Source organism: Helianthus annuus, chromosome 15 (assembly GCF_002127325.2).
Source record: "Helianthus annuus cultivar XRQ/B chromosome 15, HanXRQr2.0-SUNRISE, whole genome shotgun sequence".
Classification (NCBI taxonomy): Eukaryota; Viridiplantae; Streptophyta; class Magnoliopsida; order Asterales; family Asteraceae; genus Helianthus; species Helianthus annuus.
In genome coordinates this window covers 52,606,197-52,678,285 of record NC_035447.2, presented here as the reverse complement: position 1 = coordinate 52,678,285, position 72,089 = coordinate 52,606,197, and the positions used below count along the sequence as shown (strand labels likewise).

The 72,089-nt window shown below is 36.3% G+C and overlaps 3 protein-coding genes and 1 long non-coding RNA gene across 4 annotated transcripts; 1 reads left to right on the top strand and 3 right to left on the bottom strand.

Annotated features, from left to right (window-relative positions):
* Positions 1-87: 87 nt before the first annotated feature.
* Positions 88-831, bottom strand: LOC110909661 (agamous-like MADS-box protein AGL80). The gene has a single exon (XM_022154498.2). The coding sequence runs from the start codon at positions 829-831 to the stop codon at positions 88-90; it is 744 nt and encodes a 247-aa protein (XP_022010190.1).
* A 12,167-nt stretch (positions 832-12,998) lies between these two features.
* On the bottom strand, positions 12,999-14,346 carry LOC110909662. Its single transcript, XR_002575521.2, has 4 exons — positions 14,128-14,346; positions 13,509-13,562; positions 13,346-13,435; positions 12,999-13,258 (listed from the first exon to the last, which is right to left on the bottom strand). It is a non-coding gene; the product is annotated as an uncharacterized LOC110909662 (long non-coding RNA).
* A 27,063-nt stretch (positions 14,347-41,409) lies between these two features.
* Positions 41,410-42,016, top strand: LOC110909663 (UDP-arabinose 4-epimerase 1-like). Its single transcript, XM_022154500.1, has 3 exons — positions 41,410-41,517; positions 41,594-41,707; positions 41,785-42,016. The coding sequence occupies exons 1-3, from the start codon at positions 41,485-41,487 to the stop codon at positions 41,902-41,904; spliced, it is 267 nt and encodes an 88-aa protein (XP_022010192.1). The 5' UTR covers positions 41,410-41,484; the 3' UTR covers positions 41,905-42,016.
* A 19,542-nt stretch (positions 42,017-61,558) lies between these two features.
* Positions 61,559-62,524, bottom strand: LOC110909664 (agamous-like MADS-box protein AGL80). The gene has a single exon (XM_022154501.2). It carries the CDS (start codon positions 62,491-62,493, stop codon positions 61,750-61,752), a length of 744 nt encoding a protein of 247 aa, XP_022010193.1. The 5' UTR covers positions 62,494-62,524; the 3' UTR covers positions 61,559-61,749.
* Between the last annotated feature and the right edge of the window lie 9,565 nt (positions 62,525-72,089).

Here is a 72,089-nt window from a genome sequence, read left to right as displayed (position 1 = left end):
AAAAGAATAAAAAAGCAATAACAATTCCAACCGTAGATGACCAGCAAACCAATTTCTATCTTTAGAACCCTCAGACAAAAAGAGATGTCAACCTGTTTTCTTCGGAATGTATGCATCAGACCACGAAAAAATGGGGTCATCAGGAAATGAGTTCATCATGTTGAACCCTGGAACGGGATCCAAACCATGCTCTACATGATCACTAGTCCAGTCAGGCGGGTACCAACCAGTGTTTTCCATCACTGGTACATAGCAATCGACATTTGTTCCTGCAGCCGCCATATGGCTAGCAGTGTCGCTACAACCCACAACTTCCTTCGGTTCTGGTAGTTGCAACTGTGATGCAGGGGCATCACTTTTGAGAACCTTAATCCTCTCCTCAATTTCTGGGAGTTTATGACCAGCGAATGACCCAAGATTATTCAAATCTTTTGAGTTCAAGCCCGCAAGTGAGACTTTACCACTCAAGCATTCTGACATCAAGTTTGCCTTCACAAAATCCCGGGTCGTCACGATCTGCTTCTTGATCTGACCGTCGACCTTGCTGATCCTTTCTTTAATGTAGCTATCCTGGTTGGACATAAACTTGTTCCTCTCCATGGGTAACTTCGTAACGAACGCGTTCAACACATTTTGGAAAGCAGTGTTGTCTTCGGGCCACACCTCGAGTCCAGGTTCGTATGAGCTATAAATGATGGCGCATGCCTCGATGCCGCATAGGGTGCACAGCTCCTTCAGCTTGTTCTTCAGGCATTCCTTTCTTTTCATGAAGGAGCTTTTCCTTGCCTTCTTGTTTTCTATGAAAGCAAGTTTCACTTTGCTCCTAGGCATGGTGTAAGGATTAATGGATTATGCCAAAATGTAATTGTAGCAGCTTGTGAGTGGGTTTCAGTTGGTTCTTATGTTGATTCTTATACTAAACAAGTTCGTTAAATCATTAATATAATATCTTTTGCTTTTAATGACCTTGTATCACAGAAATTAAATTTAAAGATATAATCAAAAGTAGATGATTGACCAAATTTTAAGATTATATCAGAAAAGGAAAAAACAAAACAAAAACCTCATATACACACAAAAAAGCATTTAAATTCCTGTTGATGGAAAAGAAAAAAGTTGAATAAAATTTCAACCTAATATTTTGCAATGTTAATGGAATGAATACACTTTCTTGCATTAATGAGTAAAGTTTACTTCCAAGATACTTAAATACGACATATGTTATAAACTAGTTTTGAACCTCCGCGTTGCGGAGTAAGCGGGCGTAAAACCGTGCTATCAACGTTACGGGGCGGGAGGTGTAAAACCGTGATAAGTAGCAATCAAACGACGATGACCAAAGCCAGGAAAAAACATAAAACAAAATCATGAATTTTAACACCGAGTGTGACTCACGTGACATAAAACATAGACGGAGTTGAACATATATCGACATGTATTAAAAATCTGAGAGGGTAAAAAGAACCCGAGGGACCAAATGTGACCACCAAACAACGTACTAAATAGCAAACAAACGACTACTAAACCCAGAAATAAGCGAAAACAAAAACTAATATAGAAAGTTAAAACTTATTTAACTTTTGTTGCAAAGCTATAACAAAACCAAAGTTTTTATAAAAATAAAAAATCTTAAGTTTAATATATATAAGAAATAAAAATCAAACAAAAATAGAAAACATAAAGACAAAACCCTATATAAACAAAAAATGTTATTATTCCCGATTTGTTATGAACATGGAGATATGTAGTTGGTGATGGTAAATAAACAGATGTGGCAACATAGTAAACTTTTAACAACAACCTACACTAAATGTTATATTATAGAATAACTGTAGGTCCCTCTCGGAGGATGACGAACCTAAACCTTGTTATACAAACTCACTAGCGAGTGCGGAATCCAAGCTAGCAAGCAAACGGAGATGAAACAAGTATAAACACAAACACACAAAGGTTCACCGATTAACACCACTTGTATTAATACGAATGAAGGTTCCGGTTACAAGCACAATGTTCACAAATGTGTTTTGCAAACTCTCAAAGTGTGTGTGTTTCGGACAGAATGCTCTCAAAGTCTCTCTATCCTTCTGTGTGCATCTATCTCTCTTGAACACACTGCATGGGTATTTATACCCATACACAGCAGGTCTGGTCGAGGGATCATTCAGAATGACCGAAAGATCATCTGTCGATCACAAAGCCCTCGAAGGATCCCTATTTACCTCGAAGGATGGTATATCCTTCGAGGTTCAACAGTATCCTTCGTTGGACATCTTTCGAGCTCATCGAAGGATAGACATAATCCTTCGATGGCCCATCTTTCGACTCAGACACTTTACAAACATATTCCTAACTGTTGGTCCAAGTCAAACCAGGAGGACGGTTGACTTGGTCAACTTACAGGACTGACAAGGACATCGTTTATATCGTGACCGAATACAGACAAAGTACAGACACAAGTGCACCAACAATAACCAAAAAAAAAAAAGAGTAAGTAGTTCCATACCCATTCACATGCTTCAAAACGTTAAACCTTACTTTTCATATGAACTTTTTTTTAGTATTAATATTATATAATATAATATAATATGAACTTTTTGGAGGTGTTACTCGATGACTATAATATAATATGGTTTGATTGATGTCTTTTACATGCCCTGTGGGTTCAAAATATTATATCCCTACTTTACTACAAATAATAGTGATGTTAACACTATAATGTAACCACTTTTACTAGCAAAGAGAAAAGAACGGTTCTAACAGCGTCACAAATAATTTAAATGCAATAGACCTTGTTTGTCATAACCTAGGCAACCTAGCTCGATTTGTTCATTGTTTATTGAACATAATGTCCGTTTACATTAAAAACGGATTTTCATTCGTCAAGACAAAATTAATGTTGTTTTTTCTCTTTTGAACATATATTCACATATTTAATTTTATATATCTTATGTGATGTTAGGTATTTCATATTCGATGTATTTGTTTATTTTATAGCCATTGATACTAAATACAAACCCATATATAGAAAGATTGTTTAATACATAATCATGTATACTACGAATTAACTGTTATGGACCATTATTCATTTTTATGTTAAAATTGAAGTCAAAACTAATTGTACAATATTAAATGATTTTTTACGTCTTTCATCTATCCTCCTTCATCTTAGTGATGATATGCATACGTAGATCAATGTGGACTTTGGTGTGCCCCTAATAGGCTATGTTTGGTAAGATCTTGACATCACGCATAAGGGGAAACTATGATTTTTGGTAATCAACCTAGACTATAGAATATTTCAACTGATAAATAGATTGAATCATTTTTAGATACACTTTTAAATTAAAAGTTTTAGATCTTTAGGATTTTGGTTTACTCCGTAAATCATGAATCGCCTTTCAAAAATTATGTAGATCAAAGTGTTAAAACTTATATAAATAAATAAATAAATGCGGTGCGTTTAAAAAATTATTTAGCAGACATAACTAGTATTTAACTAGTGTTTTTACATAATATTCGCTCCATATTGTGAGCGTATATATTGTGCGCGTATATATTATCATGTTTTGGTATGGCTTACCTTAATATTAAACTTATATACATAAATAAGTGCAATGCGTTAAACAAATATTTAGTATACATAACTAGTGTTTTTATGTAATATTCGCTCTATATTATTTCACATATTTCTTAGTTGATATTTTCATTTTCTGCCATCAAACGCAAATCCACAATACCAATTATTTTCGTAATATCCACAATACTTGTTCTTTTCGTATCTAGTCATTGAATTGAGCATAAAAACAAACACTTTCTATACAAATAAATAAATGAAGAAATAACGAAGTTATAAAAATATCTTTTTACAGGATACATATATACTTATCTCAAAATCACAATATAATTTAAAGCATGAAAATGCATACATCAAAACACGACATCATTTTATCCTCCATGTGCATTCAAAACTACAATTTGAAGGAATCATACATTGGTTAATTTTATAACGAATAAATTGCCACAATCATACCTTAGGTTCAGGTCAGTTTGCCAATTTCATTTAAAATGATTTTTTATGCCAAATAGCCCTTCACATTTGTCGGTTTTTTTGTCATTTTCATTCAAATCACTAACTTAGTTTACTTTTTCTGTTAAGTTGAACGATATTTTGATGAAACTAACAAATATAAAACCTCAGGGACAATTTGGCAATTTACTAAAATTCATAATATATAAAGCAGAATATACATGGAGTTTTTATAAAAAGATATTAATCGTTTTTCATATAATTTTTATAAATTTTCATCCAACCACTAACTCGATTATTTTTTTTCTATTAAGGTGAAGGATCTTATAAATTTTATAAAGTAAGACATAAATTAATTTCCAATTTTTATATACATCAATTTTATAAAATAAAATCTACTTCAACCTCTAAATTTTATAAAAGTAAAATGCTAGTAACCTTATAGAAAAATGTTAAATAAACAAATCTTATCATATGTACCAAGTTTGTAATTCATCTTCTACTCTTTTAAATTACTTCTAACAAAAAACAGAAGCCACTGCCTCCCCTATCAAACAACGTATCATTACCAAACCTTAAAATTACCAACCAAATAGTAAGTATAAGGTCATGAACCAAAAGTTTCTTTACTCAAACCAATCGGAATAAATATTAGTTAATTACCCTCATAATCTTAATTAGCTAAATATTTTATTTCTACCAACATATTTCTTAGGTGCTCAACACATTTAAAAATATGTAACGTTTTACAATTTTTTTCTATCTCTACACTTAATTTAGATGGGCTTTTTCTATTTAATAATGAAACATGGAAATAAGCATATATATACCATTACATCAAACCCAATTTATATAAACCACGCCTAACATATTTAGACTCAAAAATCAACTTAAATAAAATTGATACTAACCCTAACTATAAAATATTTTGTGATAAGATTAATCCAAACTATAAGATATAGTGTGATAAGACTAATCCAACAGTGATTCCGTTTAACGAGAATATGAGTTTAATTCATATTTGTTTTTAGCCATTTAATTTGCTTGATAATCTCGATGTCAATGTTTATTTTAGAACCTTCTTTTGTGGAATTTGAAGAACACTATAATGGGGCACTAGCTTGGTGATGTATTCACCTTCAATGTTAGATATATTTTAATTTTGTTTTATTTTGTTTTGTTTTATTTAAACCTGTATTATCACGCACAACTTCATTTAACTTTATTTTCGCATTAGTTAACCCAGACATTGTATTTTCTGTTAGTTTTGTGAGTTTTAATAAAATTTAGGACCTTTCACTTTGATTTCTCCTAACAAACCGAGTAAACTTGAACATCTTCTTAAGCATACCTCTTTAGTACTTGTTACTGTAACGTGTCTCATTGTTGCATGCTCTTATATACAAACATAATAAATATAAAATTTTATATAACTCAATGATATTGAGGAATTATTTTATTACCTTCATGGAGCATGGGGTTCAACAATACATGATCTTTCAATGTGGTCGGATCTTAAGTAAGTAGTATTACCAATAGTGACATTTAAAGATGGAAAACCAACATTTTAGGTAGCTTATTAACTAATCGCGTATTTTCCTTGTTCATGACATTGTCAACACTAACTATGCAACATTTGCTATGCATGAGGATGCATATCTTGAATCTTTTGTTATTATCCAATTCTCAAATATCTTGAATGATGACATTATACGACTTGTTTGGTTTTCATTTACCTTTTATAATAGTTCATTGATGTGTTTGTAAAAACAAATTATATTTGTATGAGTTTTGTTTACGTTGTCGTTGTTTAACAAGTCGTTTTGTACCGTTAAGTTGTACTTAATGATGAAAAAGTAGCATAAACCCAGGCAATCGTCAAGTCAACGGGTCAAGCAAGTTGCCAAAATCAAATTTCTGGAAAGTGTCTCCCCGCAACACGCGGGGATGTCCGAAATGTGTGCCCAGGTTTTGCGCGCCGCCGCTCCACGCGATGGAAGGAGAAGACTCCCCCACGACGCAGGAGGGAGAGCTGAATCAGGATTTTGCTTATGTTAGCCTAATTCATGTTTTGGCATTATTATTCAGTTTCCAACTGATTTGGACGAATTAGAGCGAAGCAAAAGTCAATTTCAGACATTTACTAGATCAGCTACTTGAAATCTTCATATCTGTAGTGTCTGTTAGCTTCTATAACTATATAATGAGAATGTGAAAACCCCAATAATTTTAAGTTTGCATTAGAACTCAAAACAGTTGAGCGACTCTTGTGTACCCTAACAGGGGCAGTAAATACAAACACCAAGGACAGACAACTACATCAACAAGAATTTACACCAATTCGTCCAACAAATAGAGTTCAAGCTAGATCTATTTTTCAACAATAAAAGCAACAAGGTTGAGTGACATCTGGTATGGCCCAATTGAATATTAACCTATTCTACTTTTTTTTTATTTTACAGATATGATTGTCTATGTAAAAGTGACTGAAACAAAAGTAATGAACAAGGGAAGTTGTTGAATGTTTAAAATTAAACATGGGAACAAAATCCAGAAGTCTAAATCATCCCACATTAAAAAAAAGTAAAGCAAGGTGGCAGTTAGGCAACCTACACACTTTCTTCTAGGAAAATGCTATCCTTAAAAGTGTCTCCTCTACATAGCTTCCTCGGAATACCATACCTCTAAGACGTTACTCTTGCCCCCATCAACTATTCCAAATACCTACTTTGACACGTTATGATTTAGTTATTGCTAAATATAGCCACAAAGTTTTCTTCAGATGGATTCAACTTTCAATTCTATAACGTCTATTGGAAGACTTCCAAAAAATTGGTACGTTATTTTAATAAGAAAGATAAATTGAATGCTTATTTATTGACACGGTTTTAATATACAGACAATTTGTTAAATTGAGATCACATGAGTTTCCTTTTAAGAATTGAACAAAAAAGAAAAGAAAAAAAATGGAACCCGGCTTGTTGCTCTTGCAACAATGCCGCCCCTCAATCCCATCATTGACCATATTCCTTGCAGCTCCGGTGAGTATCCCCCAAGCTCCATCGATCTCTGACCTTTCTCGCATTCCCTCTAGTGATAAGATCTAAAATTAGTGTATGGCGAAAAAGTTGGTTACAATAAATGATGTTTTTAAAGGAAAAATGTTTTGGTGCCAAGGCAAACACACTACTAAAAAAATTGAGTATCACTGGCACAATATCAACGAATGTCCGAATGTCCGCTTGTAATTTCCAACAGAACAATGGATCCAACAAATTAAAAAAATAATAAAAGTAAAAATCTCTCAATAATCTCTCATGGTTAGATAACTCGTCAGAAATTTCTTTGCTCACACCATAATTCTTGACAAAATATCACTGACACCCACATATACTACCTTCACCGAGTTACTTTGGAGGGATAAGTCCGTCGATGAAAAACCTTATATATAGCTGGTTCATTAGATTGTTAAACTTTCCTAAAAATGTATTTACTAAGTTGGATGATTTTAGAATCCCAAATAAAGTATATAATATATCAACTCTAAAAACACTATTTAAGCGTTAAACCCTAGACATGTATTCTCGGACTTGAGGGTTCTAACTGTCATTATTCCTTATTTAGGGACTATAATGTGTCATATGGAAGAATTAGGGTATATATTGACACTTTCTTAATATATAACCCACACTTAATCCACAAGACCTACAAAACCAATACAACCCTACCTACGCCCTGTCCCCACCCCACTTTTTGTAAGGCCTCCAGATCGATGACGAACATCAAACATCGCACTTGATTCAAGACATGAAGAACAAAATATGAACAAGATAGAAATATGTAGAAGATGAATCTCTTTATTGATGAATCAGTCATCACAGATTACACAAACCAAAGGAGTATACATCATCTACAAGCTGGTTTAGATCACAAAGATCTAAACCTAGCTTTCTCTCACTAACACATAGTCTCACTCTCTCTCTCTAGAATACACACAGGGATGGAGAATGGATAGGATCTTGTGAGAGGTGCACCATGCACTCAAGAGTTTTTATAATCTACACAATACACACATATATATAGGCTAGGGACTAAACTCGGACAAAACACATTGTCCGGGATACAAATCAATACAATAATCCGAAACACTAGAAAGTTGTCCGGAATGCCTTCAGCAATTGATAATCTTCATTATCATTGACTTTAACTTGGACTTCTGCTTTAGTTGACACAGAACTGATAAGCGACAGTTATCCGGCAGGAACTGCACTTACAGTCTCCCCCTTAACTGTTGCTATCAGTTCTATCTGACATTGATATCTTCAGTCATCGGATACTGCACTTACAGACTCCCCTTTAACTGATGATATCATGCCTGCTTTCAACTTTGGCTGAGACTTGATCTTTCCGACAGAGCACAATGATCTTCAACCCTTCTAATCAAAGACTTGCTGACGATCACTTAAATGGCCGCTTTGTGAAACCCGAAGAATCCAACATCAAACACTGTTGATCCTCCCCCTCAATCTACTCCTGAATCAAGTTAATGCGAACCGACCTACAACCACATGTAAGAATATCGCTCGATACATTAATCTTCAAACCTAACCAACAGCAGAAAGAAACATTGGATTTCCAATGCCCAGCCTTGAACACTTCAAATTTCGCAAAGACATGAAGCTCAGTTCGATAAGTTAATAACAAACTGAACTTTGTAAAAGTACATCCACCATCTTGATCAGAGTCTTCAACCGAGTGTCTGAAATCATTTCATCTCGAATCTTCAAGATCCAATCTCGTATCTTCACAAATCCACCAATTACCCGATGACTTTCGTCTCTGATCTCCCCCTCAATGTAAGAACCCCTATTTCGAGAATCCGATCAGTCACCCACTTGGAAGAGGTACCAAGAAGACTAATCTTCTCTACTCTAACCGGCATACGATAAAGGCATGACCTTCAACTACTTGCCAAACGAACAATTTGCTTTATCACGTCAACACTTGATTAAACCTCGAACAAACTTGACAAAACTCAATCATACACTAGCTCTAACTTGCTTCATGTTATAAACACTTCGCCACCGGTAAGATAAACACTAAGTTAATCTCAAAGATAGTAAACACGAACTTGTTTCGATGTAGCACCATGAGCTTTTGATTTACAAAGAAAATAGGAATTCCAAAAATTTTTACTCCCCGTTTTTCTTTGTAAACAATACAAAAATCCAAACAAGTCTTACTCTCTTCACCTCCTCACTTGATCCGGACAACATAAGTACCATAAAACTTTTCGATAATCCGAAACCAACTTCAAGTTTCCAAACTACACATAATTCTGACTCTTAGTTAGTTATCCGGTATCCCAGGTAACCCGGAATAACTAGAAAAACTCGGAACATGTACACCTCGAAACTTCCGAACAACACAAACTTCTAAATTTAGCTAAAAATCCGGTACCCCAGGTAACCCGGAATTCTTAGCAAATTTGGAACCCGTAAAACCCAGAAGCTCTTGAAACCTTAGATCAGATCATCAGAACAGTATGTAAAATACAAAGGAATTCGAAACAAGCAAAGAAATAAAGGAAGCTCTGAAGAAACCCGGGGGCTGCTATCCGAAAGACTAATCTTGGACTAAAGAAGTTTGAACAAATTGATTTTGAACAAACTCGGACTGGCAGTCAAGAATAAAACTCTGACCAGCAGACAAGTACAACAGTCAAGAAACAAAACTGTTCAATCTGTCAACCAAACTCGGACCTGTTGAAATTGATTATTAAAACTCGGACAATTGAAAGGTTTCTCGGACCTGTTGCATACTCGGATAAGTTGTAACAAAACCAAAACTCGGATTCTCAAAACTCGGAGATAGTTTTGAACAACACTCAGGAGGACAGTTTCAACAACAAACTCCGAACAAAGGACTTTTAACAAAACTCGAAACAACACACACTGTGCAAAAACTCGGAACAATTAACATAGGTTAAAAAATCGGAACAACACACACAGTGCAAAAACTCGGAACAATTAGCATAGTTTAAAAATCGGACTATTGAAAAAACTCAGACATTAAAAAATCGGAAGGTGTTTAACAAAACTCGGAACCTCAAACATTGAAAACTCAGACATTCTCGGAAGGTTTTTTTTTGAACTCAGACATTGAAAACTCAGAAGGTTTTTTTTTTTTTTTTTTTTTTTTTTTTTTTTTTTTTTTAACAAAACTCATGAAAAACTCAGACATTGAAAACTCAGACCCTGTTATACTTATGTGTTGAAACTTGGACTCAATTGCAAGAAGCTCGGACCAAAAAGAAATTCACACAAAACTCGGACCTAAGTGGTATACTAAGCTCGGACAGGATTTACTAAATAAGGAAAACTCGTACCAAGTTTAGAGGATGTAAAAACTCGGACAATGCTCAAAGACAAGCTTCAGTAACTAGTCTTCGGACTATCTCCCCAGTGTGACTTCACACTGGTTCACCAAAAACCCCGGAAACACAAACACAGAGTTTTAAACTCAGACAGTCCTTTTTTTTGGATCAAAACCCTAGATCTCCAAAAACCCAGCAGTTCTCTCCAACACAGCTCGAATTTCTTCATATCTGGACCATAATCTTCACGTCTTCAAGATGTTTGGCGGAAACAAACATCAAATCAAGAGCAATGGTGATTCAGAAGGCGGTTAGACCATTCTGAATCGGTAACAATGCTCTGATACCACTTGTAAGGCCTCCAGATCGATGACGAACATCAAACATCGCACTTGATTCAAGACATGAAGAACAAAATATGAACAAGATAGAAATATGTAGAAGATGAATCTCTTTATTGATGAATCAGTCATCACAGATTACACAAACCAAAGGAGTATACATCATCTACAAGCTGGTTTAGATCACAAAGATCTAAACCTAGCTTTCTCTCACTAACACATAGTCTCACTCTCTCTCTCTAGAATACACACAGTGATGGAGAATGGATAGGATCTTGTGAGAGGTGCACCAAGCACTCAAGAGTTTTTATAATCTACACAATACACACATATATATAGGCTAGGGACTAAACCCGGACAAAACACAATGTCCGGGATACAAATCAATACAATAATCCGAAACACTAGAAAGTCGTCCGGAATGCCTTCAGCAATTGATAATCTTCATTATCATTGACTTTAACTTGGACTTCTGCTTTGGTTGACACAAAACTGATAAGCGACAGTTACCCGGCAGGAACTTCACTTACACTTTTTCACAGGAAAAATACCAAAGAGATGGGATCAAAAACAACATTGAAAGTCTGTGGAGAAGATTTTGAAGATATGCTGCCAAAAATGACAGAAAAGTTGGGAGGTGAAGGTCTAATAAAAGAGTCATGCAATGGCTTCAATATGTTGATGAATAAAGAAAATGGTGTGATCACTTTTGAAAGCTTGAAGTGTAACAAGTCATTGCATAGGTTGCAAGATTTTACGAGACGATGAATTAGTGAGCATGTTAAAAGAAGACAATTTTGATGGTGATGGTGATGGCGCCTTCAATCCAATGGAGTTTTGTGTGTTGATGTTCAGATTAAGTCCAGAGTTGATGATGGAATCCGAGAATCTACTTGATCATGCTTTGCAACAAGAATTTGACTCCAACTTTAATTTTTTTGACACCGAATGATTTTTACTTGATCTTTTATTATGTTTGAATATTTTCATAACCAAGCTATAATTGGCGCATGGTTTTTATAATGGCTGGCATTTTAAATTTCGGTATCTAATTAGTAGGTTGGCTCAGATTAGTATGACCGGTAAAAAGTAGCATGAAAATGATCTTCAATAATACTAGATCTGTTGCAACCTGGTTAATCAATAGAAAGTGAAAATAATAGTACATTACTACTGATTAGTGGCAAATTGATTGAATGATCAATGGGTAAGTTACTATTAAGCAGCTAGCGTGACACTTTTTTACAACTAATGATGTTTCTAAAGAGGTTTTTCGTTATTACAATTGTTAATTGTCAAACAATTATAACCGTAAACTATTATACTAATTATAAAGAGCTGCAACCTTTCAATGGAAATCTTTGATATGTTTGAAACAAACGGAATTAGAACTTTGTTTTTTAATATAAAATACATGTTCTTTGCAAAACTTTATGTCTAATCCGATTATATATTTTGTACACTGTAAATAGTTTAAATTATTGATACTGATATAAACCTACATTTACTCCCATATTTAATGTTTACTTTTTATTGAAGTAGAAACTGATACTTGATTTATATTGATCTCTATGCTTTAACTTGTCATGCTACCAATATCTTTTTGTTAGCGCCGGAATTTTAAATTTCTGGTAGTTTTTTATATAATCTAAGTCCTGTTGGGTTAATCGGTTGTTCGCAACTACTACAAAAACAGGCATTTGCTACGGAAGCTAATTCGTAGCAAACACCCATTTAGCTACGGAGTTGCTACGGATTTGGCCCGTAGCTACAAGTCTCGTCGCAAATTCATTTGCTACCAAATTTAGCTATGGATATCATATTTGCGACGGTTTTAGCTATTATAGCTACGCCTTCTGCTACGAAAATGCTCGCTATGGATTTTGCTACAAATTTTTAGCTATGAATTTTTAGCTACCAAATTCCGCTACGAATTTTTAGCTACTATGGAGTTTTTGCTACGAATTTGGCTACCAAGTTTTGCTACACATTTAGCTATTGTTTTGTTACAAATCTACTACCTAATTTAGCTATCAATTTTTCTACAAACTATATAAGAGTTTTGGTAAGAAGTTAGCTAGAGATTTTTGAAGATGTTTGCTGGGAGTTATGTAAAGTTTTTGCTACATATTTAGCTAAGCTAAGGCTTTTTTTTTCTACAACTTTTCCATATATAAATTATTATCTAATTGTTTCTTATAGACAGTGTACTCAAATCTCTGTAGATAGATACATATTATACCAAAGATAAATATACGATCAAATATGAATATCCATATGTATTATTATAAAGATCCAAATTATCCAAAAGCAATACATTAAACCCATATCATGAGGAAAAAAATTCTGGTGGGTTTTGTGACGATAATTGAAATCTTGTTCGTTCCAATGTATAACTTGTATTTTCTTCATTTTTCTCCGTCATAGCACACTTCTCTACTGTATCTTTTTTTAATTTTGTTGCTTTTCTGTTCAATCTTGAAGCAGATAATAAAGAAACTAGTGTGTTTGTTTCTGCAAGTTGATAAAATGAATTACATATATGAAGCAATATGCCAAAGATATAAACGAAAATATTAACTTGGTTATATAATATATTACCTGAACATTGAAGGACAATAAGAGTTCAAACTCTAATCTTCAAACAGATATATAGTTTAATGGGGGCAAACCTCAAGTTTACAATTTGACCTGACATAATTCAATATATATTTACCAAAGTTTTACATTGACTAGTACTAATTACCAAATAGTAATTACTTACATGTAACATGAATTGTTCTCTGTAATGGACCTCTAGCAAAAATCCAAGTTCAACCTGCATATATGTGGTCAACTATTAAAAATAATTAATACACTAATAAATTTATGAAAACATTAATTATTACATAATGATCAACAAGTATAGATAAAATAAACTAAATGTTGTATGCCTCAAAAATCAACTTATTAGATACATCAACCTATCTGAAGCCAATTCCTTTCTATATATATATTTGCTAAACGGAAATATTTGTTGACCCGTTTGAGATGAACACTACCTAAATCAACAGTTTATAAGTAAAAGTTTTAAAAATTCCACCACTACAATAAACTAAAAAGAAGTACGGACATTTCAAGATTCAAACCAAATATTTAAACCTTCAATTCAGCAATCAAGTTTTATCTTATTCCAAATGAAAGCAACAAGTTTCTGAGTTTCTGGAAACAAATCACTTTATCAGCTTCAAGGTACTTACAAAAAACAAAGATATAAACACTCTGACTTACTGCAAATCAAATATGAATAACAATTTAGAACATAGGTTTAACAAATTATACTATCAGTTGGCGCACATAATAAAACAACGAGATCGAGTAGAGATTGGGGTTAAAATTTTCACCAGTGTCTCTGAATTGCAAAGCATTAAATGTGATACCGCTCAATTCCACCTCCATTATTAACTTCTTCGAGCTCTTTGCTAATTTTCCTTCTCTGTAAGGAATGGGACTTCTAATTGAACTCAAGGGGAATATGAATATATTATGGTGAAAAAGGGGAATGGGGAACATGGGTGAACCGACAAACAGGGATTTGGATTTTTGGGGGGAATTGAAAATCAATTTGGGGGATTTTGGAAATATTTCAGTTTTGGAGGGAAGTAAATATTTTAGAGGTGATTTTAATAATTGAATTTTTATCTTTTATTTTGAAAAGAATATATAAATTTAACTTTTAACAAATGAGCCTAAACCTAAAAATAGGAGGCGTTTGTTTCGCGAAATGATTTGGATTTGCAATTGGAATTTGTATAAGAATTAGAATTTGAAGAAATTGGATTTGGAATTTAAACATTCTAATTGGAATTGGAAATTGTTGGAATTAGAATCTCAATTCCATATTTGTTGTGTTTGGTTGTCAAATGAATTGGAATCCATCACCCAGGCACCCACAACCACTAATTCTGGTCGAAACGGTACAGGTTGAAACGGTTAGCGTCGAAACGGTTCGGGTCGAAGAGGTTTGATTCGAAACGGTACTGGTCGAAACGGTACGAGTCGAAACGGTACGAGTCGAAACGGTCAGGATCAAAACGGTATGCATCGAAAACGGTTCGATTCGAAATGGTATAGGTCGAAACGGTACGTGGCGAAACAGTTCGCGTCGAAACGGTTAGCGTCAAAACGGTTTGATTCGAAACTGTACGGGTCGAAACGGTAAGCGTCGAAACGGTTCGCGTCGAAATGGTACGGGTCGAAACGGTCCAGTTCGAAACGGTACTTGTCAAAACGGTACGGGTCGAAATGGTTCACGTCGAAACGGTTTGGGTCGAAATAATACGGGTCGGAACGGTACGGATCGAAACGGTTCGCGTCGCAATGGTACAGGTCGAAACGGTTCGTGTCAAAACGGTACGCGTCGAAATGGTTCGCGTCGAAACGGTTCGGTTTGAAACGGTACGGGTCGAAAGGCTACAGGTCAAAACGGTTCGCGTCGAAACGGTACACGTCCAAATGGTTTGCGTCGAAACGGTTCGATTTGAAATGGTACGGGTCGAAACGGTACGGGTTGAAACGGTGCGGGTCGAAACGGTTGAAGATTCCACTGAATTTACTTTAATTCCTTCACATATAGGAAGGATTTTGTATTCGTTTAGTTAAAGGAATTTGAAGGAATTCAAGCCTAATTCCAATTCCATTGTCAACCAAACACATGAGGATTGGATTTGGGATTCCAATTCCATCAAATTCTATTCTATGAACCAAACATCTTAAGAGATGGAATTCAAATTCCAATTCTCTTAAATTCCATTGAATTCTTTCGAACCAAACTCCCCCTAAGTTGGTTTAATAAATGAGATTGACTCCAAACTTCACTTACTAAGCTCCGAGCTCGAGTAAGCTTGGGAACCTATTATTTGTATAGTTTTTAATTAATTTGTTTAATATACATTACATATAAATTATGATAATTAATCACCCCGACCCCACGAGCCGGCTCGAGCTTGATATGTGAAGCTCAGGCTCGAGCTCATTTATTAAATGACCCACAATAAAAGTTCAATCTCGGGCTAGAGATCGTTTAAGCTCGGCTTGATTCGATTTTTTAACGAGCCAGCCTGTGACAACTCGCATTTTGCATGATCGCTTTATACTAGTTATGTTATGTTTTATGCTTAGATGTAAACATACGTGTACATGTTTGATTTCATCTGAACGGTTATGAGTTGTGTGTTGTGTGAATTCATTAAAATATTGCTATGATTGGAATGTTTGAAATAAGTGAATAGAGGTGATTAGGTGATCTTGTTGAACCGTGAAAAATTATACATAAGATGTGGGTCGCACACCCCGCTAGTCGCACACACACGCTTCTATGCATTAAGTGGGCTTTAGAGGCCTAGTTATTTCTAAGACCCAAACCGAGCCCAACCAGGTTTAAGGGGCTGTTCACGCACATATAATCCCCATATTATTCATATTACGCACTTGATATCTCAAACCCTAAAGCACCCCTTCAAGTCGTTGGCAACAGGAAGGATAACCAGTTTGGTCGCAACTCTTTTCTGCGTGATAATTTATCTCTTGTTCCAATTGTTGGGTTAGTGTTCTATCCCCGTTACTCTACATGTTTATATATACGTTGCATGATGATGTTATGAACCTGCTTTAGATGTGTAATTCATTGGCCCGAAGAATGTTGTTATTATTGATTGGGTTGTGTTAATTGTTATACCTCTTGCTTAGTATAATGGAACTAAAATTCGGTTAAGAGGAAGAACTATACTGATATGATTGTTATAACTTGTAAAACCTTGTGGACATGAGAGTCATATGCTATTAAGGATATTAACTAGTTAATTGAACTTTATCGATTGAATAAATATCCGCACATGTTGATCATAAACCGTCATATGTTGATTGAATTCCTGTTAGTTTCGTGTGATCATGTTTCTGTTCGTCTTGGTCCGTAGGAACAATCGTGGAAGGTGTTTATGTGTTGATGTGTACGTATGTGTGTAGATTAAAACATGACTCCAGGTTTTGACTATAAACAGAATTGGATCTGGACGATTGTAGTAATGGTATTTGATCAATAATGTACTGATATTCATGAATCTGATATGTGATGTGGACTAACGATGTAGGTTTAGATGATGATATTGTTATTGGATCTAAATTGGGTGATTGGTTGACATGGTAACTGCCATCGATAATTAATTGTGAATAGATGGATTTAGAACTGATGATTGAATGTTTAGATCCTAAGATTTCGGTGATTTCAAGTGGGCCACACGAGTTTAGATTGCACATCTGTGGGCCGGGCTTCAATCGATCACCCACACACACATAGACACTTATTAAATAACATGTCACATTGGGCCTCATGTGTAAACGAGTAAGTAGTTGGGCTGCACTAGTTGATTTAAAAAGCACCACTAAAAATACATGTGTCTTGGGCTTTGGTAGTGAACGGGTTAATTTTCCACGACGGGTCGCACACTTTGGTGGGGCCGTGTGCTGATTTGGACCGCCTACTGTTACGACAAGTGTAGGGATGGATGTGTAATAGGGATACTTGATTTTGTGTGAATTAGTGAACTGTGTTATGATATGATTGGTTGTTGTGACTTACATGATAATAAGTGAACTACATGTACGCTACTTGTGTAATGTGGGTAGGAAATTATGTGGTTTGGGTCTATGTGAACTGATTGGCTTTGATAATCATGCTAGGACTTGATTGATCAACGTGAATATGTAAATAGTCATACCGAGCAAACCAAAGGTGAGTTCATCTCTTGAGCATGCGTCCCGATGGTTGGGACAGTCAGTGGGTATCCCGGGGAGGGATAAGTCTTTTGGGTAAAAACGGGAATGTTGGATAATATACTTTTCCTATCACCTTTAAAGTCCCTCCATGTTGTTTGGTTACCGAGGAGGTAACATGGTATTAGTTAGTAGCGCTACTTAGGTTTGGCAACCTCACCCCGTACCTCGGAGGACGGGTGTTGAACTAATGACCTAGTCATGACCAATGCTTTGATAGGAGCATTGGAGAAAGGGCAATGTAAATCAGAAGCCGTCTTGTATTCGGGCTATTATCAACATTACTTTCGGATTTAAATTCAATGGATTAACTAAACACTTGGTAACCAACGTTTTCGTAAAACTATGAACTCACCAGCGTTGTCTTGTCTGATACACTTGTTGCATGCTCGCAGGTCATTAGATGTCTTGGATTGGAACTTGCTGTCTGGTGTAGCTAGAGTGGTCATGGGTCGATTGGAAGGATTCATGTGATAGAATTATGAATATTATACATTGGTTTTTGTAGGTCCCTCTCGGAGGATGACGAACCTAAACCTTGTTATACAAACCCACTAGCGAGTGCGGAAACCAAGCTAGCAAGCAAACCGGGATGAAGTAAGTAGAAAGACAAACACACAAAGGTTCACCGATTAACACCACTGTATTAATACGTATGAAGGTTCCGGTTACAAGAACAATGTTTACAAATCTAACTTGCAAACTCTCAAGTATGTGTGTGTGTGTTCGGACAGAATGCTCTCAAAGTCTCTATGTGTGCATCTCCCTTCTCACATACACTGCATGGGTATATATATACCCAGCCCAGGTTGTCATGTCCAAAGGATTCGATAGATGGTCGAAGGATCATCTATCGACTACAAAGCTTTCGAAGGATCAGTATTCACCTCGAAGGATGATCTATCGATCATCCATTCGAAGGTTCATCTTTCGAGTTCATCGAAGGATCAGTATTATCCTTCGATGTGCATCCTTCGAGTCAGACAAATGACAACCAATAACTAACTGTTTGACCAAGTCAATCCGGAGGATGGTTGACTCGGTCAACTTACAGACTAACTAGGACATCGTTTACAGATAGACCGAATACAGACAAAGTACAGACACAAGTGCACCAACAAACTCCCCCTTGGCTGTAGCTTTGTCTCGAACTTCGATGGGCTTTGGTCTTCGAGTTCTCAAAACTCTGATGTCCTTTCAAGTCTTCAATGTCGGAGGATCTTCAAAGTCTTCACGTCTTGAAAGCAGAGAGTGTATCTACAAACTACCCGTATCATGTAGGAAGTGTGTTGACAAACTCCCCCTTAACATAAGCTCCCCCTTGAGTTATGCTCGTGAATGACTTGATCTTTATGAAGTGAGATCCTTGTGGTGTTGATGATGGCCAGCGGCAACTCGATCATCTTCATCTTTTGAGCGCCTTCTCGTCGTGTCTTCATTCCAAAGCTTGTCATCGACCATGTTCTCCTAGCCTTTAGAATCTGCACATGCAACAAATCTAAACGCATAATGAGAACAACTGCCTGGAATTGTTAGCATAAACAAATGACACACGTATGACCATGTCACAATCAAACACCGTCCGACAGTTTGAAAATTTTATAAATTTCTCAATTTTAGATTTAACTTTCAAAACTTGCAAATTTCGACCGTTTATGAAGATTTAGTCAATTCGGTTTTCGTTCAGGTTTCAGGTAACGAAGACTCGAGCTCCAACATCGTACGATCGAAAATAAAGTAGAAAGAAAATCTTTTTGGCTTTTATAAAGTTTATATTAAAACTCACCTAAAATCTTTTTGGTATTTTTGAAATTAAAAGGCAACAATTTTAATATCCTTTGAGTGTTATCAAACGACATCACCGCTAATGTCGTGCTGATATGCACCAAACGACGAAACTGTTTAAAAGAAAACAATAAAAGTTAAGCAGTAAATAAATAAATATATACAGACATTCTTTTTGCGAGTTTCGAGGGTAAGAGAATCATATCAGTGTACGGTCATGCCAAAACACTCTTGTTGTTCAGTTAGTTAACATTAAGATAAGCATCCTATAACAATTATCGGTATGGTTGTCTACTTAAGCTCAACTTATCAGATGTAATCATGGCGAGGGGATACGTTAAGGTATGATTTATACTTACCGACCGGTGTTCATCCACATCACGACACATTCCCGTATCAAGGTATGCACGAGAGTTCATCTTACCGGTGAGTATATCGATTATCATCTGTTTGACCGTATAAAATGTGAGATACTCACTTATTTTGATTTGAAAACAAGCCCTATGTGATATAATCACTTATTGATGAGGAACTTGATTTTCATATGCATGAGGGCACAGGTGCAAGTCCGTGAACAGGTCAGTACTTCCGTACAGCAGAGAGACGAACTTGACACCCGGATAAATGTGATATTTTATCACTTATTTGTTTGGACATGTGATTGTTTATCACTTATTGAGGTCGAATGCAGTATGTAATATGTACACGTATGTATAGTATCATGGAAGATCTAGACTTGCGTCCCCGTTATTTTTCGGTAAAAGATACAACCATGATACCCAGATGATAAGCAGCATAAAGACCGAATATCTCAGAACCTCGGCAATCTATCAAACGAAATTTCGGTACTAAGACCATATGCCAATGAATGGTTCCCACCTGGTCTTCAGTCGATTTAAGATTTATATCACCCTGCACACTTTAAAATGATTGTGAGCCTACCGATACATCTTATATAGAGCTGCTTATCGTTTTTCATTTAAGGTTTAAAGAGGTTTGGATAGACCACTGATGTACTATCATTTTCTCTTATGCTTGCCAGGAAACTCATTTTTGTTTTTCTATTGTTTTTGTGTTTTTGAAATTTTTCGATGTTTTTGGATTTTCAGATTTCTGGATTTACTCCCCCTAAAATCAATAAACTAAGACAAATTTGAAACACAAAGGTATTTATAAAAATGATTTTCCGATGTTGGTTTTACTCTTGCTTGACCTTAATGCCGTTTACCAATAATAAAAAGTCAAATCTTGATTTGTCAAATGCTTTGGTAAATAAGTCGGCACGTTGGTCATCGGTGTGGACCTTAACAACATCGATTAGCCTTTTCTCAAAGCAATCACGTATGAAGTGATATTTGATTTCGATGTGTTTGGTCTTTGAATGCTGCACAGGATTTCTAGTGATCTGTAATGCAGCAGAATTATCAACGTAAATAGGAGTAGTTAGGAATTCAAAACCGTAGTCCCGCAATTGTTGTTGGATCCAAAGAACTTGGGAGCAACAACTTGAGGCAGCAATGTATTTAGCTTCGCATGTTGATGTAGCGACGCACGTCTGCTTCTTGCACTGCCATGTGACTAGGCGATTTCCTAAAAACTGACATCCAGCCGTTGTGGATTTGCCGTCGATTTTGCATCCGCCATGATCAGAATCACTGAATGCGATCAAGTCAAAGTTATTATCCCTAGGGTACCACAGACCGGTGTCCGGGTAAGCCTTCAAATAACGAAAAATCCTTTTTACAGCTGCAAGATGTGAGGCCTTCGGGTTGACTTGATATCTGGCAAGCAGGCACGTTGGATACATTATGTCTGGCCTTGATGCTGTGAGGTACATAAGAGATCCGATCATTGCGCGATAGTATGAGGGGCTAACATGTTCACCCTTCAAGTCAGGAGTAATTCCGTGATTTGTTGGCAATGGGGTACCAATGGGCGTTGCATCAGACATCTGGAACCGACTCAAGATGTCACCAACATATTTAGTCTGATGGATGAATATCCCAGACTCAGTTTGTTGCACTTGTAGGCCCAAGAAGAAGGTCATTTCCCCCATAGCACTCATCTCGAATTTATCCTGCATGATGCGCTCGAAATTCCTACACAAGACATCATTAGTAGAACCAAAAATAATATCATCAACATATACCTGCACCAGAAGAAGATCTCCATCTTGTTCTTTGATGAAGAGAGTACAATCGATAAGACCTCTTCGAAAACCGTTCTCCAGCAGATATGTAGATAAGGTTGCATACCAAGCTCGCGGTGCTTGATGAAGACCATAGAGAGCTTTGTTGAGCAACCAAACCCGATCGGGATGGACAGGATCTTCAAAACCTGGAGGCTGTTCGACGTACACCTCTTCTTTAACCACACCATGTAAAAATGCACTTTTGACGTCCATCTGGTAAACCTTGAATCCTTTGAATGAGGCATAAGCCAGAAAGATCCGAATAGCTTCCAGACGTGCAACAGGTGCATAGACTTCGTTGTAGTCAATTCCTTCTATCTGTCGAAAACCTTGAACGACTAAACCAGCTTTGTTCCGAATAACCACTCCACGGTCGTCTTTCTTGCATTTGAAGACCCATCGAGTGCCAATCTTCTTGTAGTTCTCAGGTTTTTCAACAAGCTTCCAAACACCAAGCTTTTGAAATTGCTGCAATTCTTCCTGCATGGCTTCAACCCAAGCACTGTCTTTCAACGCTTCTTTCCACGATTTTGGTTCTTCTTGTGACACGTAACACGCGAAGGACCAGTCATTTTGTTGACCAGATTCCCTTATAGCTGAATACAAACCAGCATTCCGGTTGTTTCTCAGCTGATTACGCGTCTGCACACCGCGATGGACATCTCCTATAATATTCTGCTGGGGGTGGGTATCATGAATCCTCATTTCAGGATTTTCTGGCACATGTGCATTAATACCCAAATTGGTAAGATTAAGATCAACAACCAACTCCACACCAGGAATGTGGGTAGAGGTGGATGCATTCCCTTCAGCAGTGTCTATATTCTGCATATGAGGTGTATCACCAGAGGCACCTTGAACAGGAGCAGCTGGAGCTGAAGATCCTTCAGCTGCATCATGATATTCATCATCTTCAGAAGAGTCATTATAATCAGCAGCATCTTCATAAACCTCATTTTGAACCATATTGTTGACAGACGAAGAAGCTTGAGGGTCAACAACAATAGGTCTAACCAAAGGCGAGACAGCAGCGTTGTCACTTTCTAACAACATCCTAGCCGCTGCTGATTCTTCGTCAAAGGTTGGCAGATTGAAGGAGTCAAATAGCCCATCATAATCGAACATCCACGGATCACCCGGAGCCCTAACAGGACTCGTGTACCTTTGAACCCTCACTTCACTCCATAGCTCAATCTTTTTGGTAGCTAGATTCCAAACACGAAAATTCGGAGTAGCATATCCAAGGAAGAAACCCTCGATAGCTTTAGCTCCAAACTTTCCATCCGGCTCAATCATAGTACAAGGAGCACCAAACGGTTCTAGATAAGAAAGATCCGGTTTCCTTTTCTGAAGGAGTTCGAAGCAAGTCTTGCCATGTCTCTTTACTGTAAGAACTCTGTTTAACGTGTAGCATGCAGCCGATACAGCCTCCCCCCAGAATTGAATAGGGAGTTCCGACTCTACTAACATTGTTCTTGCAGTTTCTATAATTGTTCGATTCTTCCTCTCCGCGACACCATTTTGTTGTGGAGTATAACGAGAACTGTACTCATGAAGAATGCCTTTAGAAGTACAAAACTCGTCCATAACTTGATTCTTGAATTCGGTTCCATTGTCGCTTCGGATCCTCTTCACTTTCAACGAATAGAGATTCTCCAACATTGTAAGAAGATCCTTGAGGATGCCAGGAGTTTGACTCTTGTGTGCCATGAAGGATACCCAAGAAAATCTAGAATAATCATCAGTAACAACTAGACAATAAGCATCTCCGAATGTTGTCTTGTGCTTCATAGGTCCAAAAAGATCCATATGAAGACGTTCGAGAGGCATGCTGACAGTGCTGATTTTCTTCAGAGGGTGAGACTTCTTTGTTTGCTTCCCCTTTTGGCACGAGACACAGATATCTTGTAAGTGAAAACTTCTCCCAGGGACACCATTCACAAGATTATTTTTCACCAAATGGTTCATCTTTCTCAAGTGAATGTGTCCCATTCTTCTGTGCCAAGATATAGACTCCTTTTCCGAGGCTTTCGAGACAAAGCAAGTGACTTGTGCAGATGTTGTAATTGCTTGGCTCATGTCGAGAATATAAAGATCATTAACTCTCGGAGCCGATAAGAGAATCCATTCTTGTGGAATTTTGAATCCAGGTTTCAGCACATAGCAGCCGGCATCATCAAAATGCACGGTGAATTTCTTATCGCAGATTTGCGACACACTGAGAAGATTGTGATCAATTTGCTTAACATAATTGATCTTATCAAAGCACACGATGCCATTGGAGATACTTCCCTCTCCAGTGATGAATCCACCTTTGTCTCCAGCAAAAGCAACATACCCTTCTCTAATGTTTCTCACGTCGTATAGGAGCCGTAAGTCGCCAGTCATGTGCCTGGATGCTCCACTATCAACAATCCAATGACTATTAATAGTTCCTCCTAGAACATCCTGCACATGTCATTTAGAAAACATCAGTTGAGGATGGGGACCCAAGCCTTAGTGGTCTTGGGTCGTCCCTGAGCATCACGAAACGTGAGCTCGATCTGTTGATGGTTTTCAAACACATTAACTCCCCCTGAACTATCACCCTTTTTAGATCTCCAAGTTTGTCTTTGTTTACCAGATTGTGTATTATGTACAGTTTCTGATTTTAATGGTTGTGACAAACTAGGTTTCCTTTTAACCGTTTTGACTTCAGCTTTTAAAGCCTTTTCAACAGCTTTGATGTTATGACGTCGTTGTTTCGTTTCTTGTTCCTTAACAGTTCTTTTATCATGTTTTGGAGAAACAGGACGACGTTGTGAGTGACCTTGTTCAGAAGGGGTTCTTTCAACAAAATTTGGTTTGGGCGAGTTTGTGCAGTCTTTAATGATGTGCCCAAACTTCCCACATTTGAAACAAGTTCTCCTTTCAACAAACTTAGGAGAACTTGATCGACTAGCAGATGTCGAACCTGTTGAACCTGAGGTACTTGCTCTTTCATCACACCCGTTTGTGTGTTGGGTGTAATTGTTATCACTGTTACGTTTCAAAATTTTGACTTGTTGTACAAAATCAGTGTTTGATTTGTTTTCAAAAGTCTCAATTTTATCCGTACCTTTTGATGCTACAAATTTAACATCTTTTTCTTTCTTCTTGTAACGAGCTCCTTTTGATTCAACCTTAGCCTTTGGCTTTGGAGCTCGTTGTTGTTGTTTACCCTTAAAGGCAATTGGTTGTTGCTTTGTCGGTGACCTTTGGTTTCCAAATTGTTTTCTAATTTCTGATTTTGGAACAGGGTCACATTGTGTTACCACAACTCCTGGAATGGTCTTTCCCAAAAATTTATTCGTAGTATCTTCAAACACTTTGTCAATCAAAGATTGATTGACATTTTTGATTGGAAAAACTTTGTTTGAATAAATTTTACTATCACCGACCAAAGTATACAACAGATTATCACCTTTAACAGCAGACATACTTTCCTTGTCATTCCTGACATCTTTAACAGCTTTGACAGGATCTATCACTTGCTTGATAAAAGGTTGCACGACAGGAGTAGGAGGGTCACAAAGAATATGATTCTCAATTGGAATTTCTACTCCTTTTGTTTCATCAAATGATTCATCCTTGTCATTCACATCTGATTCATCCTCTGAAGAATCATAGTCCTCAATGATTGGAGGACTTTGCTTCACAGATGATGACGTTTCTGGTTGCTTAGAGGATGAATTTTCCGGTTTGAACCCTAGTCCAGCAGCAAATTCCTCAACATCAAGAGGCACACTGGGTTCATACCGAGGCATTTCCTCCTCATCAGGCATCTTGGTATAATTGTTCATCAAAGGGGGCAGACATTTCTTGTACCCTATGCCTTTCTGATTTCCCTTCGGTTGCTGAACATCGATGATGTGATCAAGCACAAATTGGGAGTTAGAATAACTATCCAATTTTTGTTTGATCGCATCATGCTCGCATTGGGCAATGGCTAATTGCTTCTTAGTTTCTTCCACAATGTTAATATATTCATTTATACTTACTTGCTTGTGGTAAACTACTTTGTTAACCTCGGACACATTTTTCTTTAATGTTTCTATTACAGATTTAAATTCTTTTTCATTCCGAGTTAAAACCATGTTCGCCTCTTTGCATTTTGACAGTTCAATAACCAAATTCTGATTATGACTATGAAGCTTTTCTGATTCAAGCTTCATATCAGCACATGATTTACAAACACTAGGAGCAGGAGGTTCAGAATTTACCTGACTAGACGAGGCTGAACCGTTTGCCATAAAGGCAGTTTGAAAAGAAAAAGCTCCATCTTCAGAAAACAACTTCTCTATTTCCTTTGATGCAGTATCCGCCTTCCTAATCAGAATCGATTTCTGACATTTAAGCTCATCAGCTTCATTCAGGAGATCCTGAATATCTTCACCTCCTTCCTCCTTCACATCAGACTCTGAGTGATTATCCCCAGAAACAGAGCCTTCTTCATCAGAACTTCCAGAATAACCAGAACTGTCGTCACTTCCAGAAGACTCTTCTTTATGAACATTCTCGATGATCTTTGCATAACAAGCTGTTCCACTTCTCTGATCATCATCACCAAATTGCACAGACCAGTCACATCCCTCATCTGCTTGAACAGCCAGAGCCCGATTGGGATTTGAAGTTCCAGGCTGGCCCTGATTGTTATTCACTGCCACCATCCTCCTTTCACGGTTCTCTTGCTGGGCATTCACATTTGTAGTACTCGTCTGGTTTCTGAAAGGGTTGTGATTGCCATGTTTTGTTGGTAGAGTGCACTCACGTTTGAAGTGCCCTTTATTACCACAGTTGAAGCATGTAACGGCGTTGATATCAAACCCATACTTCGTATCTTTCTTTCCTTCCAACGAAGTTCTACCAGTACGAGCCATGAAGTCTTTGGCCCTTCTAACCGCACTAGCAAAAGCCCACTTAATATCCATCAACTCCATTTCTTCCTTGTCGATCTGTTGATAATCTTCATTGGTCATGTTGATGTTTCCAAGCTGACCTGCTACCAAACCACAGTAAGCACTGACCATGGTGTTGATAATTTCCATATGCTCCTTAGCAACTTCAATGCTAAGGTGTGAAAGATTTGAATTGTCGACTCGGATTGTGTTAGGATTTTGGGGTTGAGGTTGATGATTGCTTGTATAATGAGCTTGTTGTTGTTGTTGTTGAGGTTGGACTTGTGGCTGTGTTGGAACAGGAATGTAAGACCTCGGATCGAATTGAGGTTGTGGTGGAGCAGCTGTTGACTGAGGAAACGGAAAGGAACTTGTGTTGGACACAAATGCAGTTTGCAGTTTAGGTTGCTGTTGCTGAGCTGCAGCGGATCTTGCCAAAGCATCGAAGCCTGGAAGGTACATTTCTGTATTCTGAGGAGCTGGAGCACGCCTTGCTTTCCTGATTTCTTCATCATTTTTATGTTCCAGCTTCTGAATGAACTCGTAGATGTTAACCGTGTCTAGAGTTCCAGTGTGCTTCAACAACTCAATAAAAGAACTCCATTTTGGAGGTAAGGCGTCAGCAAACCTATTCACCATGTCTTGTTGAGTAGAAATAACCCCATAAGCACACATTTCACTGATCAGATGATAGAAACGTGTTGTCATATCATTTAGAGTTTCGTTTTCCAAAAACTGAAACGATTCAAACTCTTTCTTCAACAAATCATGACGAGACTTTCGAGCAGCTGCATTGCCTTCTCCTCTAGCTACTAAGGCATCCCACAACGCTTTCGTGGTCTTGCAGTAGGAGAACTGATGATAGATATCTTTGTTGAGTGCTTGTGTAAGTGTAGCAAAGGCCTTTTTCTCCAATTCATAAGCCTTCTTGTCATTTTCCAGCATGTTGGCATAACCTTCTGAAGTGGACGCAGCAGTTTCAAGATTAGTATTGAACGCATTGATGAAACACGTCCAAAGATCGGTGCTTTGCCCTTGAACATACGTGTGAAAACAGTTTTTCCATGATGGAAAATCGTTCATATGGTTCAACTTCGGTGGACGATTGTTGCTTCCCGTTTCGCTTTCACTAATCAAAAGGTTTTGAATGCTTTGACTTTGATTGGATACCAAAGCCCATTGACTTGGACTGATTGATGGCGGTGGAAACATACTTTTTGCCCAAGCATCAGCAGAAGTTAGTTCTTGACTAGATTGTGAGTTCAAACTCCAATCCCAAGGACTTGTACAACTCATTTTGATCAAATATTAATAGAAAAACCTACACAAACACAAACTGTTAAATGCAAACAGACACAAATAGAAAGATACTGACTTGTTCGAAAGATCAGGACTTGTTCGAAGGATCAACAGTGTTCGAAGGATCACTGTTGAGTTTCGAACAAAGACTTCGAAAGATTCACAATGAAAGATCCTTATCTTTCGAATAGTTATCACGAAAGATTCACTCTTGAAAGATCCTTATCCTTCGAATAATTATTTCGAAAGATTCACAATTTGAAAGATCCTTATCTTTCGAATAACTATCTTTCGAAAAGATTCCCTGGTTCGAAGGACAGATCTCTGACTTCGAAGGATGGGTCGAAAGATGATTATCTATCGAGCCTTCCTGATCGAAAGATGGTCTTTCGATGTCGAAAGACATCCTTCGAATCCTTCTGACACAACTGAAAAGGTGACAGGTTGGTGAAAAAGGTGACAGGTTGGTGTACCAACTTTCGGCAGAAGGGATGTTCTGCACACAACTTTTCACCAACTTTTGACTTTCAAACAAAGTATGCCCAAAAATGGCAAACCTTATCCAGAATGTCCGGTCACCGGAACACACCGGAAATATGGCCGGAAAATTCAAAGTCACTTAAAAACAAGTTTTCAAGTTACCCAACCCAACCTTGAGCACTCCCGAAGGTTTAGAACTCGTTTTTCAGTTTTAAGATGCAAGAAAAACCACCAAAACGGGTGCTAAACCTAGTGTCCAAACACACCAAGAACTTGAACAAAACCGGTTTTAAACAAGGTAAAGAGCCACGGCTCTGATACCACTTGTAGGTCCCTCTCGGAGGATGACGAACCTAAACCTTGTTATACAAACCCACTAGCGAGTGCGGAAACCAAGCTAGCAAGCAAACCGGGATGAAGTAAGTAGAAAGACAAACACACAAAGGTTCACCGATTAACACCACTGTATTAATACGTATGAAGGTTCCGGTTACAAGCACAATGTTTACAAATCTAACTTGCAAACTCTCAAGTATGTGTGTGTGTGTTCGGACAGAATGCTCTCAAAGTCTCTATGTGTGCATCTCCCTTCTCACATACACTGCATGGGTATATATATACCCAGCCCAGGTTGTCATGTCCGAAGGATTCGATAGATGGTCGAAGGATCATCTATCGACTACAAAGCTTTCGAAGGATCAGTATTCACCTCGAAGGATGATCTATCGATCATCCATTCGAAGGTTCATCTTTCGAGTTCATCGAAGGATCAGTATTATCCTTCGATGTGCATCCTTCGAGTCAGACAAATGACAACCAATAACTAACTGTTTGACCAAGTCAATCCGGAGGATGGTTGACTCGGTCAACTTACAGACTAACTAGGACATCGTTTACAGATAGACCGAATACAGACAAAGTACAGACACAAGTGCACCAACAGTTTTGAAACAGATTAAGTTCGGTTTACTAATTGCTTCCGCTGAACATGTTGGTTTTCATTTAAACTTGTTGGTGGTATTTTTCATTAATAATTAAGGATTTTATTTATAAACTAGTATGGGTTCAATGTAATTAGTGGCTCGTGGTTGGTACGTCACACGCCTAGCAGGGACTTTCCCTAGGTGGTATTTTGGGGGTGTGACACAGCCTCAAGTAGTTCACGAACTTTTAGTTACGAATAATCATAATAGTAACATGTATAATAAAAATAAGTGACAACCCAAACTAAAATAACTCTGGGCCGGTACCGGTATTACGTTTCAAACCGGTATACCAGATTTTACCGCCGGTTCAAACCTTATGCCGTTTCACTTATTTAACGGGGTGTTTCGTACCAGATTTACATCTAGAAACAGTAATACCGGTATAACCAGCCGGTATTTACCGTTTTCAAAACATTGGACTTAGGAACACCATATAGCCTAACAAATTTGTAAAGTAGAATCGAGCCACCTAACTAGCGTCATAAGTCTTTGAACCCGAGAATAAATGTGCCATTTTGGAAAACCTATTAATCACAACCATAACAGAAGCCTTCATGTATTGGTTCCATGGCAGCCGCACCACAAAATCAAGGTTGGCATCCTCCCACTAGCAGTTGGAACTGAAAGTAGCGTATACATGCCCGAATTGGTGCCATGTAGGATGCGAACGAGGTAAGTCGAGCCAAGCCCGAGCTCGACTAAGCTTGTGCTCATTTAATCTATGAAAGCTAGGCTCGATTCGAGCTTTGTTTGTAAAGCTCGAACTTGAGCTCGATTTAAGATTTGTTTCTAAAGCTTGAGCTCGGCTAAATTTATATTTTGTAATTAATTGTATTAATTCTAATTATTATTTTATATATAATTTGGTTATTTTTTCATTATTTTATAAATAACTTAAGTTATAATTATTAAATAACTAATATTTATATAGAAATCTAATATAACATAAACAAAATTGTCGAGAATTTTTACAAAGTATAAGAAATTATTAATAATATATTATTTTTTTTCTTTATTTTTTGGGCTGCTAGTGTGAGGTGTGACGTACCAGAATCTAGCCACTAATATAAAACACAACTTTAGCTACTCGATATTTTAATAATCTCATTAAATTTAAAATTGTATGAAAAGAAACTTACATGTCACTGAACTAATGAAACATAAATATATTAAATAAAAAGGAAATACAAACATAGTTTCCACAACATACAATCATTTGGACATGCATGTATTATTTGAACTTCCAATCCCATTGGGCACAACATTTTTTTGCTTGGTATAACGAAAGTGGTAACTCGTTACCTTCCGGAAGCATATCATTTAATAGCACTAATAGATCTGTGAAACTCTTATCACTCCATCCATGTGTTGACTTCAAGGTAGACAACCTTAAAACCGCACGAAGTTTTGAATATTTATTACAATGCACATATAATGGTTTTAACTCATCTGCAAGTAATTTCCTTAATTTTTCTTGCCCATGATCACCAATATTAGTCTCTAAATCATTATACATTTCACTTAAGTTGTCATTGCCTTCATTTAAAGTGTCATTTTCGTGATCAGTATCTTGTTCGTTGTTATATGTTTGGTCATTGTCTTCATTGAACGATGACGTGCCACGATTTGAAAGTGATTCCCCATGCTTTGACCGACAAGTATATCCTAGCACAAAACCATCTCTTAACAAATGAAACTTTATGTCTTTAATATCATGTTTCTGGAAATTTTGACACGATGCACAAGAACAAAAAATGAGCTGATCTTCGACATTCACCCAAAGCCGTTGAGCTTCGGCGGCCTTAAGAAAACTTTGAACACCCATAATATATTTTACACTAACAGGACTTTGTTTGTACATCCAATCGTCACGATGAATCTGAAATCAAAATTAACAAGTAAATCGAGTAGCCAATTTTTGTTTCAACCACTTTTAGTTTTATTTTTTATTAAAGTAGCTGTGAAATGATTTTAGTTCGAAAATTAAAATTTCAGTTGGGCTACTTTTTAAAACCTGTGTCCGTCGAAAATATAAAAACAAACACATATATACAAATAAACAACTAATAGAAAAGTGTTAAAAGTGAAAATAAAAGTATAAAATTTTAGGGTATATGATCGAGGTAAATAAGTATGTGGTTTTGGGGAGTCGGGTAGAGTATCACCTAATCCTGTACCCGTAATTTTTTTTAAAACTAATGCCATACTCGGTTTCATACCCATCCCGGATGTTTCGGGTTTCGGGTAAACCCACCGAGCTTGGGTATTTTTGTCATCCTTAACTTCAACATACTTTGTTCATGTATATAAAACAAAGTTTGATGTTAAAGCATAGTTTAATGAAAAAAAAGTTAGATTATAGCAATTAGAAGCAAGTAAAAACATATGACTATGATTCTACAATTAAATAGGACACTAATATCACTACAAAATTACTAACCTTGTAACTCTTGAAGGTTATCAATGGTGGGTTAAAAGAATGTAAAATTTTGATGGAGATGATTGTTAAAACTGAGGTCATTTAAACAAGTGAACCAAGAACGCACAACTCGAATTAATACTCTTGCTTACAGCCTTCGATCAAACAAAATAAACGTTATAGCACCAAAAGGAAACAAACTTTTTTTCTTATTCAAAACTCAACCTTGCATATTTATAAACCTAAGCTACTATCCTAATTAATTACAAACTTACTGCAACTAGGAAACACTAAAATAAAAAGTGACTTACACCAATTTGGAACATGGTCTTTTTATCTCTATCCATATCATACTTAAAAAACTCATGCTATTATTTGTCGCGGTTGACATATTTTAAGTCAGGGTTTTTAATTATATTTTAAGTCGAGGTTTATAAACACCGTCTAAAGGTATGTAAGCATATTTTTAGTCGGGGTTGGTATTAAAAGACGCGAATTTCATTAGTGTTAAAGGATATTTCGTTAGGATCCTGATGGGTTGAGATTGTGTGTGTATTTTTAGACGGGGTTATGCGCATTACCGCGTCTAAAAACAAGATTGAACCCCGTCTAATGCTTACTTGTGTACTAGTGATATAATGTATGGATAAAAAACTACATAAACAACGACCTCGTTTCGGTTCGCGAACCGGCTATAGCTCGATAAGCGAAGCTCGGGTTCGGGCTCATTCATTAAACAAGTTTGTTGAGTAGCTCAGCTTGTTTGCAGCCACAGTTCCATGGGTCTTAGTATGGCGTGTACGAGCCTCATTACGATCTAAGCGAGACCGATGAAAATGCTCACGCAAGTTGCAATGGGCAAGGAATTCGTCAGTTTTTTTGTGTAGTCATTTTATAGCAAATGCAAGAGAACGCCTAAAAACATATAATCATAACATGTGTTCATTTTATTGATTATTTTTAATACTTATTTTATTAAACTTTGCTATGGGAATGGCATATACATATACATACCTAAATTGGTGCCATATAGGGAGCAAACAAGTGGGCTCGACTAGGTTTGAGCTCGTTTAACTTAGAAAAGTTTGAGATTGGCTCATAGTTATGAAGTGGATGTATATTAAGAGTAATCTTTTTGAACTGTCGTCTGACGTACTTGATGAATCATATACTACAAGTTTGACTTTGAATCATCAATAGAGTTTTTGAAAGACAAAATTTGACTTTGTTAAACTATTTTAATTATTTAATATTTTTGCTCTTATTTTTCTATTGTATATATTATTAAGTATGTCAATTTTTTTGCTATGGATTTTCTTACGGGTTTTATTGTATTGTTTTCTGAATATTCGTTACCAAATATATTCGGTACCGGTACCCAACACCATTTACTCATCCCTGTGCTTAATTTAGTACATATTATTTGTATTATTTGTATGAGATGGCTATATTAAATGTATTTATGTTGACATCAGTCCGTGTAAAATTGACCTTTTTAAACTATTTTTAAGTAATTAATATTTTTCCTTTTGATTTTTCTATTATATATATTATTAATTATTTTTTTTAAAATTTCTTTTCTCCATTTTTGCTTATGGATTTTCTTACACGTCTTTTTATTTTTTATTTTTTGAATATTTATTTTGTTAGTTTTGCTATGGATTTTGTTACCACTATTATTAATTATTTTTTTTTTGCAACGTATTTTGCTATGGATGTTGCGATGGATATTAGTAAATTATTTTTTGAATACCTTCTTTTTCTTATTTTGCAATGAATTTTTCTATGGATTTGCTACAGATTTTGCTACGTTAGTTTTTAGGAATTTTTCTAGATTTTGTTACCAATTTCTCTACGGACTCTATTTACTTACCGATTTTGCTACAATTTTTTTTAAACCTCAGTTAGTTAGTTTTTAAATTTTTATTTTTATGATTTAGCTAAGGACTTTGCTACCAATTTTACTAAGGTTTTTTATTATATTTATTTTCACAATTTTGCTATCGATTTTGCTACAGATTTTATTTTATTTTTTTAGTTTATTTCTAAATACTTATTTTCATGGTTTTGCTATGGATTTTGCTACCGGTTTTGCTACATTATATGTTTTATATTAATTTCATCAATTTTGCTACGGATTTGCTATGAGTTTTGCTACGAAATTCATTTGCGACGGAAGTTTATAGTTAATCCGTAGCTAATTCGAAGCAAAATGTGTTCGTAACTAATCCGTAGCTAACTCGAAGCAAAATTTGCCACCATTTTTTCCATAGCAAAATTTTCATGGCAAATGCCTCTTTTTGTAGTAGTGCGCGCAGGTTAGTTCACAGATATGGTTTCACGATGGTTGCGGGTCAATAGTGCAAATGAATCAGGGGTAAAAGAGTCAAAGTTTGCACTATAAGGTTAAAGTATTAAAGTGGCATGTGTGTGATTAATTCTGAGCACATGTGATGGAGAGGGTGAAACCCGAGCTATAAAGTGTCTATTTTGTGTGTTTCGTTCGGTTTTAAATGATTATACGTGTCGAATAAGATAACTATGAGAAATTGTGGTTTGTGCAGGTTAATTACTTAATTCAGGGAAGTTAACACGTTTAGAGTTGATATGGAATGTCGATGTTGGCAAAGGTATCAAACGGAAGGGTTCGGATGCGTTTCGGGTCGATTAGACGGGTTGGACACATAAAAGAGTGCGAGAAAAACGAAGTTAAAGGGGCGTTCGGTAAATAATTTTCATTACTCAACATCATCATTCATCATTAGTCATCATCACATCATCATGGGGGATTACACAAGATTGGCGGCTGAGTGGAAACTTGTGGGAGAAATTTTATAAGCAGCCATAATCAAGTAGAGAGGGGTTCTTGGTATCCACGATTTAATGTTTCAACCATAAATACATGCTGACTTTTGTGGTGGAATGGAACAGAAAATCACATGGAGGCAATTACTATATTAATTATGATCATTATTGAGAAACACACGTGAAAAAGAGGAAAAGGTTTTAATGTTGTGGAGAGCATTAATTGAGAAGTATAAAAATCAATTCAATGGCATTTTTTTTATTTGGAGGCACTCAAACAAACAAAAGAAACAGCAGCTTTTATTTGAGGCTTACGGTATGGAATACGTAACTTACGTTTGTTGCATGGCTCCACAAAAAGAAACAGTAGATACGACATATGGCTTACGGCTTCAACATGCCACTTACGGCTGGCCAAGATTTGAAAGGGGGATTCACGTGGCTTGGCTCGCGGACTTGTGGGTCTTGAGGGTTTTATCTAAGCAACATCAATATTACTTTTGGGCTTCATCAATCCACGAAAGTCAACAGCAACATCACTATTTTTTTTGGGCTCTAGAATTCTTATTACTCACAATCTCTTCATTAATGTCATGATTACCATCGATTATTGTGAGCAGCCATAAACACTTTTTGGGCAGCAAATATCATCGAAAATTAGCAGCCATATATTATAGTTTTGGGCTCGGGAAGCAAGGCCCAACATCATCACATATCATCGATCGATCCTTGGGGGCAGCCGTATAACTCACTTTGGCTCTAGAAAACCAACATCATTGACGATCATTCATCATCGGCACACAGATTCAATCATGCATTCAACTCTCTCTCAAGCTGTGGAGGATTGTTCGCACATCATGAGCGGCTAGTCGTCCCGTGACCATCTCCGGGACCAGGGTTTGTGTTAGAACATTGGGTTTGCTTTTTGTTACAACTTTTTGGATTAGGATTCGATTAACTTCCGGTTAGTCGTTCTTATTGTTTTTGTTTTGATTAAACATTATTTGATTATCGTATTCATTCGTGTTCATCAATTATTTGGTTTGTTCATCAACAACCGGGATTAAATTCTAGGATGTCATTGTTTTAAACCTTTAATCATTGAACTTGATTATGTTTATGAAATCTGAAATTGGTAATTAATTGGACTAATATTCATTTGCATCAATCTTTCGGTTTCGATCGTGGATCATTGCAATCAAATATATTGTCCGTTAATTATTTATCAAAACAAGTTTACGGATCATGTCTATGTGATTTCCAAATAGTGGTAACTAAGTAACCTGATTTTCTGCATAACCTGAAAACCCGGAGATTGGTCATTTCTCTCATTACTGTTTACAAACACAATTTCACATTCGTTTTCATAATCATTCTAAAAACCGCAAAAAGCAATTAGTTTAGACGTAGATGGTAATTAAAACAACGAGCTTTCGTACTTTCCACTGATTCCCCGTGGATTCGACACCCTACTTGCCCTTTACTAGTAAAAGGTGAATATGACACTTTTTAATTATATTTTTGACCGACCTTACGACATCGATCAAAATGGCGCCGTTGCCGGGGAATCGGTGCGCTTAGTGTTTAGTAAGTTGTTTTTCTTAAAAAATTTTTTTTAAAAATTAGAAAAAAAAATCCAAAAATATTTCTTTTAGTTTTTAGTTTTTTTTTTGTGTTAGTTTTCTATGCGGGTATGTTAGTTTGTTTGTGCAGGAAGTGAAATCTTTGGATCATGGATAGAGCTCATCAGTCATGCCCTTGTTGTGGAAAAATTCACATAGATGAAGATTGCCTAGTGTTTTGGGCCGACCCAGTGTTTTGGAAAGAAAAATTGATGTCTGGATACAAGGCACCTTCATATCAGGGACACTATCAGTCAAATGTCAACCACAGGTATGAGCAAAATTTGGATTACTATGAGTACGAATCCAAGGTTGTGCCCTTCTCAAGATACCAAGAAGATTATAATGGTCGTTACCATGACTACTCTGAGTCAACATACAATGATTTTTATATGCGAAATCAATGGTGTAATCATGGTAATTACCAAGGGAGTTCAGATCAACCACACCAAAGTCAAAATGATTGTCAAGGTAAACACCAAAATTCTAAACTTGATGAAATCATGGATATTATGAGGGAGGTGGCACAAGAGAGTAGGTTGAGAACTGAGGCTATGGTCCAACGATCGAATCAAATAGATGAACAAATTACAGCAATGAAGGTGGTGAAGGATAATACCACATCCATGCCTGCATTTGTTGAAGAAACACAAGAAATGCCAGTTTTGGTTGTTGAAGATGAAGAAGAGGTTGAAAGTCTTCCTGAACTTGAAGTTATAGGTTTAAACCCACATGAAGACTTAGCACCCACTGAAGAACTAGAGACTGATGTAGTCCAAGTTTATCCCGAACCGCGGCATACTTTGATTACTTCAACTAACAAAGTGGGGGATGATGGCTCGAGTGGGAATAAGAGAAAGGTGAGTAGAGAAGATCTCGAACAAGGTATATTGAAGTGGCTAAGCAGTGATCCAACAGACGTATTCATGATAGGAAAGAAGGTGAAGACTCGACATGTCAATTATCGAACACACCATGGAAATTCGGCAGGCAAATGCGGATTTCACTGGTTCCGTACTGATTCAACAAATATTGTTAGCACAAGAGAACAGACAGGAATTTGGAATGTCAATTACCGAGCATATGTAGGAAACTCGGTAGGTAAATGTTCAACTTGACCACCATAAGGGAACATCAGGTACGGTCTGGCTGAAGACCTATAAACTTAGCGCTCTCGCGAGGCAGCCCGAGGATGTAGAGTAGTGTATATTTGTTTTGTTTTGCGTGATTATTGTTGCAGGTTACCAGGTTATTAATCTTTACGGATGCAATGGTCCAAGTGTGGGGATGTTTGGTGAAGTCCCAATACGTTCTAGTTGCAGTGGTGGACAATGCACGGATTAGAGTTCAGTCAAAACTATCCATACTCAATCTCCATTTGGATGGTGATGATCTGCGCACTAATTGTAGAGATTAACCCAAGTACTTTTTGGACACGGCCGCGAATGAAATGCTATACGGTCGTGGTGGAACAAGACGCATGAGGATTCTACACGTTAAACCAGGGGAGTCTGTTCCACTCTTATTATTGTTTTTTTTTATTCGTGTTTTTGGTGGTGTGAACATTTTGTCTCTAGGGAATGTGTTTTTGTATTTTGGGTTAGGAATGAGCCGCTCATGGGATGGTTTGTTGGTTGGTATTCCCGAGGTTTGTTTTAAAAGCACTATACATTGGGGACAATGTCGCCCAAGTGTGGGGATATGGGAACCCGGGAAGGGTAAGATTTGGGATAAGAGTTTGAAGAGGTTGAAAGTGACTGAAAACGATGAAAACTGAAAAAAAAAATGAAAATTTTTAAAATTTTAAAAAAATTTCATCGCCTTAAGTGAACTAAATGGATACGAAAACCGAACGTTTCAATCACTAATGGGTTCCTTGCCGTTAGTAAACTAACATAGTCCCTTGTCATGGTCATTCCTTTAAGTTTCATGAGAGTAGGTCCGACAGGTGTTTTTAGTTAAAAGAGTTGAGAAGAGATGTTTATTTAGGGGTAACATGCTTTAGATTGCATATGCTACGTCTCGGCAGCCTTTTACCCTTTTCTTGGTGAGAATTTTGAGCGTGTAGAATGATAGAATGATTTAAATATTGAATTCATTTGTTGAGAGCAGGCCACGTGTTATTCTGTGTTAGAACTTGTATGATTTGATACATGCTGAGATTGTGGTGTGATACGTGCACGTAAATGATAAAGGCATTAGGATATCCCGTACACCTGTTTGTTTGTTTGTTTTATGTTTACCTAATCATCACCCGTAGTAGCCCTGTTGAGCCTATTTACCTCTCGTTTGTCCACCTAATGTGAATTGTTTTGATACCGACCGTGAACAACAAATTATGAATAATTGAAAAAGAAAAAAAAAGAGAGAAAACAAAGAAAAGAAAAAAAATTAGAAAAAGAAAAAAAAGAAAGCGTTGTGAATAGTGTTTATGTTCTTGGGTAGAAACCGACCCAAAAGTATGCTATGTTTGCAAATAAAGTTGTCACGGTTTGGTTGTTTGTTTGTTCGCCACACAAAAATATATATATAAGCCAAAAATCTTCCTACCCTTAAGCTAAGCCAAAAACCGAAAGTCCTTATGATGTGTGTCGTGTTATATGATACAGTGGAGGTGTGATTGTCGTACAAGCATATGATTACAGGATTTCATGTTTGGTTTTGAGTGATATAAAGACTAGCACATTACACGCTAGTTTAGTTTTTAAACCGAGAGGAGAGTTTATTGTGAGGGGTGTGTAGCATGTGTTCTAATCCTAAGCATGTTAGTTTTGAATAGACAAGTCTTGAGTTTTAAAATTGCATCAATTGCTTGTCGGACTATTAATCTTGATTGTGTCAGTCTATGGGACGGGTATGACTTGGGACTTCAATTGTTGAATCGGTTTAGGGGTTTAGAGGTATTGTTACTATGGTGAGTAGTTCCGTAGCGGTTTGCTTGAGGACAATCAAATGTAAGTGTGGGGATGCACATGCAAAATACAAAGTTGTGAACGTTGCATTACAGTCAAAGATGACCGAGTAAATGGGAGTTAAAGAGCTAGTTTGTTGGTGATGCATGAGAACGTGGACTTAGTTTTATTAGCATGTGTTTGTTTATTTGTTCTTATAAATAGGATAGTATTTCTTCTTTTGCAATGTACCCTTTTCATTCAATAAAACAACAAGTTTAATTTCATTCCTTTCTTCATACAAACATATGTAAGTTTTTTGTGTGTTGTGTGAGTATTGAGTGGGGCCTGAACCAATATTTGGTATCAGAGCCTAGGGCTCATAGGAAGCGGATTTGAAGATCGGGGAAGCCTTCGTCACCGACGGGTGAGTCGGTCGGTGGAGGGTAGTCGTAAAAGAAGCAGCATGTGGCTGTTTTCGGATTGTTTTGCAGCGTTAAACGGAAACAGAAAGGTGTTTTGGTTCGACCGTTGTTTCCGGGAAGTTCCGGTATATGACAGCGGGGTGACTGACATCAGTTTTTGGGGCTGTTTCAGGACTAATTAACAGCAGAAGACGGAGGCGTTATGGTGTTTTCGGTAGGCCGTTGTAGTGGTAGACGTACCGGTTAAGACGATGGGGGTGACTGGTGATAAATACTTGTTTTCTGGGGCTGTTAATAGTGATCAAAAGAAGGTTCAAGGTTGTTCAGATGTTAGTTGCGGGTTTGCGCAATTTTTATACAACAGTGACAATAGTAGAATCTTTTGCGGAAGCCTTGATCGGATTGTTCATGATAAGAGGAGACCGGCGTAGAATGGATCCGTCAAAGCAGGTGGCCTTGGATTCATCTCGTTTGGCAAGGTGAGAAAACGGAAGAAGCGGGTGGCTTGTTTTCTTTGTCGGTGGAGAGCCTCTTGAACAAGGGTGATCGGAAAAAGGTTGTTGAAAAAAAGAAGGAACAAGGTGGTGACATTATGGCGTTGGAGTTCAATAGGGTGGCTTTGGATGTGACCGGGGAGAGGTCGTTGATCCGTGATAAGTTGTGATGCTAGTGAACGGTTCCAACGGGATGCCATGTGACATGTTACAAGCGTGGTCGATTTGATTCAGGTTGAACCGAGTTGACTTTGGGCGTGACCGGTGGGGGTCGGGGTGTTCGGTAAAAGTCGTGATGGTTTGAAACCGAGGTGGTTCGGTGCTGCAGTGAACGGGGCGAACAAACACCGATTAAGGGGGTGATTGTTGGGTTAATCGGTTGTTCGTGGGTTAGTTCATGGGTCATGCCGGTTCACAGATACGGGTTTGCGAAGGTTGCGGGTCAATAGTGCAAATGAATCAGGGGTAAAAGAGTCAAAGTTTGTACTATAAGGTTAAAGTATTAAAGTGTCATGTGTGTGATTAATTCTGAGCACATGCAAATTACAAAGTTGTGAACGTTGAAAGATGACTGAGTAAATGGGAGTTAAAGAGCTAGTTTGTTGTGATGCATGGGAATGTGGACTTAGTTTTATTAGCATGTGTTTGTTTATTTGTTCTTATAAATAGGATAGTATTTCTTCTTTTGCAATGTACCCTTTTCATTCAATAAAACAGCAAGTTTAATTTCATTCATTTCTTCATACAAACATGCGTAATTATATATATCTATGGAACCCATTAAATCTAATCAACTTTTAAATTAATCTCCACCATTAGATCTTGCTAAAACTAAATCCTGACCATTTAAACTCTATTTTTCAACTGCTATTATGGCAGTTCTGCGCAGTTTGTTTCTCATGGTCGGTTCACCCCACTATCCTGTTTCTCCTCCTAAATCCTTGCTACTACAACCGCACATATTTTATAGATCGGCCCCAAACCTTCCATTCTCATTCTCATATTTACATTTTTTCAACTATTCCCTCAAACCCTAAAGCTATTCAAAATACATCCAACTTTACAAGCCACTGGAGTAGTTCGAGTTCATCAACGATCCATGGAGCCGTTACCAACAACTGATTGGTAAACCCTTACCTATTTTCTCATCTTCTCTATTCAATCTCCAGTAGGTTTCCGTTCAATTTCACATCGACATTCTCTATCATCTAACTTTCATCACTCATTCGATGTATTCATTTTTTGTTAGCGAATCGCCAGTCACTGCTTGCAGCAATTGACCGTGTCACTTCACCAGTTTCCGCCGATGAATATGTGCCATCTGTAACGGAATGGATGTGGTGTACGGAGGGACCTCTTAGATGTTGGGGGTATTTTTGAGTTTTACTTCTTTTTTGGGCCATCCTTTCTTGCCGTGGTCGCCTTACTCGATGAGTACAATATCTCTTATTTTAATGGTTTTAGTCACTGATATAACAATTTTTTAGGTTTTATGGAATTCTTAGTTGAAAAGCGTAATACGAATGTTTATGTGTAGAAGTTGGTTGTTGAGTCATGTATACGACAGGATGATCCTGGATGGTGTGAAACCAGAAAAGGATGATGGAAACAACTTGAATGCAGAGGATGTTGCACCCCTTAAGTTGGCATGTAAGTAAATTGACCCTTTATGATTAGATCATATGTGTTTTAAATAATTTTTCTTAATTTGCAATGTTCTTTGAAGATCTCACAACACAAAACATGGGTTACTCATGTTTTTGTAACCAAAGGAGCGGGCTATGCTGGTTTTCACGCTACACTACGCCTTCTTAAGGACTCTAATCGTGTAACCACGGTGGTATGTCTATGTAATTTATTAATACTGTACTGATAATCAGCTTTGATACAAACTAAATTTGTATGATTGTGTTATAGGATAATCGATCTTGTGGAAACATATGTGCTGTTAAAGTTATTCAAGACATGTTTCCTAAACCTGGGAGACTTCAATTCATTTATGTTGTTCTAGGAGATGCAAAAGTTGTATCCTACTAAGCATAAAAAATAAATTTTCATGACATAAATTTTTTTGGGCATGCACTTGGACAATTGTGTTGGTTCTTTTGGAAGTTTTTAATGCTTGAATTATCATCAATAGATTTGTTAATTTAGGCTTCAACTTATTTTTTGTTTAGGTTTATGGGCGTCCAACAAGACACGGATTGATTCCATTAATTTTTTATAAGTCCTTTTTGGCCATTAAGGTAACTAATCAAACACTAATTTCTTAATGTTGATACACTTTGTGTGGACGCGACTCGGCTCGGTTCGACTTGGTTTCGACACGGTTAGGTCCGGCTCAAGCCCGACGTCACGACATTCCTCCGACGTGCACCCCAGAGTTCGACACGCGAAGCACGGAGAGCCGCGGCCTTTCTCGCCAACACATCACCATGACATCACCATAGTGATGTCATGATGACGTCACAAATTGTCAAAGTTTGCAAAGTTTTCAACCCTCCTTCTGTTTGGTCGACGAAATAGGTGTGTGGGCCGAGACTCCATTGGGCTTTGACTTTCTAATTGGGCCCAAAATTTACGACGAAACAAGAATAGATTTGAAATGTTTGTCGACGAAACTCAGCAGTTTTGTCGACTTTGTGTGGTTCGCTGAGAGTTAGTTGTGTTTCGTCATATATGTGTCTGTCTTAGTATATATAGCTCTCATAGTTTCTGTGTGAAACTTGGACGAGACACGAGAGCTGTTAGACTTTGAGAGAGAGTCTTTAAACATTGTTTGTATATGTTTGTATCGTTCTCATCCCTAATCAATAGATATTGAATCTTTTGGTTACGCGTGTTCTAATTTTTCACTGTGTTTGGTTTGCACCGTCACGGGGATTCCGCACCCGTTACCGTGTTTGTGATAAACAAGGATAGGTTTTCGTTATCGATCCACCGGAAAAACGGGACCTACAATTGGTATCAGAGCTTTGGCTCTAATCCTTGTTTAAAACCAAACAAGTTTCGGTTTTTATCAAGTTAGAACTTGATTGTTTATGATTTTCTGAAAAAGTGTTCTTAAAAGTTCATATATTCTCTGAAAAACTTTCTAAAAATCTGTTAGAACTTGCTTGTTTGCCAAAGTTTTGGTAAAAACCTTTGTTATATTCTTGTTCACAAGATAAAGATCGGGTTTTCATTAAAAGTTTGTGCATTTTCGGGTTTCGGAAAATTATTCGATGACCGGAATCTACAAATATTCATCTTGTTCTTCAGTAAACTTCAAGTTGTTCTTCATATTTCACCTTTTTGATCTTTGGTGAATTTACTGTTTATTTTGTTGGTGAATTAAAAATTCATATTGGGTTTGCAAAGTATGATGGGTATGGTGTATGTTTGAAAAAGGGTGTCATTGTGTCAGAAAGGATAAGGTTTAGTGTTGAAAATTCTCACCAACTCTTGTGATCTTATCCACTCAATCTATTTCGTCAACAAGAATCCAAACCTGTTTCGTCTCTTACAATCACAATCAGTTTCGTCATCCTACAAGATCCTTTATCAATTTCGTCACATTAAAGATTTTAAATTGTTTCGTCGCCAAGAATCAAGCATCTCAGTTTCGTCCAAGTCTTTAAGTTGTTTCGTCATCAACCTTGTTTCGTCGGATCTTTCAACTCTTTTGAGTTTCGTCGAACTCAATTGTTCAAAATAGTTTCGTCGTCTGTGAACAACTTCAGTGTTTCGTCGATCAGATCTACATCACCATAGAGTTACGTCGAGCACCTTTTATCCACAATCTGTTTCATCGATACATCACATCATTCAGTTTCTCCATACACAAAGTTCTTTTTGATTGGGCCAAATAATCCACTTTCAATGGATTAACAGCTGGGCCGACACCTTTTTAATTCATTATCATGTTATTGGACCGATCAAAAGAAGTGGACTGACATTAATCAGATATATTCACGTGATGTTCATGAATGGAACTGAGTCATTAATTGAAAAGTGTGCATGAATATGTTGACTAGTTAAAGAAGTTGCTTGCCATATTTTTTATATTGTCTAAATCATTGAATTGGTCCAATAGATTTTGAGAGTTCAATATTCTTGTCGGCAATTTTAATTGAAAACATCACCAAGTCACATGATTCAATTAAATTGAGAAGTGATAGATTCCATCATTCACGTGATTCATATATAATGGCCCAATAGGATTTTAGTTCTCAACTGTTGACATGTGATTCTTTAATTGTTTGAAACATATAGTGTGATAGTTTGTAGAAATTTAATGATTTGCATGTGATTCGTTTGAAAGAAAAGGTCATTTTGTATCTTTAAACATCAGAGTTTCGTCGTTCTTTAATTAATTGAGTTTCGTCGATATTACAATCTAGAGTTTCGTCGATCAATTCTGTTTCGTCGCACAATTGTTTAAGCTTTGGGTTTCGTCGAAACTTGTTAAATTTTTAACAGAGGCTTTGCAAAAGTGTTTTAACTGTCTGTTTTCAAGTGTGTAACCAGGGTTTCCATTTCATACATCAAATATGAGTTGTACAAGTCCGTGGGATTGGAGTACGGACTCATAACCAGTTCCAAAACCGAATTTGATGGCCGAATATTTAGCGAGTACCATACCTCGACAACAACAGTCAGTAAGTGCAAGTCAATGGGCATTGTTGTCGAATCAAAATTAGAGCATACAAAGTCTATTGCTTAGTGAGAGTGAGACGGGTAGCAACAATCGGCCGCCAAAGTTGAATCACATGAACGACTATCCATCATGGAAGGGTCGTTTCCACACATACGTTCAAGGGCAAAGCAGCGAACTTTGGACATGTTTCATCAATGCATGCAACCCTACCCTCGAAGTAGCAGCATCAACTTCAGCCGGTTTTACTAATATGCCTGAAAACGACAAAAAGGCATATGATCTAGAGAAGAAGGCATATGCTATTCTCACTCAAGCACTTCACAAAGACATCTACCATCAGTTCTCCTATTATAAGACCATGAAAGAGTTATGGGATGCATTGGTAGCGAGAGGAGAAGGAAATGCAGCTTCTAGAAAGACACGCCATGATCTATTAAAGAAAGAGTTTGAATCATTTCGATTCTTGGATAATGAAACTCTAAATGATATGACTTCTCGCTTTTATCATTTAATTAGTGAAATGTGTTCTTATAATGTTGTTGCAACTCATCAGGAAATGATTGCACGGTTTGCTGATGCTCTGCCTCCTAAGTGGAGTCCATTCATTGAACTTCTAAAGCATACGACGCTATGGATACAGCAAATGGCACTCTCTATGAATTCATTCAGAAAGTTGGAGCACAAGAACGAAGACGAAATCCGGAAAGCTAAAATGATTGCACCTCCTCAAAACACAGAAATGTATTTGCCTGGCTTTGGTCCTTCAGCTAGTTCTATTCAGCAACCGAAGCTTCAAACGGCGTTTGTATCCAACACAAGCTCATCTCCGTTTCCACAGTTCAATTAAGCCCAACCACAGTGGAATCAAAGTGCTTATATGTCGCAATCCGTACCCCAACCACAAGCCCAACAGCAACAAGCACATTATATCAACAATCCTTCACTCCAAAACACCAACACTGTCAGAGTTGATACATCCAATCTTTCAAAAGTCGGTGTAGAAGTTGCTAAGGAACATTTGGAACTTCTCAAAACAATGTTCAGTTCCTATTGTGGATTGGTGGCAGGTCACATTGGAAACATCAATATGACCAATGAAGATTATCAGCAGATAGACCGTGATGAAATGGAGTTAATGGATATCAAGTGGCGTTTGCAAGTGCTGTTAGACGGGCAAATGATTTCATGGCTCGAACGGGAGAACTTCATTGGAAGGCAAGAATGATACGAAGTACGGGTTTGATAACAATGCGATTACTTTTTTCAGTTGTGGCGAAAGGGGACACTTCAAACGTGAGTGCACTCGGTCAAGCAGACAAGGCAACGAGAATCCATTCAGAAATCAGACAAGTACTTCCAATGCCAATCAAGATAACCGTGGAAAAGGGATAGTAGCGGTGAACAACAACCAGAACCAGTCTAGACCTTCAAACACCAACAGAGCATTAGTTGGTCAAGCTGATGAAGGATGTGATTGGTCTGTACAATTCGGAGTTGGTAATCAAGGAGGTGGAACTTCATGCTATGCAAAAATCATCAACCACATCAAGCATGTTCACAAAGAAGAATTTGCTGAAAGCGATGATAGCTCGGGTTATAGCGGGAGTTCAGATGAAGAAGGCTCGAATGCTGGAGATTATAATTCTGAAGATGGATCTTTTTCTTGTCAAACTGCCTTTATGGCAAATGTCTCGGCCTCTACGAGTCAGGTAAGATCTGAAACTCATAGCATATGTAGTGATTGTGCTGATATGAAACTTAAATGTGCTGATTTGAAACGTGAATCTGAAACGGTTCATAGTCACAATCAGAGTTTGGTTGTTGAACTTTCAAAGTGCAAAGAGACAAATATGGTTTTAGTTCGAAATGAAAAGGAATTTAAATCTGTTATTGAAACCTTAAAGAAAAGTATTTCCGAAGTGAACAAAGTTGTGTATCACAAACAAGTTAGTATTAATGATTACATTAACATTGTTGAGGAAACCAAAAGGGAACTAGCCATTGACAAATGCGAGCATGATGCAATCAAGCAAAAATTGGAGAGTTATTCTAACTCCCGATTTGTGCTCGCTCACATCATCGACGTTCAACAGCTAAAAGGGAAAAGAAAAGGCGTTGGGTATAATGCGTGTCCACCCCCTTTGAGACACAACTATACTAGAATGCCCGATGAAGAGGATATGCCTCGGTATGAACCTAGTGTGCCTCTTGATTATGAGGAAGTTACTACTGGCCTAGGGTTTAAACCGGACAATTCATCGGAGGGCTCATCTGATAGCAAAGAAAAGTCATCATGTGCTTCAAATCAAAGTCCTCCAACCATTGAGGACTATGATTCTTCAGATGATGAATCAGATTTGAGTGATCAGGATGAATCACTTGATATGAAGAAGGGAATAGAAATTCCAATTGAGAATCATATTCTTTGTGATCCTCCTATTCCAGTTGTGTAACAAGTTGCCAAACAAGTGATTAATCTTGTAAAGGAAGTCAAAGAATCTGTGTCTACCGTTAAAAGTGATAACGTGTTGTATCCTTTGGTCGGAGATGTTAAAATTTATTCAGGCAACGATTTTCCAATTAAAAATGTCAATCCATCTTTGATTGATAAAGTTTTTGAAGATAACACAAGCACGTTTTTGGGAAAGATGATCCCAGGAGTTATTGTAACTCAATGTGATCCAATTCCAAAGGCTGAAATCAGAAAACAATTTGGAAAACAGAAATCACCGACAAAGCAACAACCAATTGCTTTTAAGGGTAAACAACAACAACGAGCTCCAAAGCCCAAGGCTAAGGTTGAATCAAAAGGAGCTCGTTACAAGAAGAAAGCAAAAGACGTTAAGTTTGTGGCCTCCAAAGGTACCGATAAAGTGGAGACTTTTGAAAATAAATCAAATATCGATTTTGTACAAAAAGTCAACATTTTGAAACGTAATACTGATAACAATTACACGCAACACACAAACGGGTGTGAAGCTAGTACCTCTGGGTCTACAACTTCTACGTCAGGTCGTCGATCAAATTCTCCTGAGTTTGTTGAAAGGAGAACTTGTTTCAAATGTGGGAAGTTTGGGCACATCATTAAAAACTGCACAAACTCGCCCAAACCAAATTTTGTTGAAAGAGCACCACCTGAAAAGGTTCACCCACAACATCGTCCTGTTTCACCAAAACATGACAAAAGAACTGTTAAAGAACAAGAAACAAAACAACGATGTCAAAACGTCAAAGCAGTTGAAAAGGCTTTAAAGTCTGAAGTCAAATCTGTTAATAGGGAACCAAGTTCATCACAATCCTCAAAACCAGAAATTTCAAAATCTTTTTGTAAGAATCAAACAGGTAAACAAAAACAAACTTGGAAACCTAAAACGGGTGAAAGTTCAGGGAGAGGTGCTGTGTTTGAAAACCATTAGGAAATTGAAATTACATTTCTTGATTCTCAGGGGCAACCCAAGTCTATGAACGCTTGGGTCCCCCTCTCCAACTAATCTCTGAGTGAGTGTGTAGGATGTTCCAGGAGGAACTTTCGATAGTCGTAAGATTGTTGATAGTGGAGCGTCCTTGCAAAAAATCGACGACAAAAGAAATTGTTGCCTTTGATGGAGAGAAGAAGAAAAAGAAGACAAGAATGTCTGATGAAAGAGATTGAAAAACTTCGACAAAATGCAAATCATTTCAAAAGTGTGATTGTTAAAGGAGTTGATCGGGTCCCCAGGATAGATTCAAATTAAAATCTACGCACCTGCAGCACGTCTGAAGTTCACAATCAACAGGATGAACGTGCAGTGTACATTTCCTTGCGGTGTGATTGATGAAAATGTGTTCGTTGAACAAACCAACCGGGTGTGCGGATGCCTTGGCATGGATTGAACAACCGCACACTACTTCTCAAGAGAAAGACAAAGACGAACAAACCAACCGGGTGTGCGGATGCCTTGGCATGGATTGAACAACCGCACACTACTTCTCAAGAGAAAGACAAAGACCTTCGCTGGTGCAATGTGGAAGACCAGCCGGAACCAAAGGTTTTTAATGGTGTTGCTGTGAAGAGATTTTTCAGTAGCTACAAAATCGACTTTGAAATCCACACCGGGTGGATATCCAGTTAAGGAGAGCACTCAGATTTCTGGCAATGCATGAAGCAGTTGCAGAATACGGTTTTAAATTTCTAATCTCTCCTATACTTTGTCGATATTTAAGCTGCTTTATGAATTATTATCTCGTACAGCACTTTTTGGCCTGACACGTTGAACTCAAATATCACCTCACACGTGATTGTTTCACTATGAAACTCGTCAATGTTGTCATGGTCCACACCGATTACCGACATGCCAACTGATTTTTCCAAAATTCGATAAAATCATTTCTGTTTAAAATTAATTTTGGTAAACAGCAATGAGGTAAAACATGAGTTAACCGACATCAGGAAATCGTTTTTGTAAATATCTTTGTGTCTTTTAAATTTTATCTTAGTTTGTTGATTTTAGGGGGAGTAAATCTAAAATTTGAAAAATCCAAAAACATCGAAAATTTTAAAAACACAAAAACTATAGAAAAACAAAAATGAGTTTCCTGGCGAGAAAAAGAGAAAATGATAGTACATCAGTGGTCTGTCCAAACCTCTTTAAATCTTAAATAAAAAACGATAAGCAGCTCTATATAAGATGTATCGGTAGGCTTACAATCATTTTAAAGTGTGCAGGGTGATATAAACCTTAAATCGATTGAAGACCAGGTGGGAACCACACATTGGCATATGGTCTTAGTACCGAAATTTCGTTTGAGAGATTGCCGAGGTTCTGAGATATTCGGTCTTTATGCTGCTTATCATCTGGGTATCATGGTTGTATCTTTTACCGAAAAATAACGGGGACGCAAGTCTAGATCTTCCATGATACCATACATACGTGTACATACTGCATTCGACCTCAATAAGTGATCAACAATCACATGTCCATCAAAATAAGTGATAAAATATCACAGTTATCCAGGAGTCAAGTTCGTCTCTCTGCTGTACGAAAGTACTGACCTGTTCACGGACTTGCTCCTATGCCCTCATGCATCGAAAATCAAGTTCCTCATCAATAAGTGATTCTATCACAAAGGGCTTATTTTCAAATCAAAATAAGTGAGAATCTCACATCATATACGACCAAACAGATGATAATCGGTATACTCACCGGTAAGATGAACTCTCGTGCATACCTTGATACGGGAATGTGTCGTGTGTGGATGAACACCGGTCGGTAAGTATAAATCATACCTTAACGTATCCCCTCGCCATGATTACATCTGATAAGTTGAGCTTAAGTGGACAACAATACCGATAATTGTTATAGGATGCTTATCTAAAATGTTAACTAATTGAACAAAAAGAGCGTTTTGGCATGACCGTACACTGATATGATTCTCTTACCCTCGAAACTCGCAAAAAGAATGTCTGTAAATATTTATTTACTACTTTTAGTTTTTGCATCTTCTATATATATTTATTTATTGTTTTCCGTCTTTACATTTGAAAAATGAAAAATTCCAAAAAGACTTTAGGTGTGTTTTAATATAAACTTTATAAAAGCCAAAAAGATTTTGCTTCTAGTTTATTTTGATTGACCGATGTTGGAACTCGAGTCTATCCTAACCAAAATTCTGATCGTAAGCCGGAAAACAATTGCATCTTCATAAATTGTCGAATTTAACAAGTTTTGAAAGTTAAAGGATTAAATCTGAACAATTTTAAAACTTTCAAACTGTTGTCGGTCGGTGTTTGATTGAGATATGATCTCATATGTGTCGTTTGTTTAATTTGACTATATTCCAAGCGGTTGTTCTCATTATGCGTTTAGATTTCTTGCGTGTGCAGATGCTAAAGGCGAGGAGAACATGTTCGATGACAAGCTCTAGAATGAAGACACGACGTGAAGGCACTCAAAAGATAAACATGATCGATTTGCCGCTGACCCTTCATCAACACCCCAAGGATCTGAAGAATTGTCAAATCAAAAGATTCACTAGCATAACTCAATGGAGAGTTCATTCTAAGGGGGAGTTTGTTAACACACTTCCTAAATTAAATGGGGAGTTTGTTGATACACTTTCTTCTTACGACGCGTGAAGACTTTGAAGATCCTCCAACATGAAAGACACAGAAGACGAACCATCACGAGTAGCGTCCAAGGGGGAGTTTGTTGATACACTTTGTGTGGACGCGACTCGGCTCCGTTCGACTCGGCTCGGTTCGACTTGGTTTCGACACGGTCAGGTCCGGCTCAAGCCCGACATCACCACATTCCTCCGACGTGCGCCCCAGAGTTCGACACGCAAAGCATGGAGAGCCGCGGCCTTTCCCGCCAACACATCACCATGAAATAGGTGTATGGGCCGAGACTCCATTGGGCTTTGACTTTCTAACTGGGCCCAAAACTTACGACGAAACAAGAATAGATTTGAAATGTTTGTCGACGAAACTCACCAGTTTCGTCGACTTTGTGTGTTTCGCCGAGAGTTAGTTGTGTTTGGTCATATCTATGTCTGTCTTAGTATATATAGCTCTCATAGTTTCTGTGTGAAACTTGGATGAGACACGAGAGCTGTTAGACTTTGAGAGAGAGTCTTTAAACATTGTTTGTATATGTTTGTATCGTTCTCATCCCTAATCAATAGATATTGAATCTTTTGGTTACGCGTGTTCTAATTTTTCACTGTGTTTGGTTTGCACCGTCACGGGGATTCCGCACCCGATACCATGTTTGTGATGAACAAGGATAGGTTTTCGTTATCGATCCACCGGAAAAACGGGACCTACACTTAACAATTGCTTGAGCATGGTTTTTGGGAATGGCTTTGCCTACCAGTTGTTCGTTTAAATTTCTACAAGATATAGCTAGCTATCATGTGGTTATAACTTCACAATTTTCTTTTATAGAACAATTGCTCCACTTGAAGATGTCATAGCTCCTTGTGAAATCTTTTGCTGGTTTGCTACTGTAACCGTCAGAAGAAGATCTCAACTTTTGGCCACACAGGTTCTATATTAGCATTGCTTCGGGTGAACTTTTTTCTTATATATTTGCACCGTTGTCTTAAACCTAAATGCACAAATGGGTTGAATATATCATATCCCTACTTTACTACAAATAATTGTGATGTTAAAACTATAATGTAACCACTTTTACTAAAAAGAGAAAAGAACGGTTCTAATAGCGTCACATATAATTTAAATGCAATAGACCTTGGTTGTTATAAGCTAGGCAACCTTGCTCGATTTGTTCATTGTTCATTGAACATAATGTCCGTTTACATTAAAAACGGATCTTCATTTGCCAAGACAAAATAAATGTTGATTTTTCTCTTTTGTACATGTATTGGTACATTTAATTTTTATATATATTATGTGATGTTAGGTATTTCATATTCGATGTATTTGTTTATTTTATAGCCATTGATACTAAATACAAACCCATATATAGAAAGATTGTTTATTACATAATCACGTATACTACGAATTAACTGTTATGGACCATTATTTATTTTTTATGTTAAAATTTAAATCAAAACTAACTGTACAATATTAAATATTTTTTACGTCTTTCATCTATCCGCGGTCATCTTACTAATGACATGCATACATAGATTAATGTGGGCCTTGGTATGCCCCTAATAGGCTATGTTAGGTAAGACCTTAACATCACGCATAAGGGGAAACTATGATTTTTGGTAATCAACCTAGACAATAGACTATTTCAACTGATAAATAGATTGAATCATTCTTAGATACACTTTTAAATTAAAAGTTTTAAATTCTTAGGGTTTTGGTTTACTCCGTAAAGCATGCATCGCCTTCAAAAAATTATGTAGATCAAAGTGTTAACGTTTTCACGCGTGTATATATTGTCATGTTTTCCTATAGCTTACTTTAATATTAAAACTTATATAAATAAATAAATGCGGTGCGTTTAAAAAATTATTTAGCAGACATAACTAGTGTTTAACTAGTGATTTTACATAATATTTGTTTCATATTGTGCGCGTATATATTGTCATGTTTTGTTATAGCTTACCTTAATATTAAAACTTATATACATAAATAAATGCGGTGCGTTAAAAAAATATTTAGTATACATAACTAGTGTTTTTATGTAATATTCGCTCTATATTATTTCACATATTTCTTAGTTGATATTTTCATTTTCTGCCATCAAACGCAAATCCACAATACCAATTATTTTTGTAAAATCCACAATACTTGTTCTTTTCGTATCTAGCCATTGAATTGAGCATAAAAAACAAACAATTTCTATACAAATCAATAAATAAATGAAGAAATAACGAAGTTATAAAGGAATATATATACACATGTCTCACGTATAAAAATATCTTTTTACTGGCTACATGTATACTTATCTCAAAATCACAATATAATTTAAAGCATGAAAATGCATACATAAAAAACACGATCCATGTGCATTCAAAACAACAATTTAAAGGAATCATATGTTACGAGTTAATTTTATAAGAATTACATTGCCACATTCATACCTAAGGTTTTAGGTCAGTTTGCGAGTTACTTTTTAATGCCAAATAGCCCTTCACCGTAGTCGTTTTTTGGCCATTTTCATCCAAATCAATAACTTAGTTTACTTTTTCTGTTAAGTTGAACGATATTTGGATTAAACTGGCAAATATAAAAACCTCAGAGACGATTTTGGCAATTTACTAAAATTGTTTTCAATTTCTTTTATTTAATTAATTTTGTCACACATATATAAAGCAGAATATACATGCAGTTTTTATGAAAAAAGATAATCATTTGTCACATAATTTTTATAAATTTTCATCCAACAACTAACTCAGTTATTTTTTTTTTCTATTAAGGTGAAGGATCTTTTAAATTTTATAAAGTAAGACAAAAATTAATTTCCATTTTTCTATATACATCAGTTTATAAAAATAAAATCTACTTCAACCTATAAATTTTATAAAACAAAGATGCTAGTAACCTTATAGAAAAATGTCAAATAAACAAATCTTATCATATGTACCAAGTTTGTAATTCATCTTCTACTCTTTCAAATTCCTTCTAACAAAAAACAGAAGCCACTTCCTCCCCCTATCAAACAACGTATGGTTACCAAACCATAAAATTACCCACCAAATAGTAAGTATAATGCCATGAACCAAAAGTTTCTTTACTCAAATCATCCGAATAAATATTAGTTAGTTACTCTCATAATCTTAATTAGCTAAATATTTTATTTCTGCCAACCTATTTCTTAGGTGCTCAACACATTTAAAAATATGTAACGTTTTACAATTTTTTTCTATCTCTACACTTAATTTAGATGGGATTTTTTTTTATTTAATAATGAAACATGGAAATAAGCGTATAATATACCATTACATCAAACCCTGTTTATATAAAACCACACCTAACATAAACATCAACTTAAATAAACTCGATACTGACCCTAACTACAAAATATATTGTGACAAGATTAATCCAAACTATAAGATATAATGTGATAAGATTAATCCAACAGTGATTCCATTTAACGAGAATATGAGTTTAATTTATATTTGTTTTTAGCCATTTAATTTGCTTGATAATCTCGATGTCACTGTTTATTTCAGAACCTTCTTTTGTAGAATTTGAAGGACACTATAATGGGGCACTAGCTTGGTGATGTATTCACGTTCAATGCTAGAAGTATTTTAGTTTAGCTTTATCTGTTTCATTTAAACCTGTATTATCATCCACAACTTCATTTAATTGTATTTTCACTATAGTTAACCCAGACATTGTATTTTGTGTTAGTTTTGTGAGTTTTAATAAAATATAGGACCTTTCACTTTGATTTCTCCTAACAAACCGAGTAAACTTAAACTTGAACATCTTGTTAAGCATACCTCTTTAGTACTTGTTACTGTAACGTGTCTCCTTGTTGCATCCTCTTATATATAAACATAATAAATATAAAATTTTATATAACTCATTGCTATTGAGGAATTATTTTATTACATTCATGGAGCATGTTGTTCAACAATACATAGTCTTTCAACGTGGTCGGATCTTAAGTAAGTAGTATTACCAATAATGACATTTAAAGATGGGAAACCAACATTTTAGGTAGCTCATTAACTAATATGTTGGTGCAGTTTTTGTGTCGGATGTTGTTCGAATAGATTAGTTTTATTTTATGTTGACTATGTAATAGTTAGTGAAACGGTCAAACGAACGTATATTGACCCGCTCGTTTGAAGTGGTCAAACGAGAGGGTTATTTGTTTGACCGTGTGTGTCTGCAAGTGAATGTGGTATATCTATAAATACCACCACTTGGTCATTTGCAACATTTTGATGGTTTTTGACTTTGGGGGAGAGATCACCACTTGGTCTCTCCCTGGATGTATGCTCCTTTGGTGTGTTTCGGTTAAGCTTGTAATCGGGCCGCTTTGTAATGTTATGCTATCGAGCTTATACAATAAAGTTGTGTTATCCGTCTTTAATCCTCCCGTCTTGAACTTAATCACACACTAATCACGGGTCACGGTCTGCGAATCACGAACCTACAATTGGTATGAGAGCCATGGTACCCGATTTAGTGAATCTTACAATTTGCAAAGTCACATGTGCTCTTCGTCAGTGATTTTTGTGGTGTTTTTGTTCAAAATGTAAATATGGTGTAAACAAGAAAAATTCAGATGTAGACCCGAAAAGTATGGATCTAGACGAAACAGACCATACACAAGGGTTGGGTTTTATGTTTTACACCAAAATTATCAAGTTTTCATCATCACTTTGAGGTATTTTTTCGTCAATCCTCAGATATGCAAATTAACAGTGGCTGTGTTCTTAAAGAGGGGTGGCGGCTGTTGAAGAAGCATTTGGTTTCTTCATTTCACCGAAGAACCCCCACTCATGAATAACTCCCCCCAGAGGAAAAACTCGCTGTGAAGAACTTTGCCGAAGAACCCCCTGCGAAGAACTTCATCCAACGAAGAACCCCCTGCCCGGAAAAACGGATATGCCGGCGAGGATGCTCCGACGAACAGAAACGATGCCGGATTTGCTAAGTGGTAGACGGAAGAAATCCAATTGGTGGTTGTCGTTGTGACAAATGAAGGTTGTCCGATGTCTGGTATGATGTCTGCCCTTGTTATCACAGAGAGAGAATAGAGGGTTGTTGGCTGAGGTTGATGATGATGGATGAACTGTAAAAGGTGGATGTCGACTGAATTTGTTTTCAGAGAGGTGTTGGAAGTGAGTGGCGGCTGGGGTTTGAAGTTTTGGAGGTCTGTGTATCGAAGAGAGAGAAAGAGAGGATGACAAAGATGATGTTGGCGGCGTACAAGTTATCGCAGAGAGAGAGAGGGATTTTTTATCTATATTTTGTCTGGGCTTGTGGCTCTTTATGAGAATTGGACCTCATCAAAATTGAAAAGTCTAGCTACTTGGTGAGAGATGAAATTCGCTGGTTTGGACTCACTTTCATTGATTGGGCCAACATTATAGTACACAAGAATCTTGTACAATCCGTGTACTATGTTGGGCTAAGGTTGTTTCATTGTTTGGGCCTCTATTTCATGAAACACTATTTTTGACAAGTTGATTCGTGAGAAATTGTTTCGTGAGTTGCAAAGTGGGGGTCGAATGTTCGTGAAGCTTATTTGAATTAACCTTTATTGTCAAAATTGTACGGGTTCGGGAGTGCAGGGATGATGAGGCATGGTGAAAACATGATTTTTTTTAACGTGGGGTAGTCACGGTTACCGATGCAAATGTCAAAATTGGTGACTTAACTATTATGGGCCAAAACGGTATATTTATTTCCGCACATGAAAATTTGTTTTGTTATCGGTGTTTGGAAATGCTCGAAAGAATTTTGTTTATTGTCATATTCTCACATTTGGTAACGATTGAAGGAACCTAGAGAGCCAAGACCGGTCCTAACGAGTTCACAAAGTCGAAGAGTTATGCCTATGATAGAAGTTTTCGGATTAGGTGTTAGCAGAACTTTGGGGGGATACAAGTCGGATCCTACGGGGCTAGGGGACTTTCCTTATCAACTAGAATATGCAAAGAAAAAAGTCGCTTTCATGATTTTTCGAAAAACCGAGAACATTTGAAAGATTCTGCTTAGTGGAGAGAATCTGTTCAGTGTAGTTGATGACAGTTGCGCTCAAAGGAGGGAATCTGTTAATGTTTAGAGATTTCACCAAAGAAATAGGGGGATAAAAATTGTCATATGTTGAATTTCTTTGGTAAATTTCTATACGCAATCACATGTGGTAGAGTTTGTAATTTTCTGGTGATACCAAAGGTTCTGCGTGGATTGTTTTGAACAGACACATATTTGAGGATTTTAATTAATTATCCAACCAGTGTGAGGGTTTTGCACGGAAACATACAGGTATCTAAAGTCTACAGTAGTTTCAAAATGGTGTTCACTGGGAACTGGGGAATCTTTATGAGATTTTACAGGGATCTGGGTGTAATTCAATTCGTTGAGTTCGCAAACGATGTACTTGGTCAAGCTGACATCCCGAGTACTGATGCTGAAGATCCATAGTGCATTATGTGGTCAACTTCACAAAGGCGAGACAATGAGATCTGGATGTAGTTCAATTAAGCATGCTGGTTGAGCTTGCAAGTGATATACTCGGTCTAGCTAACTTCCTGAGTGTTGATGCTGATGATCAAAGTGCATTACTTGGTCGATTCCACAAAGATAGTTTACAGAAGATAGTTCACCAGAAAACTCTACCAATGTAGTATGCTTGAATGAAATAGAGTTCTTATGACAAGATCAAGACTTGATGCAATTTTTAAAATGGAACCCTTATCAAATGTCGATTGGAGTATTGGAAGATCAGCGGAAGATCGGTCAATTTAGCCTTTCGAGGAGATTGCACAACACCCAACATGGATACGCGTACTTTGAGGGGGAAATGTTATACGAGAAGCTTCAAGGGTTTGGTATTGCTATGAAGACTCAAGTCAAGATACTACTAACCAGGATCATCGGTCAAGGGGAATTTTTTAACACAGAGAAGATAACATCAACAAATACTTGACTTAAGATCGATTGCAGTTGCATTTTCAGCTTTCGACAGCAACGGACAAGGGGGAATTTGTTGGTGCAGTTTTTGTGTCCGATGCTGTTCGAATAGATTAGTTTTATTTTATGCTGATTATGTAATAGTTAGTGAAACGATCAAACGAACGTGTATTGACCTGCTCGTTTGAAGTGGTCAAACGAGAGGGTTATTTTTTTGACCGTGTGTGTCTGCAAGTGAATGTGGTGTGTCTATAAATACCACCACTTGGTCATTTGCAACATTTAGATGGTTTTAGACTTTGGGGGAGAGATCACCACTTGGTCTCTCCCCGGATGTATGCTCCTTTGGTATGTTTCGGTTTAGCTTGTAATCGGGCCGCTTTGTAATGTTATGCTACCGAGTTTATACAATAAAGTTGTGTTATCCGTCTCTAATCCTCCCGTCTTGAACTTAATCACACACTAATCATGGGTCACGGTCCGCGAATCACGAACCTACATAATAGCGTATTTTCCTTGTTCATGACATTGTCAACACTAACTATGCAACATTTACTATGCATGAGGATGCATCATCTTGAATGTTTTGTAATAATCCAATTCTCAAATTTCTTGAATGATGACATTATACGACTTATTTGGTTTTCATTTACGTTTTATAATAGTTCATTGATCTATTTGTAAAAACAAATTATATTTGTATGAGTTTTGTTTACATTGTCATTGTTTTAACAAGTCGTTTTGTACCGTTATGTTGTACTTATTGTGCATCAGGTTTCATAGGTTTAGTGGGTACTAAATAATGAAAAAGGAGCGTAAACACACAGGCAATCATGTTGTACGGGTTAAGCAAGTTGCCAAAATCAAATTTCTGGAAAGTGTCTCCCCGCGCCACGCGGGGATGTCCGAAATGTGTGCCAGGTTTTGCGCGCCGCCGCTCCACGCGATGGAAGGAGAAGACTCCCCCGCGACACACGAGGGAGAGCTGAATCGGGATTTTGCTTATGTTAGCCTTATTCATGTTTTGGCATTATTATTCAGTTTCCAACTGATTTGGACGAATCAGAGCAAAGCAAAAGTCGATTTCAGACATTTACTAGTTCAGCAACTTAAAATCTTCATATTTGTAGTGTCTGTTAGCTTCTATAACTATATAATGATATTGTGAAAATCCGAATAATTTTAAGTTTGCGATAGAACTCAAAACATTTGAGCAACTCTTGTATACCCTACCAGGGGCAGTAAATACAAACACCAAGGGCACACAACTACATCAACAAGAATTTACACCAATTCGTCCAACAAATAGAATTCAACCTAGATCTATTTTTCAACAATAAAAGCAACAAGGTTGTGCGACATCTGGTATGGCCCTATAGAATATTAACCTATACTACTTTTTTTTTTTATTTTACAGATATGATTGTCTATGTAAAAGTGACTGAAACAAGAGTAATGAACAAGGGAAGTTGTTAAATTTTTAAAATTAAACATGGGAACAAAATCCAGAAGTCAAGTCTGAATCATCCCACATTAAAAAACAAAAAGTAAAGCAAGGTGGCAATTAGGCAGCCTACACACTTTCTTCTAGGAAGAGGTTGTCCTTAAAAGTGTCTCCTCTACATTGTTTCTTGGAATACCATACCTCTACAACCTTACTTTTGCCGTCATCAACTATTCCAAATACCTACTTTGACACGTTCTGATTTAGTTATTGCTAAATATAGCCACAAAGTTTTCTTCAAATGGATTCAACTTTCAATTCTATAACGTCTATTGGAAGATTTCCAAAAAATGGTACGTTATTTTAAAAAGAAAGATAAATTGAATGATTATTTATTGACACTGTATTTAATATGCAGACAATTTGTTAAGTTGAGATCACATGAGTTTCCTTTTTAAAAAATAGAACAAAAGAGAAAAGAAAAAAAAATGGAACCCGGCTAGTTGCTCTTGCAACAACGCCGCTCCTCAATCCCATCGATCATTGACCATCCTTGTAGCTCCGGTGAGTATCCCCCAAACTCCGTCGATCTCTCACCTTTCTCGCATTCCCTCTAGTGATAAGATCTAAATTAGTGTATGGCAAAAAAGTGGGTTACAATAAATGATGTTTTTAAAGGAAAAATATTTTGGTGCCAAGGCAAACACACTACTAAAAAAATTGAGTATCACTGGCACAATATCAACGAATGTCCCCGAATGTCCGCTTGTAATTTCCATTAGAACAATGGATCCAACAAATTAAAAACTAATAAAAGTAAAAATCTCTCAATAATCTCTCAGGGTTGGATAACTCGTCAGCAATTTCTTTACTCACACCATAATTCTAGACAAAATATCACTGACACCCACATATACTACCTTCACCGAGTTACTTAGGAGGGATAAGTCCGTTGATGAAAAACCTTATATATAGCTGGTTCATTAGATTATTATTTGACTTTCCTAAAAATGTATTTGCTAAGTTGGATGATTTAGAATCCCAAATAAAGTATATAATATATCAACTCTAAAAATACTATTTAAGCGTCAAACCCTAGACACGTATTCTCGGACTTGAGGGTTCTAACTGTCATTATTTCATTATATAGGGACAATAATGTGTAATATGAAAGAATTAACGTATATATTGAAATTTTCTGAAAATATAACCCAGACTTAATCCACAAGACCTACAAAACCAATACAACCCAACCTACGCTCTGTCCCCACCCCCCTTTTCACAGGAAAAATACCAAAGAGATGGGATCAGAAACAACATTGAAAGTCTGTGGAGAAGAGTTTGAAGATATGCTGCCAAAAATGGCAGAAAAGTTGGGTGGTGAAGGTCTAATAAAAGGGTCATGCAATGGCTTCAATTTGTTGATGAATAAAGACAAAGGTGTGATCACTTTTGAAAGCTTGAAGTGTAACTAGTCATTGCTTAGGTTGCAAGATTTTACGAGACGATGAATTAGTGAGCATGTTAAAAGAAGGTGATTATGATGGTGATGGCGCCTTCAATCCAATGGAGTTTTGTGTGTTGATGTTAAGATTAAGTCCAGAGTTGATGACGGAATCCAAGGCTCTAGTTTATCATGCTTTGCAACAAGAATTTGACTCCAACTTTAAATTTTTGGACACCAAATTATTTTTACTTGATCTTTTATTATGTTAATTTAAATATTTTTATAACCAAGCTATAATTGGCACATGGTTTTTATATCTGCTGGCATTTTAAATTTCGGTATCTAAAGTAGGTTGGCTCAGATTAGTATGACCGGTAAAAATTAGCATGAAAATGATCTTCAATAATACTGAAATCAGTCGCAACCTGGTTAATCGATAGAAAGTGAAAACAATAGTACATTACTACTGATTAGTGGCAAATTGATTGAATGATCAATGGGTAAGTAACTATTAAGCAGTAAAACTAGCGTGACACTTTTTTACAACGAATGAAGTTTCTAAAGAGGTTTTTCATTATTACAATTGTTAATTGTCAAACAATTATAACCGTCAACTATTATACAAATTGTAAAGAGCTGCAACGTTTCAATGGAAATCTTTGATATGTTTGAAGCAAACGGAATTAGAACTTTATTTTTTAATATAAATACATGTTCTTTGCAAAACTTTATGTCTAATCCGATTATATATTTTGTACAGTGTAAATAGTTTAAATTGATACTGATATAAACCTACATTTACTCCCATATTTAATGTTTGCTTTTTATTGAAGTAGAAACTGATACTTGATTTATATTGATCTCTATGCTTTAACTTGTGATGCTACCAATATGTTTTGTTAGCGCCGGAATTTTAAATTTTTACTTGTTTTTTTATATAATCTAAGTCCAGTTCTTTGAGTTTTACAGATCAAAAGTACAGTCGTTTTGACTTAAAAAGTATACTTTTTATTGATATAATGATATTTGGATTCATTGAATAGTTTCTAGTATTTTAAACTAAAAGTTACGAATTGAATATCAAAATAACAAATAATAGAGTATACAAAAAGAACAAATTGCAACAACATTAAATTTCCCTAGATATCTAATATGCTGAAGGACAAACAAAAATTAAAATTCCAACAAAAGCAATGTCAATAAAGAAAAAGGAAAAAAAAAAGCAATAACAATTCCAACCGTAGATGACCAGCAAACCAATTTCTATCTTTAGAACCCTCAGACAAAAAGAGATGTTAACCTGTTTTCTTCGGAATGTATGCATCAGACCACGAAAAAATGGGGTCATCAGGAAATGGGTTCATCATGTTGAGCCCTGGAACTGGATCCAAACCATGCTCCACATGATCACTAGTCCAGTCAGGCGGGTACCAACCAGTGTTTTCCATCACTGGTACATAGCAATCGACATTTGTTTCTGCAGCCGCCATATGGCTAGCATTGTCGCTACAACCCACAACTTCCTTCGGTTCTGGTAGTTGCAACTGTGATGCAGGGGCATCACTTTTGAGAACCTTAATCCTCTCCTCAATTTCTGGGAGTTTATGACCAGCGAATGACCCAAGATTATTCAAATCTTTTGAGTTCAAGCCAGCAAGTGAGACTTTACCACTCAAGCATTCCGACATCAACTTGGCCTTCACAAAATCCCGGGTCATCACGATCTGCTTCTTGATCTGACCGTCGACCTTGCTGATCCTTTCTTTAATGTAGCTATCCTGGTTGGACATAAACTTGTTCCTCTCCATGGGTAATTTCGTAAGGAACTCGTTCAACACATTTTGGAAAGCAGTGTTGTCTTCGGGCCACACCTCGAGTCCAGGTTCGTATGAGCTATAAATGATGGCGCATGCCTCGATGCCGCATAGGGTGCACAGCTCCTTCAGCTTGTTCTTCAGGCATTCCTTTCTTTTCATGAAGGAGCTTTTCCTTGCCTTCTTGTTTTCTATGAAAGCAAGCTTCACTTTGCTCCTAGGCATGGTGTAAGGATTAATGGATTATGCCAAAATGTAATTGTAGCAGCTTGTGAGTGGGTTTCAGTTGGCTCTTATGTTGATTCTTATACTAAACAAGTTCGTTAAATCATTAATATAATATCTTTTGCTTTTAATGACCTTGTATCACAGAAATTAAATTTAAAGATATAATCAAAAGTAGATGGTTGACCAAAACTAATTTTAAGATTATATCAGAAAAGGAAAAAAAAAACAAAACAAAAACCTCATACATACAAAAAAGCATTTAAATTCCTGTTGATGGAAAAGAATAAAGTTGAATAAAATTTCAACCTAATATTTTGCAATGTTAATGGAATGAATATACTTTCTTGCATTAATGAGTAAAGTTTACTTCCAAGATACTTAAATACGACATATGTTATAAACTAGTTTTGAACCCCCGCATTGTTGCGGAGCAAGCGGGCGTAAAACCGTGCTATCAACGTTATGGGGCGGGAGGTGTAAAACCGTGATAAGTAGCAATCAAACGACAATGACCAAAACCAGGAAAAAACATAAAACAAAATCATGAATTTTAACACCAAATGTGACTCACGTGACATAAAACATAGACGGAGTTGAACATATATCGACATCTACTAAAAATCTGAGGGGGTAAAAAGAACCCGAGGGACCAAATGTGACCACCAAACAACGTACTAAGTAGCAAACAAACGACGACTAAACCCAGAAAAAAGCGAAAAAAAAAACTAATATAGAAAGTTAAAACTTATTTAACTTTTGTTGCAAAGTTATAACAAAACCAAAGTTTTTATAAAAATAAAAAATCTTAAGTTTAATATATATAAGAAATAAAAATCAAACAAAAATAGAAAACGTAAAGACAAAACCCTATATAAACAAAAAATGTTATTATTCCCGATTTGTTATGAACATGGAGATATGTAGTTGGTGATGGTAAATAAACACATGTGGCAGCATTGTAAATTGTTAACAACAACCTACACTAAATGTTATATTATAGAATAACCAAAAAAAAGAGTAAGTAGTTGCATACCCATTCACATGCTTCAAAACGTTAAACCTTACTTTTCATATGAACTTTTTATTAGTATTAATATTATATAATATAATATAATATGAACTCTTTAGAGGTGTTACTCGATGACTATAATATTAATATGGTTTGATTGATGTCTTTTACATGCCCTGTGGGTTCAAAATATTATATCCCTACTTTACTATAAATAATAGTGATGTTAACACTATAATGTAACCACTTTTACTAGAAAAGATAAAAGAACGTTTCTAACAGCGTCACAAATAATTTAAATGCAATAGACGTTGTTTGTCATAAGCTAGGCAACCTAGCTCGATTTGTTCATTCTTTATTGAACATAATGTCCATTTACATTAAAAACGGATCATCATTTGTTAAGACAAAATTAATGTTGTTTTTTCTCTTTTGAACATATATTCACATATTTAATTTTATATATCTTATGTGATGTTAGGTGTTTCATATTCGATGTATTTGTTTATTTTATAGCCATTGATACTAAATACAAACCCATATATAGAAAGATTGTTTAATACATAATCACGTATACTACGAATTAACTGTTATAGATCATTATTCATTTTTATGTTAAAATTTAAGTCAAAACTAATTGTACAATATTAAATGATTTTTTTACGTCTTTCATCTATCCTCCCTCATCTTACTAATGATATGCATACGTAGATCAATGTGGGCTTTGGTGTGCCCCTAATAGGCTATGTTAGGTAAGACCTTAACATCACGCATAAGGGGAAACTATGATTTTTGGTAATCAACCTAGACTATAGAATATTTCAACGGATAAATAGATTGAATCATTTTTAGATACACTTTTAAATTAAAAATTTTACATCCTTAGGGTTTTGGTTTACTCCGTAAATCGTAAATCATGAATCGCCTTTCAAAAATTATGTAGATCAAAGTGTTAACACTTAAATAAATAAATAAATAAATGCGGTGCATTTAAAAAAATATTTAGCAGACATAACTAGTGTTTAACTAGTGATTTTACATAATATTCGCTCCATATTGTGAGCGTATATATTATCATGTTTTGTTATCGCTTACCTTAATGTAATATTTAGTGTTTTTAAGCAAATGAAAATATTTAGTATACACAACTAGTGTTTTTATGTAATATTGGCTCTATATTATTTCACATATTTCTTAGTTGATATTTTCATTTTCTGCCATCAAACGCAAATCCACAATACCAATTGTTTTCGTAATATCCACAATACTTGTTCTTTTCGTACCTAGCCATTGAATTGAGCATAAAAAACAAACACTTTCTATACAAATAAATAAATGAAGAAATAACGAAGTTATAAAGGAATATATATACACATGTCTCAAGTATAAAAATATCTTTTTACTGGATACATATATACTTATCTCAAAATCACAATATAAATTTAAAGCATGAAAATGCATACATCAAAAACACGACATCATGTGCATTCAAAACAACAATTTGAATGAACCATACATTGGTTAATTTTATAACGAGTAAATTGCCACAATCATACCTTAGGTTCAAGTCAGTTTGCCAGTTTCATTTAAAATGATTTTTTATGCCAAATAGCCCTTCACATTTGTCGGTTTTTTTTTGTTATCTCAACCAAATCACTAACTTAGTTTACTTTATCTGTTAAGTTGAACGATATTTGGATGAAACTAACAAATATAAAACCTCAGGGACAATTTGGCAATTTACTAAAATTCATTTTAATTTCTTTTTTTAATTAATTTTGTCACATATATATAAAGCAGAATATACATGCAGTTTTTATAAAAAGATATTAATCGTTTTTCACATAATTTTTATAAATTTTCATCCAATCACTAACTCGGTTATTTTTTTTTCTATTAAAGTGAAGGATCTTTCAAATTTTATAAAGTAAGACATAAATGAATTTCCAATTTTTTATATACATCAATTTAATAAAAATAAAATCTACTTCAACCTCTAAATTTTATAAAAGTAAAATGCTAATAACCTTACAGAAAAATGTCAAATAAACAAATCTTATCATATGTACCAAGTTTGTAATTTATCTTCTACTCTTTTAAATTACTTCTAACAAAAAACATAAGCCACTGCCTCCCCCTATCAAACAACGTATCATTACCAAACCTTAAAATTACCAACCAAATATTAAGTATAAGGTCATGAACCAAAAGTTTCTTAACTCAAACCAATCGGAATAAATATTAGTTAATTACCCTCATAATCTTAATTAGCTAAATATTTTATTTCTACCAACCTATTTCTTAGGTTCTCAACACGTTTAAAAATATGTAACGTTTTACAATTTTTTTCTATCTCTACACTTAATTTAGATGGGTTTTTCTATTTAATAATGAAACATGGAAATAAGTATATAATATACCATTACATCAAACCCAATTTGTATAAAACCACACCTAACATATCTAGACCCAAAAATCAACTTAAATAAAATCGATATTGACCCTAACTATAAAATATATTGTGATAAGATTAATCCAAACTATAAGATATAATGTGATAAGACTAATCCAACAGTGATTCCGTTTAACGAGAATATGAGTTTAATTCATATTTGTTTTTAGCCATTTAATTTGCTTGATAATCTCGATGTCACTGTTTATTTTAGAACCTTCTTTTGTAGAATTTGAAGAACACTATAATGGGGCACTAGCTTGGTGATGTATTCACGTTCAATGCTAGAAATATTTAGTTTGCTTGATAATCTCGACGTCACTGTTTATTTAAACCTATATTATCATCCACAACTTCATTTAATTGTATTTTCGCTTTAGTTAACCCAGACATTGTATTTTGTGTTAGTTTTGTGAGTTTTAATAAAATATAGGACCTTTCACTTTGATTTCTCCTAACAAACCGAGTAAACTTGAACATCTTGTTAAGCATAGCTCTTTAGTACTTGTTACTGTAACGTGTCTCCTTGCTGCATGCTCTTATATATAAACATAATAAATATAAAATTTTATATAACTCATTGCTATTGAGGAATTATTTTATTACATTCATGGAGCATGTTGTTCAACAACACATAATCTTTCAACGTGCTCGGATCTTAGGTAAGTAGCATTACCAATAGTGACATTTAAAGATGGGAAACCAACATTTTAGGTAGCTCATTAACTAATTTGTTGGTGCAGTTTTTGTGTCCGCTGTTGTTCGAATAGATTAGTTTTATTTTATGCTGACTATGTAATAGTTAGTGACACGGTCAAACGAACGTGTATTGACCCGCTCGTTTGAAGTGGTCAAACGAGAGGGTTATTTGTTTGACCGTGTGTGTCTGCAAGTGAATGTGGTATGTCTATAAATACCACCACTTGGCCATTTGCAACATTTTGATGGTTTTAGACTTTTGCGGAGAGATCACCACTTGGTCTCTCCCCGGATGTATGCTCCTTTGGTATGTTTCGGTTTAGCTTGTAATCAGGCCGCTTTGTAATGTTATGCTACCGAGCTTATACAATAAAGTTGTGTTATCCGTCTTTAATCCCCCCGTCTTGAACTTAATCACACACTAATCACGGGTCACGGTCCGCGAATCACGAACCTAGAATTGGTATCAGAGCCATGGTACCCGCTTTAGTGAATCTAACAATTTGCAAAGTCACATGTGCTCTTCGTCAGTGATTTTTGTGGTGTTTTTGTTCAAAATGTAAATATGGTGTAAACAAGAAAAATTCAGATGTAGACCCAAAAAGTATGGATCTAGACGAAACAGACCATACACAAGGGTTGGGTTTTATGTTTTACACCAAAATTATCAAGTTTTCATCATCCCTTTGAGGTATTTTTCATCAAATCCTCATATCTGCAAATGAATAGTGGCTGTGTTCTTGAAGAGGGGTAGCGGCTGTTGAAGAAGCACTAGGGTTTCTTCATTTCAGGACCGAAGAACCCCCACTCACGAATAACTCCCCCTTGAGGAAAAACTCACTATGAAGAACTTTTCCGAAGAACCCCCTGCAAAGAACTTCATCCAACGAAGAACCCCCTGCCGGGAAAAATGGATATGCCGGTGAGGATGCTCCGATGAACGCAAACGATGTCGGATTTGCTGAGTGGTTGACGGAAGAAATCCAATTGGTGGTTGTCGTTGTGACAAATGAAGGTTATCCGATGTCTAGTATGATGTCGGCCCTTGTTATCGCAGAGAGAGAATAGAGGGTTGTTGGCTGAAGTTGATGATGATGGATGAACTGTACAAGGTGGATGTCGACTGAATTTGTTTTCAGAGAGGTGTTGGAAGTGAGTAGCGGCTGGGGTTTGAAGTTTTGGAGGTCTGTGTATCGAAGAGAGAGAAAGAGAGGATGACAAAGATGATGTTGGCGGCGTACAAGTTATCGCAGAGAGAGAGAGAGAGAGAGAGAGAGGGATTTTTTATCTATATTTTTTCTGCGCTTGTGGCTCTTTATGAGAATTAGGCCTCATCAAAATTGAAAAGTCCAGCTACTTGGTGAGAGATGAAATTCGCTGGTTTGGACTCACTTTCATTGATTGGGCCAACATTATAGTACACAAGAATGTTGTACAATCCGTGTACTATGTTGGGCTAAGGTTGTTTTATTGCTTGGGCCTCTATTTCATGAAACACTATTTTTGACAAGTTGATTCGTGAGAAATTGTTTCGTGAGTTGCAAAGTGGGGGTCGGATGTTCATGAAGCTTATTTGAATTAAGCTTTATTGTCAAAATCGTACGGGTTCGGGAGCGCGGGGATGATGAGGCATGGTGAAAACATGATTTTTTTAACGTGGGGTAGTCACGGTTACCGATGCAAATGTCAAAATTGGTGACTTAACTATTATGGGCCAAAAATGGTATATTTATTACCGCACATGAAAAATTGTTTTGTTATCGGTGTTCGGATATGCTCGAAAGAATTTTGTTTGTTATCATATTCTCACATTTGGTAACGATTGAAGGAACCTAGAGAGCCAAGACCGGTCCTAACGAGTTCACAAAATCGAAGAGTTATGCCTATGATAGAAGTTTTCGGATTAGGTGTTAGCAGAACTTTGGGGGGATACAAGTCGGATCCTACGGGGCTAGGGGACTTTCCTTATCAACTAGAATATGCAAAGAAGAAAGTCGCTTTCGTGATTTTTCGAAAAACCGAGAACATTTGAAAGATTCTACTCAGTGGAGAGAATCTGTTCAGTGTAGTTGACGATAGTTTCGCTCAAAGGAGGGAATCTGTTAATGTTTAGAGATTTCACCAAAGAAATGGGGGGATAAAATTGTCATATGTTGAATTTCTTCGGTAAATTTCTGTAGGATCGTTTGCACGACCAAAATAAGTCGTTCAGAAGAGTTCTAATCAATACGAGAGGCGGAAACAAACGTATCGACTTTGGATCGGCTTGATTTACACTCTAATTGTCTTGTTTATTGATATAACAACGTTTTACAAGTAGAAGACACTTCGGCAGCACCTCGGCACCATAATCAGATTGTTACATATGAAATGGACAAGGCACGTATTTATAGGCTCCCCATTTCGTACCAAACAGCTCACACGAAATGGCCAGATCCATTTCGTGCGAAATGGCTTTTCCATTTCGTGCGAAATGGCCACAAATCACATACTTCTCAATTTTCTCGATCTACGTGCCCTGATCTATCTAATCTATTACAAGACTCGATACAAGACGAAGTCGACAGACATATGCACCAACAGACTCCCCCTTGGATGTTGACGAAGTCTTCAGTGTCGAGTCTTCGGTATGTCACATCTTCAGTCTTTATCAGTATTCTAGTGCTCTCCAAAGTATCTGACAGTGAAAGCATCCTTTAATCTCTATCTCTCATCCAGAATCTCAATTTGTCTCTATCTTTTCTTGATCCCTTAAGTTCATCAGCATCTGTTATCTTGAATACAATTACAGGAATCAGAATCTAGCTCTCACATCTTCAGACTCCCTCTTGGATCAATCATGGTTTTAATGTCCTCAGACTCCCCCTTACGATAAGGTGGGATCGCTGTTTGGAATTCACAATCTACAGGCTTTTGGATCGAAAACCTGGCTCTTATAACTCTCACAGGTTCTAAGATCGTAACCTGGCTTTAACCTGCACAAACTCTACCTCAAAATAAATTTCACAAATTTAAAATTTGACAAATTTATTCTCTGCTTACCACTTGTAGAAAACAAACTCAAAATATCATTTGTTATAATAATGACATTTCTCAAATTATCTAAACCTTTTAACTTTACTTTTCATCTCGAACAAACTCACCCAAACCTGTTCATCATGTTTAGCACTCGGAATTTTGAAAATCAGCTTTTCATCATCAGTTGTCAAAAATCTTTTTGAATTTTCAAAATTTTATGCTAAAAACACAATATTTTTGGATTTTTTTTAAAGAAATGCAGTAAAAAAATATTTACGAACAATATTTTTGTGAGTTTGTGTAAGAGGATCAAATCAGTTTTTGAGACAAATCAGTAACACCGTTAAGCTTTAAACATTTTAAGTTCTAAACGATTCACTTAGATTGTCAGTATACCGATCCACTTAAATTTTCAGACAAAGTTCAATTGTTCCGAGATACGATATTAGTGTTTTAAGCACTTAAACTTATTCGCGTGTACCACCTCAGAATATACTCCCGTATCCAGACTTCTATATTCAGTCTTACAGGTGAATGTACACTAATGATATCTGTAAACGGGTAATGCGAGACCATGAAAGCTCAGGTCAGAACTTCCGTTCAGACAAAGAGATGATGGCTCGTCTTTCGGTGTGTCCCGTTTGGGGATCTTTTCTTCAACAGCACATGATTAGCATTTTTCAATGTTTCATCATTTTTTATGCTGAGGGTGGACTTTACGATTAAAGCAGTGCAGAGCATTATACGAGGACTAGGCTATTGCTTCCGCAAAATCAGAAGTCCAGGTATAATACCCCAGATATCATCACGCACAAAGACCTAGTATGTCAGAAATAGAAAGTCTTTCAAACAAGATTTCGGGGGTTACCCATATATCCGAGAGATGTTCCCCATGAAATAAGTAAGTATTCAATATTTCGGTTCATATCTCGAAAACAATCTACTGAATGAGTAAAAACCTACTGGCATATCCGCAGTGAGATCGTTTATTACTTTTGGCTTTCCAATTCTTTAGCGTGTTGTGATAGTCCACTGATGTACTATCATTTCCTCTTTTTAACAACAAAACTCGTTTTTGATTTTTTTTCAATGTTTTTTGGATTTTGAGATTTTATCATGTTTTGGATTTTTCAAATTTTTCTAAATTTTTACTCCCCCTAAAATCAAAAATATGTTTCAATTTTTTATTTTCAAGAAAAAATTGAAAACAAACTATACAAAGAAACTGACAACTGTTGTGAATTGCTTCAATTCGCCATCCACTTCGCATAAACACTCAGAACTCCCCATGACAAGAAACTATTTTCCCATTATGATTTTAAAACACTTAAGTTTGTTTTAATCAAATTGGTTTTTCCGGAAAATTAGTTTTGTTGAAACCACTAGTAGGATAGGGGTTAATTCATCACATTGTTTTTTTCTTTTTCAACCACTTGAATGACAGTTAAATCAAGTTCAACTTAATGACCTTGATTAACCACTTGAAAGTGAAAACCTCTTTTTCAATCACTTGTAGACTTGTAAATTTTTCACAAAAATATTTTTTCAAGAATGATGCCGATTCCTGCTCCACGATTACCAACTTGGGAGCTCCAGCAAGTCAGGATTTTAAGCAAAGAATACAGACACCCAAGCCTGACCAGCTTTGGGTGTGACCTTCTCCGTATCACTAGGGGTTTGAACATTCCTTTTTGCTTCATAAAATTCTTTTACCCTTTTTTCTTCCGATCGACCATTTTTCCAAAAATATTTTTCACTTTGTCATTAAAAGCCTTTTCGACATCAAATTCTTTCTTTTCATAATAGAATTGATTCGAAATTTCCACTTTACAACTTTGGATTTTAAATTTTAGCCCGCAATGGTGGAAAGTTGACATCATCCATTGGCGGTACTGAATTATCACTTTTAACCTCAACTTGTGGCTCCTCTGACTTTGACGAGTCAGATTCTCATCGCCAGTTTTCACATCTGATTTCTTAACAACCCATGTTTGGTTGTTAAGATTCCCTCTTATTTTGTAAAATCTTTTTGAACATTCACCAACTTCATATGTTGAATTTTTAAACAATTTGAATTTTTCAGTTAGTGGCTCAGTTTTATCAACAACTTTTTCTTTGAGTTTAGAAGATACTTCCTGTTTTGTGTTGGTTGCCTTAGGACAGTTCCAGGCAATGTGGCCAACTTCTTGACATCGATAACAAGTTCTTGTCTCCCTTTTCTGATTAGCTCCAACCACAGTCTTCTCAAACTTTTGTTTTTCTGCAAAGAACTCTTTGTTTGATTGTTTCCAGAATGAGCTCTTTTCTTCTTCTTCTTCAGAACTTGACCCTGAAACAAATATTGTTTTTGTTTTAGAAATTTTCTCATTTTTATGATTTTCGGGTGGAATAAAGCCTAAACCTTTCTTTTTGAAA

Coding starts and splice junctions, on each gene's coding strand:
- LOC110909661 (XM_022154498.2), bottom strand. CDS start 831: ATGCCTAGGAGCAAAGTGAAACTTGCTTTCATAGAAAACAAGAAGGCA.
- LOC110909663 (XM_022154500.1), top strand. CDS start 41,485: ATGCAGAGGATGTTGCACCCCTTAAGTTGGCAT. Junction 41,518..41,593: donor TGCACCCCTTAAGTTGGCAT/GTAAGTAAATTG, acceptor TGTTCTTTGAAG/ATCTCACAACACAAAACATG. Junction 41,708..41,784: donor CTAATCGTGTAACCACGGTG/GTATGTCTATGT, acceptor ATTGTGTTATAG/GATAATCGATCTTGTGGAAA.
- LOC110909664 (XM_022154501.2), bottom strand. CDS start 62,493: ATGCCTAGGAGCAAAGTGAAGCTTGCTTTCATAGAAAACAAGAAGGCA.